The sequence below is a fragment of the Balaenoptera acutorostrata genome, chromosome X (assembly GCF_949987535.1).
Source record: "Balaenoptera acutorostrata chromosome X, mBalAcu1.1, whole genome shotgun sequence".
Lineage (NCBI taxonomy): Eukaryota > Metazoa > Chordata > Mammalia > Artiodactyla > Balaenopteridae > Balaenoptera > Balaenoptera acutorostrata.
In genome coordinates this window covers 89,470,435-89,541,728 of record NC_080085.1, presented here as the reverse complement: position 1 = coordinate 89,541,728, position 71,294 = coordinate 89,470,435, and the positions used below count along the sequence as shown (strand labels likewise).

Here is a 71,294-nt window from a genome sequence, read left to right as displayed (position 1 = left end):
GATAGGCGATCTACCTGATAAAGAGTTCAGGGTAATGATCATAAAGATGTTCAAAGAACTCAGGAGAAGATTGGATGAACAGAGTGAGAAGTTTTTAACAAAGATTTAGAAAATATGAAGAAGAACCACACAGAGAAGAATACAGTAACTGAAATGAAAAATACACTACAAGGAATCAACAGTAAATGAAATGATGCAGAGGAATGGACGAGCAAGCTGGAAGACTGAGTAATAGAAATAACTGAAGCAGAATAGAAAAAAGAAAAAAGAGAAAAAGAAATAGGAAAGTTTAGAAGACCTCTGGGGCAACAGCAAGTGTACTAACATTTGCATTATAGGGTTCTTAGAAGGAGAAGAGAAGGAGAAAGAGAAAGGGGCAGAGAACATATTTGAAGACATGATAGCTGAAAACATCCCTAACCTGGCAAAGGAAAGAGATATCCAGGTTTAGTAAGCACAGAGAGTCCCAAACAGGGTCAAGCCAAAGGAGACCACACCAAGACACACTGCAGTTAAAATGGCAAAAATTAAAGATAAAGAGAGAATATTAAAAGCAGCAAGGGAAAAGCAACAAATAACATACAAGGGAACTCCCATAAGGCTATCAGAGCAACTGGAATGAATCCAACTGGATCACGGTGTATGATCCTTTTTAATGTATCGTTGGACTCGGTTTGCTAATATGTGGTTGAGGATTTTTGCATCTATATTCTTCACAGATATTGGCCTGTAATTATCTTTTTTGGTAGTGTCTTTGTCTGGTGTTGGTATCAGGGTGATGGTGGCTTCATAGAATGAATTTGGGACTGTTCCCTCCTCTTCAATCTTTTGGAAGAGTTTGAGAAGTATAGGTATAAGTTCTACGTTATGTTTGGTAGAATTCACTGGTGAAGCTGTCTGGTACTGGACTTTTGTTTGCAGGGAGGTTTTTTTGTTTTGTTTTAATTACAGATTCTATTTCACTTCTAGTGATTGGTCTGTTCAAATTATCTGTTTCTTCTTGACTCAAATTTGGCAGGCTGTATATTTCTAGAAACTTGTCCATTTCTTCTTGGTTGTCTAATCTGTTGGCATATAACTGTTCATAGTATTCTCTTATGTTTTTTGGTTTTTGTGGGGGTTTTTTTTGTATTTTTGTGGTATTGGTTGTTGCTTCTGTTTCATTTCTTATTTTGTTTATTTGGGCCCTTTCTCTTTTTTTCTTGGTGAGCCTGGCTAGAAGTGTGTCGATTTTGTTTGTCTTTTCAAAAATCTAGCCCTTGGTTTTATTGATCTTTTCTATTTTTATCTCTATTTTATTTGTGTCCCTCTGATCTTTCCCAAAGAACTGACTTTGGGATTTTTTTGGTTCTTCTTTTTCTAATTCTTTCTCTCTTTTTGTTTTTTTGAGATTTTTCTTGTTCCTTGAGGAAGGCCTGAATCGCTGTGTACTTCCCTCTGAGAACTGCTTTGGCTGCATCACATAGATTTTGGAAGGTTGTGTTTTTTTTTTTTTTTTTTTTTTTTTTTTTTTTTTTAAAGGATTTTCTTTTTTTATTTATTTATTTATTTATTTGTTTATTATTTTTGTCTGTATTGGGTCTTCGGTTCGTGCGAGGGCTTTCTCCAGTTGCGGCAAGCGGGGGCCACTCTTCATCGCGGTGCGGGGACCGCTCTTCATCGCGGTGCGCGGGCCTTTCTCTATCGCGGCCCCTCCCGTTGCGGGGCACAGGCTCCAGACGCGCAGGCTCAGCAATTGTGGCTCACGGGCCCAGTTGCTCCGTGGCATGTGGGATCTTCCCAGACCAGGGCTCAAACCCGTGTCCCCTGCATTAGCAGGCAGATTCTCAACCACTGCGCCACCAGGGAAGCCCTGGAAGGTTGTGTTTTCATTGTCATTTGTCTTGAGGTATTTCCTGATTTCTTCTTTGATTTCATCATTGACCCACTGGTTTATTGGGAGCATGTTGTTCAGTCTCCATGTATTCGTTCTTTACCCATTTTTCTTTCTGTGGTTGATTTCTAGTTTCATAACACTGTGGTAATAAAAGATGCTTGAAGTCATTTCTATCCTCTTAAATGTGTTGAGGTTTGTTTTTTGACCTAGTACGTGGCCTCTCCTAGAGAACGTTCCTTGCACGCTTGAAAAGAATGTGTATTCTGTTTATTTGGGGGATGTAGTGTCCTGTAGATAGAAATTAAGTCCAAGTGGTCTATTGTGTCATTTAGGGCCTCTGTTGCCGTATTGATTTTCTGTCTGGAAGATGTGTCCATTGATGTCAGTGAGGTGTTAAAGTCTCCTAGTATTATAGTATTCCTGTTCATTTCTCCCTTTATGTCTGTAACTATTTGTTTTATATATTTAGGTGCTCCTATATTGGGTGTATATATGCTAACAAGTGTAATATCCTCTTCGTTATTGATCCCTTTATCATTATATAATGTCCTTGTTTGTCTTTATGGACTTTGTTTTGAGTCTGTTTTGTCTGATATGTGTATTGCTAACCCCGCTTTCTTGTTGTTTCCATTTGCATGAAATAGCTTTCCTTCTCCTCACTTTCAATCTGTCTGTGTCTTGTGCCCTGAAGTGAGTCTCTTATAGGCAGCATATTGTAGGTTCTTGTTTTTGTTTTTGTTTTTGTTTTTTTATCCATTCAGCCACTCTGTCTTTTGATGGGAGCATTTAGTCCACTGATATTTAAAGTAATTATTGATAAGTATGTACTTACTGCCATTTTAAACCTTGTTTTCCAGTTGACTTTGTAGTTCTCTATATCCTTCACTTTTGCCATTTTAATTATGCTACGTCTTGGTGTCACTCTAATTGGGTTCTTCTTGTGTGGGACCCTGTGTGCTTCCTGTACCTGGATATCGGTTTTCTTCTTTAGGTTTGGGAAGGTTTCAGCCATAATTTCTTCAAATACATTTTCTATCCCCTTTTCTCTCTCCTCTTCTTCTGGTACCCCTATTATGCATATGACTGTGCACATTATGCAAATGATTATGCATATTATGCATGCTTTATATTATCCTATAGATCTCATTTGTTTTCTTCATTTTTAAAAATTTGTCTTTCTGTCTGCTGTTCTGATTTGGTGATTTCCATTATTCTATCTTCCAGATCACTTATTTATTCTTCTGCTTTGTTTAGTCTGCTATTTATTGCTTTTAGTTTGTTTTTCATCTGGGCAATTGAGTTGTCTAGTTTTGATTGATTTCTCTTTATAGTTTCTAGTTCCTTGTTGCAGTGATCTGCATTTCTATCAATAATCTTTCTTAATTTCTTTAGCCTTTTTCTTACCTCCTTTCTGAATCTGGGGTCTAGTAGACTGGTGAGGTCTCTTTCATTATTTGTTCCTTCAGGGGATTTCTCTTGTTCTTTCCACTGGGGATAGTTCCTCTGTTTTTCATTCTACTTAACTTTCTTTGTCTCTGAATTTAGGAGAAGCATGAATCTACGTGTTCTTGAAGAGGATCCCTGTGTAGACGGTATGAGTCCAATATCTTTGGTGCAAGGGCTGGTTTTGGTGTGGGTGCTTGCCACGTATTTCCTTAAAGTGTGCTGGCCCTTGTTCCCTTGATAGGGGGTGTGTTTGAAGTTGTGTTGACCAGCGCCTGCACTGGTTGTTGGCTGGGGCCTCCTCTTTGCTCTATGGCTGTCACAGCCCTGTTGGGGCTGGGGTCTGCTTCCCAGCTGTTGGAGTAGAAGCCCTGAGGGTCAGGTTCAGTCAGGTTCCATTGCCCCTGAGCACATGCCCTGATGCAAAGGAGGTGACCACTGAAGCAAATGAGGTCCGTGTGGTCACTGCAAACCTATGTGCCTCCCGTGCAGGCATCCATGGTTGTGCTCAGAAGCAGCCCAAGGTTGCATCCCTTTCTCTGTTGTGTTCATTCCAGACTTATTGCTGGGCTGTGGTGTGGAGTAGGCTGGTGCTGGGGGCCGGGGCCCTGTGGCTGCAGGAATTGAGGTGGTTGTGCCGCTGCCTGCAACCTGGGCTGCCTCTGTGGCAGACCTCTCCCAGGACCTGTCAGCTCCAGGTCTGGCTCCAAGCTATGGTGTAGAGTGAGCGGGGCCAGTGTGCTCCCACCGTGAAATGAACGGCTGCATACTCCTGCCCAGAGCCCGTCCAACCGAGATGCAGTGCCCGGCTGCTGTGCCTTTCCGTGGCGCCATCTGGTGCACGTGCTGGCAAAGTCCACCATGGCCAGACCTGCCCCCACTGTGTGCACACTGACAATGGGCACTGTGGCAGGACCTGCCCCCACTATGTGCGGGCTGACAATGGGCTCCTTGGTTTGGCCCAGGCCATACCCCAGGCCCTCCGGGCTGTCTCCACACATCTAGATCGAGTCCTCTCCCTGGACCTGTCTACCTAAGATTCAATGCTCAGCTGCTGTGTGCATCTGTGGCCCCACCACCTTGTGTGTGCTTTGGATTGGGAAGTGCAGCAAGGCAGCGGCCGCCAGTGCCAGTCTCTCTCTGCCCTGATTGTTCGCAAGCCAGCATGCATGCACTCCTTGTGAGTAGAATTTAGGCTTTTCCAGCCCCTCCATCTATCCCGGCGGCTTTTCCAGCAGGCACGGGGGCTCCCTGGGGTAAGGGTCTGCCTTTGTGTACCTTTCCTCCTTTACAGATCTCTCCCAGGGGTGCCAGGACCGTCCTCATGCCTTTGAAAATTTTTTCTGTCCTTCCTGGATATGTAGAGATACTCCTTGTAGCTTTGGTTGTGTAGGAGATCTTCTGCCAGTTTCCAGTTGCTTTTCTGCGAGAATTGCCTCACATGTAGGGGTATTTTTAATGTGTTTGTGGGGAGAGGTGAGCTCCACATACTCCTCCTCCACCATCTTGATCCCCCTCCCTATTTGAGAGACTTTGAATTGCATCAAAGTGTCCCATATAAAAACAGATACACTAGACTAAATTAGAATTTCAGAATCCAGTGATAGTCAACTATTGCAAGTGCCTGTCCGTTTTTAGAGAGCACAGGATATGCCATGTTTTTCCAGATTTTGTGGGGAAAAAAGAGGTAGAGCACCATGTACATTTTAGATTATCATTGGACCCAAATAGGCTACATGAAGTAGATAATTCAAAAATCATCTGGTGATGTTACGGAAATGCAAAGTTCATTGATAGAACTTAGTCCTCAAAGCCTGCTTTTATTCTAAAGAAAACTGGCAAAGGTCACTCATTTACATCATATGGGAACATATCCACCAGCAGTAGATGGCAGTGTGATATCGTAACAAGAAAACAATGTGGCTGTTTACGTAAAAACCCGTCTCACACTACTCTCAAAGACTATATTTAGAATTATTTGGGGGGTGTGGCAAAAAAATAGTTACAATGAGTGGATAACAAGAGCCAAGCTAGGACCACTTCAATTCTCCCTGTCTAATAATTTTTAAAGCCTTGAACCACACTTATTTAATTTGTAAATGGTCTTCACGCGGATGGGACTTTCAAACTGTACCAGAGAATCATACCATCACAAATGACACAGTTTATGAGCAAAATCCCTGTAAGGAATCCCTGCCTTCTCGCCCCTTTCCATCCTTTGGCCTCAAAAGAAGTTTTCACCGTGGATGTAGTTTTCTGTTTCCAGGCTGTGGTAGTCCCCAAGAATGAGCTCAACCCCTAGAGCTGTTAAAATTTACACTGTGCTGGGGGAAGGGAGCACACTGAGTACTCTGACAGGGAGCACCATCTACAATTGTTTCTCTTCTTTCCCACTGCTTGACACTGACAGTAAAGTCACTTCTAGTTAATTAACGAGTTTCTTAAAGGAACAAAGAAAAACATGTTTTGATTACCATTTCTATAAAGGTACAGCAATATCTGGTAAGTTCTCTTGGATAACGTTACCAGATTAAGTCAATTTTACTTTCTGAAAGTAAATTCACATAGGCTCTCTACTTGAGTTGTACATATCTGTGTTTGAACCGAAAGCATTTGAGTATTTGTGTTTAATTTAGCAGCATCACAAATGTCTGTTATTCTCCTTTCCCATTTCTCTGTGTTAAACAATGCCTCTAGCACTGACCTCCAAAACAGAAATATAGGCAAGTGACTTAACACATCTGTGCCTCCACTTTCTCATCTGTGAAAACTGGAACAATAATCATAGTACCTAGTTTATAGAATTGCCACTATTAAAGGAGTTGACGCTTTAAAGTGCCTGACACATAGTAATCATTATATACATTTTTTTCCAAATTAAGAGCTAAAATTCACTTATTGAGTTTGCTTTAATTTCTCTTAGACTTGCATGGAATTACGGCAGCAAAGCTTACCTGTACCCACTGCTTAGGTTTTTGAAGTGGTCCTTAAAATATGGCAATGCTTATGGATTTAGGGAGGACCTAGTCCATTGCTATGTGTTAATTTATGTGTTAAATTTCACGTGTTATTAGGGAAAAAATCAGCACATGAAAGAAGCACATTAGCACATTAAAAAGAGGTTGGGGCAGGTGAAGCCAGCTTGTGTTCTGCGGAAGATCATCCGGAGGCACCACCATCAACGGGAAGCCCAGGAATGTGGGCAATCTCAGCTCTCCAGGTCTCGTGAAGAGAACGGCCTCCTGAAACACGCAGCCGGGAGACCCCTACTGTCACTATCCTACACTCAGGAGGCTGACCCAGCTTTTGAGCACCGTGGGCTCCTAAGGCTATGGTCACGTGGATGCGGCCATCAAGTGGCAGGCCCAGACAGTTATGTGGCAGGCCCAGACCTACTGGTCATGCCAGCACCACGAGCCCTTAAACCCTGAGCTCATGTAGTCTCTCTGGACCTATTGCCACTGTGATCATGTGGTGGATCCAGCTTTTCAAGTCGCTAGAGCATGGCAGACTCCTAAACCCTGCCCGTCATGTGGATTCATCCTGTCATGTGGCCCTCACTAGCTAGTGGCATGTGGAGGAAGCCTCAGCCCTCCAAGTCACAAAGGTGACCCGCTTCTGAGAGTCGTCTGGATGCTATGGTCGGTCACATATCCCCCTTGGTCACATATCAGGCTCAGCCATCTCTATCTCGTGAAGATTGCTGGCTACCAGAATCTTCAGATCCCTGAGTCCACAGGGATGTGGCCGCTTCCATCACATGGCAGGCAAAGCGCCTGCAGTCATGTGAACAGCGCACCGCACCCAGCTTCCGGCTGTTGGTCGTGTATATTCTACGGTCACGGGACATGCTGTGGTGTCTTGAGGCTCAGTTCTCTCGGTCACAGTTCAGGATTGAGGGCTCCCGAACCCCGAGGTCACCTGCATCCTTCTACTCTGTGGCCTCCCCCAGCCAAGCCCCTGGGAGTCAGGTGGGGCCCCACGGCGGCGCGCGTTACGTTACGTACGTCCCGCAGTCATGTGACGCCGTAAGGTCGCGACCGAGGGGGGCGCCCTTTCCGCGTGTGGAGAGCCTGCCCAGCGGTGGGTAGCTCGGCTTGGCCTTCTGAGGAGTCAGACCGAGAGGTGAAGACCTTTAGAATTAAGGTACTTGTCCTGGCTGAGGGGGAACTTTGATGAGGCTCTGGCTCCGATCCCAACCTTTCCCCCGACTTTCATATTCTGCCACGGTAGGCGGTAGGCGGTAGGCGGTAGGCGGTAGGCGGGTAGGAGGGGCGCCCGCCTGTCCTGGAGGTTTACTCAGAATGGGCGGGACAGCGGGCGGCAGGCGGTCATGGGCTGCTCTCGGCAGCTAGGCTCGGGAAACTGGGTGGACCCCTCCCTTCCCCCTTCCTTCCCAACCCCCACATTAAAGCCCTACTCTTGCTAATCTCTCTTCCGTATATTCCTATTCACTGCCTGCCTTGTGATGGCATCCTCTGCCCTCCTCTGACCACGTTTGTTATTAAGAACACCAGAGAACTCCTAGATGCCAGTTCGTATCGATGATTTCAAATCTGATCGGAATTTCTGTCTCTTAATTTGTTCTGTAGAGAGAGGCAAGGAGAGAGACTTTTTTTAATTTGATATTTTTTCAGTAAAAGTGTGAAAGTAGCCAGCACGTTAAGGTTCAGAATTTGTTTTGTGTATTTGCTTTGCTGATCAGCAGTTTTTCAAAGTGTGTGTGGGGTGGGATGCCATAATCTTTTTCTCCTTGGACTCTCTAAACGGCTTGAATTAGTCCAGCCAGACACCCCTGGCTTCTGCCTTTCCTCCTGATTTTCTAACCATTCCTTGTTACAGTCCTTGAAAGCTCTCCCCTTTCCTTCATGTGGGAAAAAAACAGTGAATTTATTTAAGAAAACCATGTTAAGTAAAATTATAGATGATACATTTCATAAAAATCACATAGATGGTACTTAATGAGTAAAATGCAGCAAGAAAAAGATGGTGTTTACATTTGTGAGGGATTTAAATATTGTTTGAGAGATGGTTAAAGGGGTGGTATATATATTTTTTATTATATAATGGCCATTTCTTTCCTCTCATTTCAGCACTTTCAGGTTTGTTCTACAAGACACTATGTCTGAGAGACAGCAACAACAAAAATGGTTTTATCCATTGAAGAAATACGGGACATACAAAAATGAAGGTAAAAAGGATTTCTATATTGTCATATTTTTAAGATAATATGCCACTTGAATCTCAACGAGAAGGGTAGTGTCTTAGCTTGTTCAGGCTGCTGTAGTAGAACACCATGGACCGGGTGGCTTATAAATTACAAAAATTTATTTTTCACGGTTCTGGAGTCTGTGAAGTCCAAAATCAAGGCACCAGCAGGTTCAGTGTCTGGTGAGAGCCTGCCTCCTGGTTCATAAAGGGCTGTCTTCACGCTGTGTCCTCACATGGCAGAAAGGGCAAGGGAGCTCTCTAGGTGCTCTTTTATAAAGGCACTAATCCCATTCATGACGGCACCTCCCTCATGACCTAATCACCTACCAAAGACTCTACCTGCAAATACTGTCACCTTGGAGACTAGGTTGGTACATAAACATTCAGTCTGTAGCAGGTAGTTTCGTCAAGCTATATGGGAATGGAACATGTTTCCACAGACCACTGGAAGTACTAGTGTTCCTCAGAAAACATTTTGGGAAAGCCTGTTCAAACTAAATCTCTTCTACCGCATTAATACCTTGTACCTTTGTTTACTAAGAACAATGTATGCTTACTAATAATTATAACCTGTTCTTCTCATTAAGAAACTACTTATTGCTAACTCATTTTATCTTATGTCATTAGTCATTCTCTCTTTTGCTTAATCTTTCCACTTTTTCATTCTTTACATATAACCTCAATTTATGTTTCTGATATCATGATGGCAAGAAATAAATGCATAAGTGCTAGTCATTAGGAAGCCTTCAAAATAAAATAAAATGCCCCACTCTTGAAAAGACGATACAACTTACCCGTAAGGATGAGTGGATGAAATAGCTCTCATTTTATACCAATTTTCCACACTTTTTCAAAACTAGTTTGTTATTATTATTTAATAATTATAGCTGCCATTTTCTGAGTTCCTGTTATATGTCAAGCACTGTGGCAACCTTGTCATACCAGCTTTGTCATTTAATCCTCAGAAAACTCCTGAGAGGATGTGATTTTAATTTACAGATAAGATACAAGAATCAAGATAGGCTAGATTATGCTGTGGTAATAGACAGTCCCCGTATCTCAGGGGCTTATTCCTCACTTCGACTACATGTCCATGGCAGGTGCATGCCCCTCACGGGATGGTGGACTATGGGGGTCTGAGCCATTCTTGCTGGAATGACTTGGAGACCCAAACTGACAGAGCAGCCATCATCTAGAGAGTTGTCAGTCCCTGTGCCTGAGGAGAAGAGGACCCTGCAAGGTCTCAAACCAACAACCATATGTTCTGGCCCAGAAATAGCACATGTCACTCACAACCCATTAGCCAGAACCAGTCACATACACAGCCCTGCCCAAACAAAGGAGGTCAAGAAGTACAGCTCTTCCAGGTCCCGGGAACAGGGACAAATGGAAACCCATGGCAAACAGCACTACCGCATGATGAAATTGAGGCTCAGAGAGGTAAAATACTCGCCTAAAATCACATACGCAGTAAGTGACAGAGCACATTCTGGATATATGATTTCAAAGTCCGTGCTCTTTCTGTTCCTACTCCTTTCTATATTGTATGCTCTCCTCTTCAATGAAGTTCATACGTACTTATCATAGCAGTTCCTTTGCTTCAATGCTGCAGTTCCATCTCCCTTAATCATCTGATATTCCAACAATGGATTTAATTAAACCCCCCACATTGGTAAGCCACAGGTCTTTTCCAAGCAATTAAATGTACTGGATATTTGGATATCCGTGCTATTCGAGGATAGCAATTATAAAAGAAAACATGACGGTAGATGAAAAGACTGTGGATTTGTCGCATACTTGTTACAAATCATCTCATGCATTTCCATATTGGCAAGAAAAAAATAATAAAAGTCAGAGCCAAAGTTAATGAAATCGATAACAGATATGGAAGAGTTGAGTAAAAATGCTAGATGTTAGTGCTTTCAAAATATAAAAAAATAAGGAAAGCTTTGGCAGTATGGGTCAAGAAAATTAGAAGGCACAGATAAGCCACTTTCGAAGAAGGTGTCTTGCTTATACTGACAGTAAAGATTTAAAAGATAATATTATGAAAAAGATATGCTGATAATTTGAAAATTAATACTAAATGGGTAAATTCTAGAAAAAAGAACTTTATATTGGGGAAACAGAAAATATTAATATTAAGCTTATTCTTGACAAAGCATGCATGAGAAGGCAAAATTACTGGTGAATCTTAATTAGTTATAAAAATGCCAAAAATAGAAATAAGATAATGGCAAACTTAATCCAGCAATGGCTAAAACAGATAATACAGCAGGGCAAAGTTGTGCTTATACCAAACTTGCAATGTTGGTTTAACATTAGGAGATTCATAATGTAGTTCAACACATTAATAGGTAAAGGAGCAAGAAAAGGATGATTATCACAAAGATTCCAGAAAAAAAATGCATGCAATAAAATTCAACAACCAATCAAGATTAAACAACCACAAAAATAACTCTTAGCTAACTGGGAATAGAAAGATATTTCTTTAAAATGATAATGTGTACTTTACAAAAACTACAACAAACACCGTACGTAATAGTGAGACATTAAAAGCATTCCATTCAAACTCAGAAGAGGCAAAGATGATTCATATAATCACTTCTGTTCAACATCTTACTGAGTCTCCTAGGCATTGCAGTAAGCCAAAATACATACATACATTAATTAATACATGTGTAAAAGTGAAAGGGAACAAACCTGTGAGTATAATTGTCTTCATATAAAACTCAAGAGGCTCTATGGAAAATTATAATAATAGTGATTAACCAGTTTATTGGATGCAAGACTAATATACACAAGATAATTGCACGAAATAGAAAATAATATTTTCATTGTGAGTATACCATTTACGAGAGCAAAAAAATTGGTCCTGTGGAATATACCTCAAGTTGGCTCAGCTGGCAACTATTCCAACACTCATAAACACTCTTACATGTTTTCCTGTACTGTAGAGACCTGGAAAGCTAAAAACAAGAATGGAGACCTACGTTCGTATGTGTGTGTGTGTGTGTGTGTGTGTGTGTCTGTGTGTGTGTGTTTCCTAGACCCCCTTTTGTCTAGGGTCCCAAAGAAAATCTCTATGTATCAAGCCTATGCACCATAGTGAAACTTGGAGGTGGAACTGAGTAATGTGGGAGCCACAGGCAGGATCAGCTTTGTATGATGGGAGAGGTCTCTGGCTTTTACGGGCAGCCACAGCAGAGTGCCTAGAATTCAGTCTCTGTCATACATGTTGGTTAGCTCCTAGGCAGCAGGGGTGTTTCAGCTATACCAGTCCCATGGTGTGAGGGGGCTTCCCCTGGCTGTGCGGCATCCAAGCCCACTTTTCTGGCCCTCACAGAATTTTTGTAAGCTGTGTGATATGTTTTATTAAAGATGTCTTATTTTTATAAAATAGCTAGAATGAATATCTGGCATAAGGAAGTGGGAACTTTGATTAATAGAGTACTTGACACCAAAATTGGTTGCAAGCAAAGGGCCCTGAAGGAAGTGGGGGTCGGGGATAGGTCATCCAGTCTAGGTGGATCTGAAGATAGTAAGGACCCAGTTGGTAATAGAGGATGAATCATTAGTGTTCCATGGCACACAATGGTGAAAGAGTTGCAGTTGCGTTACCGGACAGAACTTGGGTCCAGTCACCTGCTGCGCAGCAAAACCAATCTACTGACACTGGATTGTTGGTGAAGGAAAGTACAGTGTTTATTTTCTGGGTGCCAAGCAAGGAGAACTGGCTGCTTGTGTTCAGAAGACTCTAACTCCCTGCTGACTTTCAGGGAAGGGTTTTAAAGGCAACATCTGGGGTGAGGGCTGCAGGGTGCATGACTTTCCTCTGATTGGTTGGTGGTGAAGAAACAGGGTGCTGTTTCAGGGATCTTAATCATCAGCATTCTGGTTCTAACCAGTCTGGGGTCTGTGTGCTTGTGGTCAGCATGGAGTCACCGTCCTCCACCTGGGCAGGGGATCTTAGTTTCTGCATAGCAGCTCAAAGATATGTATCAAGTTGTTATCTCTTGCGGAGAAACTACGACTCTGCTTTATCACTGCACTATTGTTTCTTGACTGCCTTTCTTTCTTTTTTTTTTTTAACATCTTTATTGGAGTATAATTGCTTTACAATGGTGTGTTAGTTTCTGCTTTCTAACAAAGTGAATCTGTTATACATATACATATGTCCCCATATCTCTTCCCTCTTGCGTCTCCCTCCCTCCCACCCTCCCTATCCCACCCCTTCCCTCCCTCCCACCCTCCCTATCCCACCTCTCTCGGTGGTCACCAGGCACCGATCTGATCTCCCTGTGCTATTCGGCTGCTTCCCACTAGCTCTCTGTTTTATGTTTGGTAGTGTATATATGTCCGTGCCACTCTCTCACTTCGTCCCAGCTTACCCTTCCCCCTCCCCGTATCCTCAAGTCCATTCTCTAGTATGTCTGTGTCTTTATTCCCGTCTTGTCCCTAGGTTCTTCATGACCATTTCTTTTTAGAGTCCCTATATATGTGTTAGCATACGGTATTTGTTTTTCTCTTTCTGACTTAACTTCACTCTGTATGACAGACTCTGTGTCCATCCACCTCTCTACAAATAACTCAATTTCGTTTCTTTGACTGCTTTTCCTTTGTTTCTGCATTTCCTCACTTCCCTAATTAGTAACTGCTTGAGTCTGTTCTTTGGAACTCAGGGAAGGCCTAGGAGGCCAAAGCTTTTTTCTACAGACAAGAAACAGGGAACACAGCGGGGCTTTTGTACCCAGGACGGCCCTGAAGGGTTCTGTTCAGCGTCAGTCCCCCCTTTTCTTTGATACTCCTCAATCCTGAGGGGATCCTGAGTGGGACAAGAGAGGGAATAAAGTTTTGGATAGAGAAGTTAATCATCAACCTGGCAAGGGAACTCGGTTTTAGGGGGACTCGGTTTCAAGAGTTACCACCTGTGGTCACTTGAATTGAAATGCCTTTGAAGTCAATGTGTTGGTGGACCAGGCAGCTGCTGTTTGGGACCCAGAGGACACTCCTTTCCCCCACAGCATTGAGAAACACATTAGTGTGGAGGGCATCTTCATCTGTGAAGTGTTCTGAAGTGGCTGACTTGTGTAGGCCACAGATGAGATGGGAGATTCTGCCATTGACATGGTCACCCTCATTTGAGTGGAGATGTTGGGGTTCTGGTGTTGCAGGCCCAGTAGGAGCACTTAATCTCCTGCCTCAAGGTGAGTGCTGTTTACCTAATAAACAGCAAGGATGGAAGGGTAGTCACATTGGTTTGACCTGTAGCAACCTCTGAATGTGGCTAATTGATCAACAGATCCCTTGGATCTTGAAATATCTGACATACTCCAAAGTTGCATTTGATCAGTGTAAAAATAAATAAAATATAAATAAATATTTGTAATAACATATAAGAACATAAAAATAAAGAAATCAAGCTCTAGGTCTGGCGGTGACTTGACCTATCTTGATGGCAAAATGGTAGTCCCTTACTCAATTCCCACACTTGAGCCAGAACACCATGAATGAGTGGACTACTGAGGAAGGACCCTATGGTGAAGTCGCAAGTTACTGCAGTAAATCTTCTTCCCAGGCTTAGCCAAAGGGACCGTCAGCCATTTACCACAGTTACTGTGCATTTGCTTTAAGGACACTTGCTCTAAGCCAGAGCTCAGCAAACTCCCTGGAAAGGGCCAGGTGACAAATATTTGAGGCTTTGTGGGCCAGTTTGTCTCTTTCGTAACTACTCAGCTCTGCTGTTGTAGAGCGGAAGGCTCCAGAGACAAGTATGGCTGTGTTCCAATAAAACTTTGCATGTGGACATTGGCGTGTGGATTTCAAATAATTTTCACGTGTCAAGAAATATTATTTTTGTAACCATTTAAATATGTAACAACCATTCTTAGCTTGCAGGCCCTAGAAAAACAGGCCACAGGCCAGGTTTGGCCCATGGGCTGTAGTCTGCCAATCTCTAATTTAAGCTAATGGAATCACTAGGTCCCTAAAACAACAGAGTGGAAAGCCAGCAAAATGAGGTGGCATCCATTCCTAGGGTCTCTGGCAAGCATAAACCAAAAGCTGATACTTTAATACAGTAGCTTTCAACTGTGGTAGCACACCGCAGTCACGTGGAGAATTTAGAAAATGTGGGTGCCTGGGTCTCAACCCAATTCTGCTTTAATTATTGTGGGTATAGCTTGGAGCTGGTGGCATTCTCAAACTCCCCAAAGGGCTCTACTGTGTAAACGAGGTGGAGAACTACAACCCATACTGTGGGATATTACTCAGCAATAAAAAAGGCAGGAACATAAACGGATTTCAAAAACATGATGCTGGCTTTAAAAAGCCAGACACAAAGGTGTGCAGTATGTATGATTCCGTTTACAAGAAATTCTGCAGCAGGCAAAATGAATATATAGGGACTGTGAGCAGATCAAGGTTTATATGGAGCTGGGAGATGGAAAGATTAACTGGGAACCATTTGGAGTGTGGTATATGCTTTATATCTTGATTGAGGTGGTGGTTAGCTCTAATCCCTGATTTTTACATGTAAGTAATTTGAGATCAGGAGAAGTCGGGTGAATTGTCCAAAGTGATGTAGCTTAATAATCAGAGAGAAGACAGGTGGATCTGATTATCAGTAATTGTTTCTATTATGCTAGGTAATGAGTCAGTAGCAATAGTGCTTCCCCCCAAGCCCGTGGCAAAACCCTGACCCAGCCTTTTATACAAGTAGAGCAGGGACATGAAAGTACACCTCTTGTGCATTCCAAACACCTACTCATAAGCACAGTTGACATTCTCACGTGTTCTTTATGTTGACTTCTTTACGTTTGTATTTACATATCCAAACAAAAACTTTTCTTAATATTTCCTTTTGAGTAATCACACTCTAATGTACAGGTTTAAAAATTATGGTAAAAATGCATAACATAAAATTTACCATCATAACCATTTTTTTTTGTTTTGTTTTGTTTGTTTTTTTATACTGCAGGTTCTTATTAGGCATCAATTTTATACACATCAGTGTATACATGTCAATCCCAATCGCCCAATTCAGCACACCACCATCCCCACCTCACTGCAGTTTTCCCCCCTTGGTGTCCATATGTCCATTCTCTACATCTGTGTCTCAACTTCTGCCCTGCAAACTGGCTCATCTGTACCATTTTTCTAGGTTCCACATACATGCATTAATATACGATATTTGTTTTTCTCTTTCTGACTTACTTCACTCTGTATGACAGTCTCTAGATCCATCCACGTCTCAACAAATGACTCAATTTCGTTCCATTTTATGGCTGAGTAATATTCCATTGTATATATGTACCACAATTTCTTTATCCATTCGTCTGTTGATGGGCATTTAGGTTGCTTCCATGACCTGGCTATTGTAAATAGCCGAGCAAGTGGCATTTGTGGGTCCAATGCCCTATCTGTGTTTACTTTCACTTCCAGTGCCACACAGGGAAAGTCCCAAGGTTGTGAGTAGCAGGATTGCCCTGACAGCGGGCCACACAGGGAAAGCAATGGCTCCTCAGAGGAGTTCATCTGAGGCCTGGTCGTAATCACCCCATCGTGGAGTGATCAGCCCTGGACGGATCTTTACTCGTAAGCGTGCCCTGAGACAACATGGAATAGTTAATGTACAAAAGGCACAGCCCACAAACCTGGAGAGTCTTAAGTATTACAACCCAAAGGAAGCTGGTTTCTAACAGTGTAATTACCATAATCCTCCCTCCCCACAAGCCACTGGTATGATTATCTGCTGGTTCCCTGTTTCAGTGGAATGTGTTAAAAATAAAATACCCTTAGTGAATCCACCTATGGGGAAGAGAATTGACACGATCTTATTTCTGCAGGTGCCGAAAAACTTCCAAATCTTTTCCCATGGTGAATTAGATATGTTGGAGGGGAGAATTTGTGGGCGGAGGGGTGAACAACAACACAACTCCTAGGAGTGAATAAAAGGTGAGGTATAACCAGGACACTTTCTAAGCGTGCCTGTGGCTTCAGTATCCAATACAGTAGATGTCAGAGCAAAGAAAATGAACAAGAGCCAAAGAGAGGCCTTACAGAATGATGAAAGGATCAGGACACCAGGGAGACATAAAGATCCTAAATGTGTATGAACACAAACAACAGAGCCTCAAAGTACATGAATCAAAAACTGGTGGAGCTGAAAGGAGAAAGAGCCAGATCTATAATTACAGTGGGGGCCTTCCACACCCACCTCCCTCTTAGCAAGTGACAGAATTACCAGAGAGAAAATCAGCAAGGATATAGGAGACCTGAATAACACAGGAAACTAACGAGATCTTCATGACATAAATAGAACAGTCTGCCCACCAACAGCAGAGTACAGGTTTTTCCCCGAGGGTCTCTGTAACATTCACCAAGTTAGACCATCTCCTCGACCATCAGACAAGCCTCAGTAAATTCAAAAAGAACTGAGGGACTTCCCTGGTGGTGCAGTGGTTAAGAATCCGCCTGTCAGTGCAGGGGACACAGGTTCGAGCCCTGGTCAGGAAGATCCCACATGCCGCGGAGCAGCTGAGCCTGTGCGCCTCAACTACTGAGCCTGCGCTCTAGAGCCCTCGAGCCACAACTACTGAGCCCGCGTGCCACAACTACTGAAGCCTGCGTGCCACAACTACTGAAGCCCGCGCGCCTAGAGCCCAAACTCCGCAACAAGAGAAGCCGCCGCAACGAGAAGCCCGTGCACCACAGCGAAGAGTAGCCCCCACTAGCCGCAAGTAGAGAAAGCCCGTGTGCAGCAACGAAGACGCAACGCAGACATAAATAAAGAAATTAAATTATTAAAAAAAAAAAAGAAGAATTGAAATGTCCCAGAGTGTGTTCCCTGGCCACGATGGAATCAAATTAGAAACCAGTAATAGAAAGCAAAAAGAAGAATCCCTAAACACTTGGAAATGGTGGCTGACACATCATTCCAGGTTATCATTCACACCCTTGTTATAGAAGAGCTGAAGTGAGGAAGAGTTGCCTGCTGAGCTGAAAGGCATTTCAGGCTGGCCCAAAAGAGAGCTCACCCTGGCTCTTTCAAACAGAGTATTGTTCAGGGCAAGGCTGGAGGGAGGGAGACAGTTCAGGAGGCTGTGACATCAGTGCCACCTGACATTAAAGCTCCTAGTGCACTGGCAAAGGAAGTCCAGCTAGCTTGCTGGTTGTTAGTGGAATCGGTGTGGTGGCTGATTGGATTTGGGAAGCACGAGAGAGGTATTGGTGTGGTTGTTGGAAAGTCCTGAGAGAAGGCAAGATTCGGGTGCCTTCCTGGTACATATATGACTGGTGTCCAGTCTAACCCATGGACGCATACACCTCAGTTCCTTATCAGTCCTGCTCCACTGTGTTAAAAGTTTCAAGGCAGTTGTCCTCTCCTCCCTCCTCCTTCTCCTTCCTCTTTCTCCTCCTTGTCCTCCTCTTCCTCATCCTGCTCCTCCTCGATTCTTCCCCTGATAGTGCCATCTGTCGGATAAGGCTGTCCTCTCTGCACAGGCAGAAGAGTGTCCTTTCTGAGGTTTGTGGGATTGGTCCCTTAGGCCAAGTTGGCACTTGCCTGCCCTACCATCCTGTTACCTAAGACATGGTACATGGTAAGTGCACCACCGATGTGTCTTCAAACTTGTATTTTTGTTCCTCTTTTCAGAATACAGTGATGGTGGTAGACCACCTCAAGGAAGAAAGAAAGGTTGTAGTTCTTTCCCAGGTAATTCTGGCAAGAGGAGCCCTCATTATGAACACGGTGGGGGTGAGCCTCAGCCCTCACACCTCCAGGAGGATGATGGAAACGTGGTGAAGAGGGATGTCCAGGAGGACCCCGAAGTAAGACAGTAAGTGACCAGGCAGCAGGGTTTGTACACAGCAGCCCCTGGGACTATGCACCTCTCTTACTCTCCGTGGACTAGTTTTTCTTCTGTCACTGCAAAACTGAAGCATGCTAGAAGTGAAATAATGGTTGAGCAATCCTAATTGTAGTGCTGGTGTCAAAGAGACGAGGGTGTACAGAAGACTTTCTTAGCACGTATGGCCACTCACCCTCCTTCTCTCCACATCCCCCCTGCAGCTCTTCCTGTACCATCCGAGGCAACGAGAGGACAGTGAGATTGGACAGTGAAGGCCACATGCATATGACTGTGTGGGGAAACAGAAAACCTCTGGAGAGAGAAATGCAGGAGAACACACAAGATGGAACCCCAGGGAGCTGGTTCAGGGTCACCGTGAGTATCCTGGAAAATGTATGGAATGTGCAGGAGAGAAAAGTCAGGGGGAGTTGTGTTGGTCTCATGTAGAGATGCTGGTTTATTTCACTGGGGACAGCTTGTAATCTGTCCTTTTTATGACCAGGAGTTAACAATCTTGTTCATCTAAGGGCAGATTCAGAGAAGCAGTGTAAAGGGAACAGGCTGACTGTGAGGAGAACGGAGGAGCCTGTCTCAGAGCAAAGATGGAAACTACTGCCAAGGATATGGAGCAACTCCACATTGGAGGTCTCAGTTTGGCAAGCTGAGTGTGGGAGATGGAGGGTCGAGCCTCTGGAGACCTTGTCTGAGGGGCAAGCAGTGTCTGCACTGGGTAGGATCTCCTGGAAATTTATAAAAGGAAGATCATCTCTGACACCTTGACTATTTGGAAGAGAGTTTGACTGGAGAGAAAGAGTATTTAGGAAATCCATATTACACACACCCATAAGAAATCATGCCGATGGTCCCTTCTTTAGAAACCCTGTCAAGCTCAGTAGAAGGCCGGAAAAGAACAGGAAAAGGTTCGTCCTCCAGCCTAAATTCCTTGTTGTCTGTCCTCTCTCCCATCCCTTCTTTTCATCCTTAGATTACTTCCAGGATAAAGTATGACAGGACATGGCTAATTAACTCAATCCAGCGCCATTGCAGTGTCCCCTTCACTCCAGTGGACGTAAGAGAGGATGCCGAAGCCAGACGCGTGGGCACAGGGAAGGGGGAGAGAGAGACCTGGTTCAGCAGGGTCTGTTGGCTTCTGATACTATTGCTGTTGCATTCAATCCCTGTAGTTCCACTTTATGCACGATGGGGCTCAGTTCTTTGTCCAGGAAGCTAGCACTGCCTCTGCATTGATGGAGGTCAGCAACAAGATTTGTGACGAGGAGAGCCGAAAGGTGTGTGTTGCGGGCATTACCTGTACCTCATCCTGAGGAAGGAGTACAGGCCAGGGGCTGGTTGTCTTCTTTGGAACTAGAGTTCCTGGTGCTTACCCCACCTCTTCTTCCTGCAGATACCTGTGTTTGTCAGCCCCTCCGCTGCTCCCTACTCTGTGCGGGATAAATTGAAGCCAGAAGAAATGGAGCTGCTAAAAGTAATGCAGACTCAAGGCATTTTGTGTGCCAGCGCTCAGACCCACCTCTCCTTCCTCCAGCCCCCCGTCCCCCTCGCCCCTGATTTCCCTGCCACCACCACAGCCTCAGAGCGGCTCTCTCCATCTCTCTCTCCGCAGCTGACCTTGAGCAAACGATTTGATGTCTCCCAGCAAGCTCTTGACCTCCGGAGGCTCTGCGATGACCCAGGTACAGCTGACAGCAGTAATTCTAGGGTGGGCGAGGGCAGAGGGGTCTTCCTGGAGGGAGACTTAGGGATGGTAACGTGGGGAGGGGCTGGTGCTGACCCCAGACCCCACTCAGCCATCTGATTCCCTCCCCTCTCCTTCCTGAAGACTTGTTGGGCCATGATATTGATATAATTCTGAATCGAAGAAACTGCATGGCTGCCACCCTGCAGATCATCAAAAAGAATTTCCCTGAGGTGAGGCTGTAGGCCCAGTGCTGGTATTAGTGTAGGGGGTGGAAGAGATGGGGTGAAGGGCAGATTTGTCTCCAAGGTCGTAGATAGTAACCTTCACTCTACCTCTTCTTGCCCCAAAGCTGTTGTCCTTGAACTTGAGCAGCAACAAACTGTACCAGCTGGATGGCCTGTCTGACATTTTACAGGTGGCCCCCACGGTCAAGATCCTGAACCTCTCCAAAAATAAGGTGAGAAGAGGGAGCCAGATCAAAGTTGGGTTGAGAGTGGGGAGGGGGCGTGTTAGTGGCCATCAGAGTGATGACAGGAGGCAGGTGAAGGTACCTGTGGGGGAGGGAGGGGGCTGGGGGTGCAGAGAGCCGGATGTCCCTCTTTCCCTGGGATTCCTTTTCCCTCTTCCGCCCCATATTTCTCAGCTGAAGTATCTGTGGGAGTTGAGGAAGATTAAAGGGCTGAAGCTTGAAGAGCTGTGGCTGCAAGGGAACCCATTGTGTGGCACCTTCCCCGACCAGTCCACCTATGTAAGGTCAGTGTGAACACCCTGTCACCCTTCCTGGTGACCTTCACCCGTGGGAGCCTAGACTATCTGTGACAGTGCCCCTTTGCCAAAGGTGGCAGCCCTGGTCTTCTGGGAGGATCAGAGGCCCCACCTTCTGCTCTCTCTGTGCCTATCACCGGTGAGGAGTTTCCTTCCCCTGACCTGCTCACCTCTGCAGGGGCTCTGGGGTCTGTTTCCAGCTCTCTGCGCCCAGCTATGTTCCGCCAAGGCCTCCCAAGAGTGTGCCGCAGGAAGCAGGGCTTCTCCTCCTCACCAGGACCAGGAGCGACCAGCCTTGATCCAGATGCTGGCGCCCTGGACTGAGAAGGGTCCTCCAGTCCAGGGCCTCTTGCTGAGAGAAGCCTTCCTTCTTCCTGCTGAGATGGCGTTTGCCTCCCCCATTCTGAGAGGGGCCCTCTTCCCCTTCCTCCAAAGGGGTCCCCCCTCGTCTCCCAGGTTGACATGGGGGCTTTCCTGCGCCATGCTGAGGGCTGAGGCCGTGGGTGGCTGCTGTCATGACATCCATTCTGCTGGCCCAATGCCAGGAGCTGGACCCTCCTTGGGAAAAAGCAGGGCTCCTTGAGTCAAGGGGCCAGACGTGGGCCCCCGCCAGTGATCAGAGGGCTTCCTGAGGCAGGCGTGGAAGGCAGAGGGCAGAGGTGGTAGAGGAGACAGAAGGACAGGGCTCTCAGGGGCACTTTCCATCCCTCCCTGCACACGTCACGTCATCCCATCTGGTCCTTCACAGGAGCCCTGGGCAGCCTGAGACAGGTACGGTTCCTCAGATAAAGAACGAACTCAGACAGGTGCAGGGGTCATCAGGAGAGAAGACGGTGATCATAAGAGTGGGCCACGGATCCTCAGCCCCATACTGAGCTGGGACCTGACCCTTTCCTCATTCTGGGGGAGATGTGCCCCCACGGCGGCCCTGGTTCCCATGCCCAAGTCTGGCTGAACTCACACAGGTGACAAAGTTTCAACCAGCATCCAGTGGGGCCCCAGCCCAACATGGGCATATTTTCCATTCCTACCTGGTGTGTCTGGGCGATTCTGGGGCAGGCGAAGAGCCGCAACAGGGGCGCCGTTTCCCCTTTCTTCTCTCTTCTTCCCTGACCCCGACCACGGGAGAGCTCCTTTCCCTTCCCTTTGTTTTCTCTCTCTCCCTTGTCTCTGTGCCCCTATGTCTCTCTCATCTCTCCCCTCCTACCTTCACTCCCTTTCTGCCTTCATCCCCTCCATCTCCCTCCCTGAGCCCCACCTCACTCACCTCCCTGGCCCAGCATCCTGGGCCATCCCTGGGGGGTGTCCGGGTCTTGCCAGAGTGCTGGACCCCCAGTGAGGTAGCAGAGCCCCGGGCCCCCACCCCATTCCCTCTTCTCCCCACAGCCTTCAGTGGGGCCCTGGAGGAAGGAAGGGAGGAGAAGGAAGCCCTGCAGTATGGGTTTGAAATGCTGCTCCCTGTGGCACTGGAGAAGGGAGTGCGGGTAGCCTGGGTGGAAGCTACCCAGGCGAAGGAGAGGAAGGGAGGGAGGGAAGGAATATTAAAGTGAAGGTATTGAGAGAGATGAGGAGACAGTGCCTTTCAGACAGTAAGCTGACAGATGCTCAGTGCTCAACAGGGAAGTGGACCGAAAACCCTTAAAATCAGAAGCAGAGGTGGGCAAAGGGCGCTGCTGGATGGGCCAGAACACACTGATCTCTGTTTATGGTATGACTGTTTTCACTCAAAGGAAGCATTGCAACCTTGAACTATCAACCATCTCTTCTCTATTTTTGGTTTTGGACAGGGCCATCAGAGATCGTTTCCCGAAGTTATTACGCCTAGTAAGTGCCTACGTAAATCATTGTCTCTTATGAATGTCGGTGATCTCTGCCCCTGCCCTCAAGCCCTTTGGGTCTTGCCTAGATCACATATTAGCATCAGAACCTTAACCATTTTGGGGGGCATGGACTCCTGAAAATGACATGGATAGACTTGCTGGAAAAATACCCATAAATACACACACGCACACACACAAGTTGAATATAACACTAGAGACTTCCAGGACCTCATGATGAAGACATCCAGTATAAGCTTTCCCATGGAATTTCCAGGGCCCTTTCACACCTGACCTCTGACCCTCACCCTCCTAGGCCCATCCTTTTCCCCGATCATCCAGGGCCACTCCCCTGGTCTCCACTCCTGACTTCCTCTTCCCTTCTCCAGGATGGCCAGGAGTTACCGTCACCAGTTACCGTTGATGTTGACACTCCCTGCGTATTAAAGCCCTGCAAGGTGAGGAAGAGGATCAAACAACATTTGGGGTGTTGCAGGGAGGCTTTATCCACTGCATAGTCTCAAATGCCATTTGATTCCAGGGCAGCTACTTTGGATCTGATGAGCTGAAGAGCCTAGTCCTGCAATTCCTGCAGCAGTAAGTACCTCTGGGAAGCTGAGCAAGGGTGGGAAGGCGAGGACAGGTGAGGCCACCTAAGCACAGGTCTGCTCAGGGGAGTTTCCAAGTCTCATTTGAGGTGCAGACCACAGAGATAGACTGTCCTCATTGCTCCCGCTCAGGTTCTACTTGATCCATGACTATGGAGACCGACGGTGTCTCGTGGCTTTTTATCACGAGGAGGCCTGCTTCTCCCTGACCATTCCCTTCCACCCCGAGGACCCAGCCCCGTGAGTATCACAGCACAGGCTCTGCTCCTGGGCCGTGTGCCTCCCCAGCAGACACAGGCCAGCTCCTGCAAACACCCACCACCCACTGTTGCTCTTTGTCTCCTAGAAGCAGCTTGTGCGAGTACTTCAAGGACAACCGGAATATGAAGAAGCTCACGGACCCCCGTGAGTGTGTGATGGGAAGACTGGGTGGGAAAGGGCGGTGAAGGGGTCAATCATAGGGCCCAGGGCATGGCAGCCCCTGACCTTCGCTCGCTTCCCCTCCCCTCACAGACCTGCGGGTCCAGCTGCTGAAGCACACAAATCGTGTCATTGTGCACACCCTCTGTGTGTTGCCCAAGACTCAGCATGACTTAAGCTCCTTCGTGGTGGACACGTGGTTCCAGACGGTGAGCGCCTGCTTCCTCCCTCGGGCGGGCCCAGGAAGCCGCAGGTGGGTAGGAGGTGCAGGTGGTGACTGGGCGCCTGGGCTCTTCCCTTTCAGGAAACGATGCTCTGCTTCTCCGTCAGCGGGGTGTTCAAGGAAGGTGAGTGTGTGTAGATCCCCACCCCAGATGCCCCACTGCTGCCTCCCCCTGGCCAGGCTCACTCCCAGAACCACCCAGCTTCCCTGACCCCTTCCCTTCCCTTCCCCTCCCCTCCCCTCCCCTTCCCTTCCCCACTGTGTTCTTCAGCCCTCAGGGTTCCCACAGACAATCCAGGTCTGAGCTGTGTCCATGCCTGTCTGCCCTGCACACCCTGGGCGTTGGGGACACAGGCTGTGGAGTTTGGTGGCTCTCATCCCAGATACTCACTCTGAGAACTTGGGCCGTTAGTTAACCTCTCAGTTTCCTCATTTGCAAAATGGGGTAGTAGTATCCACCTCTTGGGCGGCTGTGAAAAACGCATCCCGTGAATTTGTGTAGTGGTGGTCAGGGGCCCTGTCACTGGGCGCAGACTGCTCCTATAGTTGCCCTCCCGATTCCCGACACCCTGGCCCCCGTGAACAACTGCCCTCTCAGCATGAGTGTCCAGTCACAGCCTGACTGGGGACCGCCGTGTGAGCGTGTACAGCACGTGTGGCTCTAAGGGGTACTGTTGTTTGTTTGCTGTTGAAGTGGAAGGAAGTTCTCAGGGCTGTGTGCGTGCCTTCACCCGGACCTTCATCGCTAACCCTGCCAGCTACTCCAGGTGAGAGCCCTGTTGTGGGCAGGAATGCCCATCCCCACCTGGGCTCAGGGGCGTGGGAATGTGGTGGCGCAGACCTTAGGTTTACTCGGTATTGTGGAAAGCCAGCAGGGAGATCTCAGGAGCAGTCTAGCCTAGTGGTTAAGAAGAGCATGGGCTCTGGAATCAGCCTATACGTTCTCTCCTTGACCCAACACTCACTCACTGTGTGACCTTGGTCAAGTCACATGACCTCTCTGTGACTCAGTGTCTTCTTCCGAGAATGGGAATCAGAGCGTCCACCCCTTGGGCTGTGGTAAAGGGTAAATGCGAAATTGCCCGTGGGTTGGGGATAAACCTATAAATCGAGTGAAGGTGGTAGACAGTCTCTCCAAAGGTGGGCTCTGTGGGGAGGGCCAGAGGTACCAGTCAAGGAACCTGGGAGACAGACACAGGAGGGGCGTGGGAGGAACCTGGTTGCTGAGTGCCAGTGGGAGCAGAGTCAATATTGGGGGTGTGGGTGTCCATCCAGGCATTGTATGAGGGCCCACTTTTCCTTCAATCTGTGCATCATGAATGACGAGCTGTTTGTGAGGGATGCCAGCCCCAGTGAGACCCAGAGTGTGTTCTCCATCCCAGTGCCTACGCCCACCTCCAGCTCCATGCACACCCTCTCCCAGGAGCAGCAGGACATCATGCAGGCGTCCTCCACCCGACCTGAGGTGAACCTCTAGTGGTCTCAGAAGTGAGTGCTGGGTTTGCGTGGGCATAGGAGGGAGCTGGGAGGAGTAGAGGAGTGATTAATGGGAACTTGAAGGTAATTATTTTACATCTATTTTTTTCTTACAAACGTTTAGTTGTGAGAAATTCCCTAATTTCATACTAATACCTTTCCATGTATTATAAAATACAGGTTTCCTATCTTATATACTGTTTTGAAACTTCTTTTATTATTAGTACCAGCATTTCCTCTCAGTATATGTGAAGCTACATTATTCTTTCTAAGATCAATATATTAAACAATTGAATTCCAGGAAGCCATAAGCTATTATTGATAGGCATTTACCTTTTCGCTTCTTTTTCAGCATTACATGCTGTGGCATCTGCTCATTCTGGTACATACATGTTGGTAAACTTGAAGGCGTGCTCTTGTAGCATAGATTTAGCTGTGACGTTGTGTGGTCAAGTGTCTCCAGTTTGGTCCTAAGGGAGGTCATCTATCCTCCCCCACTACAGGTGCTTTCAGTACGATGAGTAGACTATACCAGAACTAAAAAATTCTTTACTCATTAAAAAGTCAATTCTGAGAATTCAGAGATAAGAAGAAATAGACCTCTAGGGTTTCAGGAAGGTGAAGGCGGACAGAAGTCAGGTGCCCTGGGGTTGAAACTCAACGGCTGCTGGCTCTGCTGACATCCCAATTCTTTCTCTTTACTTTCTTCAGTCCAAGGGCAAAATTCAAGATGAGACCCTCATCCACTGACCTGGGATCTTGAGAACAAAACTCTGCAAATGAGCCTTTAGATGTCATTTTCATCCTCCTCATATTTGTTACCTCTCTTCTCTTAACTGAAGCCATATCCATGACTAAGCTTGCAGTCCAGCTAATCAGGAAACCAAAGTTTACCGTGTAGGCCTGCCAGTTGTTCTGTATTTTTCCCACGCATGATCCTTGTTTATCTTTATATTAAAGAGTAACATTGCACATTGTATGTTGTGTGTCTTGGATTGCTCTTCCCCTGACCCAACCATGAGTTAGTGGGGCCAGGACCAAAAGGTCCCATCTCCCACATCATCCCTGGCAGTCTCTAGCATTTATAGCCGACCTATACAGTGCTTGAAAATTACAGAGTAAGGACTCCATTCCTGGACTACCCTAAAATCCAAGCTTTGCCTCCTGATAACCTTCTCTCCACCACTTCAGTACTCACAAGTTGTGACCGTTCTGATGTTCACTTCTATAAACAAATAGAACGTATTTAGCAAGTAAAGTACCATATTTACTCTAATAATTATGGTATTCTTAATCATTTAACAGGTCTAAAACAGTGCTAACATTTTTATTAGGTTCTTAGGTTGTGTAACTAACACTATTTTCCCCACAACTCCTATGTTGTTTTTTTAACTTATTTACTTTGAAATAATTATTGATTTACCAAAAGTTGCAAAAAAATGTGTAGAGAGGTCATGTATACCCATCACTCACCTTCTCCTAATAATAACACCTTGTATTACTTTAGTACAGTATCGAAACTAAGAAATGGACATTGGTACAGTCCACTGAGCTTACTACAATTTCGCCATTTTACATGCACTCATTTGTGTGTTAGAACACCTGTGAATAATCCTTATATATATAATTCCATGCACTTTTACCAGCTATGTAGGTGTTCTAACTATCACCACAAACAAGATCAAAAACTGTTTCATCACCACACGTTTCCCTCATGTTAGCCTTTATAGCCACACCCACCTTCTTCCTGATCCCACATCCCTAAACTCTGTCAGACACTATTATAATTTCCTAAATGTCATAGAAATAGAATCATATAGTATATTATCTTTAGGAATGGATTTCTTTCACTCAGCATAACTCTCCCGAGATCCATCCAAGTTGTAAAGTGGGTCTATAGTCTGTTCCTTTGTATTGCTGAATAGGATTCCATGGTGTGAATGTACCACAGTTTGTTTAGCCATTCCCCCGTTGAAAGACATCTGGGCTATTTCCACTTTTTAACTATTGTGAGTAAAACTGTGATGAACTTCATGTAAAGGTTTTTGTGTAAACATAAATTTTCATTTCTCTGGGTAAACGGCCCAGAGTGCAACTGCTGTATCATATGGTAATTGCATATTTCGTTCTGAAAACCCTGCCACATTGTTTTGCAGACGACCTGTACCATTTTGCATTCCCATTGGCAATGTATGAGTGACGCAGTTTATCCAGTGTTGTCTGCATTTGGTTTTGTCACTGTTTTTTTCAGCCATTCTGATAGGGGGGTTTAATATTTCATTGTGCTTTTAATTTGCATTTCCATGATGGCTAAAGATGTTGAATAGCTTTTCCTAAGCCTATTTGCCCTCTGTTCATGTCTTTCATCCATTTCATAATTGGATTAAGAGGCAAGAAGTTATCTCTAGAGAGCTGCCCTGGCTCTGGCTAACAGGCAGAGTAAGAGAATATGAGGCCCCTCGAGACTCACTTTTCTTGACAGGGAGGGCAGAAGTGGGGCTGAAGCTATTAAATGTTCCTCAAATTAGGACGGAACTTGGATATGGAACAGGATTAAGAGGTGGGGGCATCTCTGGGTCCATCTGTGGAGATCTGGATACGGCAGAAAAAGAAGGGGGATGTGGGGCAGAGGAAAAACAGTGGAAGGAGGGAGATACAGGGGGATGCCTTCTAAATGATGCTAGATTCATCACTCTCAGCCTGCTCAATGGAGTGCAAAAAACTACTCTCCTAGACATGTGGTTTTCAACTCTGGATATCCATTAGGATCCCCTCTAATGCTCAGATTCAACCAACTGAATCAGAGCCTCTAGGGGTAAGCCCAGTCATCAGTATCTTTAAGGTTCACCTCAGTTGATTCTAATGAGCTGTCAAAATTGAAAACCTTATCTGACGGTGTATTAGTTTGCTATGGCTGCCATAACAAGATACCACAGGCTGAGTAGCTTAAACAACAGAAATTTATTTCTCACAGTTTTAAAGGTTGGAAGTCCAAGATCCAGGTGTTCACAGGTGTGGTTTCTTCTGAGGCCTCTCTCCTTGGCTTGCAAATGGCCTCCTTCTTACTCCTTCTTCACATGGCTGTCCCTCTGTGCATACACACCCTGGTATCTCTTTATGTGTCCTAAGCTCCTCTTATAAGGAAACCAATCATATTGGATTAGTGTCTACCCTAACGGCCTCATTTTAATTTAATCACCTCTTTAAAGGCCCTATCTTCAAACACAGTCACATTCTGAGGTACTGGGGGTTAAAGCTTCAACATATGAATTTGGGTAGGCCACAGTTCAGTCCACAACAGATGGTATGAGAAATACCTTGGTCTGAGAAATTCATCTCCCTTTCAGCTACCTTCCTGGAACTACTATACAACACTTCTGCCATCACCTCATTAGGTAGAAGTTGGTCATGTGACCATTGTTGGCTGCAAAGCAGGCTATAAATGTGTGGTCTTTTACTGGAAACATTACTGTACCAAATAAATTTGGGATTCTTTTATTAAGAAAGAAGGAGAATTGGTATAGAACATATGCTACACTTTCATACCCAAGGCAGCTAGAAGCACTACCTCAATTATCATGTCCTTTCTACCCAGTTTTCCAACCACAGTTTTCATGGGTTCAAACAAAACTGCTGCTTCAGGGACACCTGAGCTCACTCTCCCATCCTCCCAAATCCCATGTCCCAGACTATGCCTGAGTCCTCACAACTTAGCATGTTTAATCTACGTCATTCACTCACTCATTCATTCATTCAACAAATATTTATTGGTTACCAATGATATGTGAGGCACTGTGATAGGCACGGGAGATAAATCAGAGAACCTGACAGACAGGGTTATGGTTCTCATGGAGCTCACATTCTACAGGGGTTGATACACTCAAGGTTTAAGAGCCATTAAGAAAATAATATGGGAAAATGTGACAGAGAATGACTAGGGTGGGGAAGGCAAGGAAGGATGTTCTGAAGACGTAACTTAGATTTAATATTCAAATAACAACAAGTACACAGTCAGCAGTGGGAAGATATAGGAGCTGAGCCCTCGAGGCAGAGGGAAGAGCAAGACGAAAGGCCCTAAGATATGGGCAAGCTTGGCAGTTTTAGGGAACAGCTTGTATGCCAGTGTGTATTGGGAGGACAGTGTTAGAAAATGAGGTGAGAATGGTAGGAGGGGCCCAATAACAGAAGGTCCTGTGGGCCATGGTAAGGACTCTGGGTTTTGTTCTTATTATGATGGAGCCATTGGGTGCTTTCTGAAAGGAAGGGAAGTTATTATTATCATCTACTTTATTAAAGCTCATTCTAAATGTTCTTTGGAGGACAGACTGAAATAGAGCAACTGTAAGATCAAGAGACAAGATTAGGAGGCTACTACACACATGACAGTGAGAGGTGACAGTCTCGTAGACCACAGTCGTAGCAATGGAAGGGGTGAGATGGGGTTTGAAATGAGATGTATCTCGGAAGTACTGAACTTGTTGGTGAAGTTCACGTTTGTGGTAAGGGATAGAGAGGGATTAAGTGTGTCCCTTGGAATGTGGATTTTTGCAGCTGGGTTAGGGCGGTTTTCTTCGATGGGGAAGTGAATGGAGGACCAGTTTCCGTGCAATGCCAGGAAACTGACAGTTCTGTTTTGACCATGTCGTTTGTGGAGCCTATGAAAAATCTGGGTGGGGAGCATGTGGTTGGATGTATAAGTCAGGAGATCCTGAGAATATTCTTGGCTGTGGCAAAAAAAAAACCCCAAACAAAACAAAAAAACAAGCATGCAAGCAAAGAAATGAAAAACCCAACTGTACAGTTCAATCTGAAAATACAGGTTGATTCCACATATGAGCATGACACAGCTCTAGATTCTGGAAGGGATACAAAGACATATTAAAAACCAACTTCACTGAGGTATAATTTTTTTTTTTTTTTTTTTTTGGCTGTGCTGCGCAGCTTGCAGGATCTTAGTTCCCCAACCGGGGATCGAACCTGGGCCCCTTGCAGTGAGAGCGCCACGTCCTAACCACTGGACTTAGCTATAAGGCTAAGGCGCTGGCCTGCCAGGGGCTACTAACTGTCAGAGAAGAAAGATATATGTCTGGAATATAACTATCATTCATCCACTTATTCATTCATTCATGCACCTAGTGCATGTCAAGATTAGTGCTAAAAAGGGAAGATAGAACCATGAAAAATTTCAGGCAATGTCTCTGTCTTCCTGAAGATTAGGAGTCGAAATAGAGAACTGCAGGTGGCTCTGGTTGCTAAAGAGTAAGGGAGGTACTTGGTGAGATAATTGGGCCCCCAAAAGGTCTAACCCCAGTGCACAGAAGCAACTTTTCCCCTTCTGCATGTCTCATAGACAACGCTGTGGCATGACCTAGAATATAGAGCTGTGAGAATAGAATGAACCTGAACATTCTCTGCATAAATGGCTGAGGAAACAGCTTTCCAAACCTTCCACCCAGCAAACAGCCCTGATTATGTGCAGAAGTATATCTCAATTTCATTGAATTCTCACAGTTGGGGTTGTATGACTAATTATTTTATCTCTGTATCTAATTAAGAAGCTGAGGTTAAGAAGGGTCAAGTATCTTGGAAGAAAACAGCAGATCTATTGATGATAGGAAAGTGTTAGATTTTAAGCTGTGAGCTATTAACTAGTGTGGAATACTCGTTCCCATCATTTAGGTCCAGGCTGAGGTAGTAGCAATGCAAATTTCTCAGTCAAATGCCTGGGATTCATTGGTCATTAGAGAATTTTAGGAACTGGAGAAGCTATAGGAAAATGAAAGCCTAACATACCATCCTCCTGCCTGCTCCGCATCATTGTTCCTGCCTCTGCTCTCTTGTTTTCTATGATAACGTCATCTTAACATTAGGTTTTGTTATTGACTGAACTGTGTTCTCCCAAAATTCATATACTGAAGCCCTAATTAGCAGTGCCTCAGAATGTGACTGGATTTGGAGATAGGGCCTTTAAAAGGTGATTCAGTTAATTTAAGGCTGTTAGGGGATACATTAATCCCATCTGACTGGTGTGCTTATAAGAAGAGGAGTTTAGGACACACAGAGAGACAGCAGAAGTGTGTACACACAGAGGGACAACCACGTGGAAAAGCAGCAAGAAGATGGGCATCTTCAAGCCAAGGAGAGAGGCCTTAGAAGAAATCACCCCTGCTCACACCTTGATCTTGTACTTCCAGCCTCCAGAACTGTGAGAAACAAATTTCTGTTGTTAAGCCACTTAGTCTGTGGTATTTTTGTTGTGGCAGTCTGAACAGTCTAATACAGGCATTATGAACGTGTTTCGGTAGGTCATGAAGCAGGTAGAGTAGACTGTCAGAAAGGATGAAAATAAAGTGATGGTAAAAAATACCAATGATCAGTAAAACTGAGAGAAACGTGGTTAATTTGTATTACTATCAGGCAAAATAGGCATCAAGCAATTGCAACAAAGAAGGCCACTATCAAATCATAAAAGAAAACGTATTAAGAAGTTTAAAAATTCTGAACTTACATTCACCTGATAACATATCTTCAAAAACATATATAGCAGTAAGTAACAAAGTTACAAGTAACAGAAAGTAAAATCCACTTTTGTGTATACGATAAGGAAATACATTTGCTTATATAACTGAGAGCCCAGAGGTAGAGGAGACTTTAGGTTAGTTGATCCAGTGACTCAAAGATATAAAGACTCAGGCCCAATCTTGAACCAATGACTGTGGCTAGGGACATAGGATTCATAGGATTATGGATTGAGATCTAGAGTAACTCTGGTCTCACCCTTGGAACTAGCAGTCAAATTCCCCCCAAACGTGACTGTATGCGGGAGGAAATGCACTCATGAAAATTTGAGACCAGTCAGGAAGAAGAATGTATATTGCGTAGGTAAACAAAAATGTCACCTTCAGGCACCATTTGAAAGCACAATTATCAATATGAGCATAATACCCACAATACTCAAGCGCAAATGGTTTTCAACTACTATGTCTTTCCAGGTAACAGATACTTCTATTCAGGAAATACCTACATTGAATTAGTGAATGGGTAGTTACAAAGCACTAGAGCTCTCACCCCTGCAGTAAGTTTAGGAAGAACCACAAAGGCATCCATGGTAGCGTACTTAAATCTCATTTCCTTTCTCAAATTTTTGGCAAAGCTTTTTCTTTACTATCGTACTTTGATATTATTGTGTCAGGATAGTTTCACTAGAACGGAATGGATTCTTTATAGCTACAATTTTATCAAGTATTACCATTCTGTAAACATACAACACAGAGTTCATAAAGATATGAAAGATGAGAAGCAAGAAAATTGTCAACATTTATGATCAGCAACAATTTTCTTTAAAGAGCACCATTAAATTTCAATATGGAATAGCTTTAAAAACTTCAAGCTTTTAGAAGAAATTCAGTCTCATAAAATGTAATAAAATTAAAGAACATCTTCTGTTAATGTACATACTTGTAAATATGTAAAAAGGAATATTCCTCTTGGAACACTAGCCCAAGAACCACCGCAGCCCTGCCGCCTGGCATACCAGGACCCAGCACATACACCAACAGGCTGGCACCAGCTCTGGGACACATTGGGCCCCTCAACCAGCTGCTCCTGGATCTGGCCCCACTCACCAGTGGGATGACGCCAGCTTTGGGACACCCCAGACCGCATACCCAGCCATGTCCGGAACTGGGCCCACACACCAGCAAACCGACACTAGCTTCAGGACTCCAAGGCCCTGCAGCCAGAGACCCAGGAACCTGGCTCTGCCCACCAGCGAGCCAGCACTAGCTCCAGGACTCCCTGGGCCACAGCCCCACCCACCAGCAGGCCAACACCAGTTCCAAGACACCTTGGACCCCTCAGCCAGCTGCCCTGGGATCCAGCCCCACTCAACAGTGGGCCATCACCAGCTTTTAGACACCCCCAAACCCTGGAGCCAGCCATGTAGAACTGGCCCTGCCCACCAGCAGGCTGACACTAGATACAGGACCTCTAGCCCCCACCACCACCCACTGCAGAGCCTAGCACCACCCACCAGTGGGCCAGCACTAATCCCGGGGCTTCCTGGGGCACCGCAGCCAGCAGCCTCATGACCCAGCCTCACTCACCAGTGGCCACCAGCCTCTGCACAAAGCAGGGCCTGGCAACCCACTGGACCAGGGGACAGCCACACCTACCCCCCCCCCCACCCACAGTAGTGTGCCGGTCACAACAGAAGGACACACGCAGCCCTAACAGGGGGCACCCTTAGAGCATATAGCTCTGGTGACTAGAGGGGAGAGTTCGGCTGGGACACACAAGACATCTCCTACAAAAAGCCACTTCTCTGCGGTTGGGAAATGGAGCCAACCTACCAGATACAGAGAAATAAAATAGCAAATTGGACAACATGAGGCAACAAAGGAATCTAATCCAAACCAAGGAACACGATAAAACCCCAGAAGAAGAACAAAGTGAAGTGGAGATAGGCGATCTACCTGATAAAGAGTTCAGGGTAATGATCATAAAGATGTTCAAAGAACTCAGGAGAAGATTGGATGAACAGAGTGAGAAGTTTTTAACAAAGATTTAGAAAATATGAAGAAGAACCACACAGAGAAGAATACAGTAACTGAAATGAAAAATACACTACAAGGAATCAACAGTAAATGAAATGATGCAGAGGAATGGACGAGCAAGCTGGAAGACTGAGTAATAGAAATAACTGAAGCAGAATAGAAAAAAGAAAAAAGAGAAAAAGAAATAGGAAAGTTTAGAAGACCTCTGGGGCAACAGCAAGTGTACTAACATTTGCATTATAGGGTTCTTAGAAGGAGAAGAGAAGGAGAAAGAGAAAGGGGCAGAGAACATATTTGAAGACATGATAGCTGAAAACATCCCTAACCTGGCAAAGGAAAGAGATATCCAGGTTTAGTAAGCACAGAGAGTCCCAAACAGGGTCAAGCCAAAGGAGACCACACCAAGACACACTGCAGTTAAAATGGCAAAAATTAAAGATAAAGAGAGAATATTAAAAGCAGCAAGGGAAAAGCAACAAATAACATACAAGGGAACTCCCATAAGGCTATCAGAGCAACTGGAATGAATCCAACTGGATCACGGTGTATGATCCTTTTTAATGTATCGTTGGACTCGGTTTGCTAATATGTGGTTGAGGATTTTTGCATCTATATTCTTCACAGATATTGGCCTGTAATTATCTTTTTTGGTAGTGTCTTTGTCTGGTGTTGGTATCAGGGTGATGGTGGCTTCATAGAATGAATTTGGGACTGTTCCCTCCTCTTCAATCTTTTGGAAGAGTTTGAGAAGTATAGGTATAAGTTCTACGTTATGTTTGGTAGAATTCACTGGTGAAGCTGTCTGGTACTGGACTTTTGTTTGCAGGGAGGTTTTTTTGTTTTGTTTTAATTACAGATTCTATTTCACTTCTAGTGATTGGTCTGTTCAAATTATCTGTTTCTTCTTGACTCAAATTTGGCAGGCTGTATATTTCTAGAAACTTGTCCATTTCTTCTTGGTTGTCTAATCTGTTGGCATATAACTGTTCATAGTATTCTCTTATGTTTTTTGGTTTTTGTGGGGGTTTTTTTTGTATTTTTGTGGTATTGGTTGTTGCTTCTGTTTCATTTCTTATTTTGTTTATTTGGGCCCTTTCTCTTTTTTTCTTGGTGAGCCTGGCTAGAAGTGTGTCGATTTTGTTTGTCTTTTCAAAAATCTAGCCCTTGGTTTTATTGATCTTTTCTATTTTTATCTCTATTTTATTTGTGTCCCTCTGATCTTTCCCAAAGAACTGACTTTGGGATTTTTTTGGTTCTTCTTTTTCTAATTCTTTCTCTCTTTTTGTTTTTTTGAGATTTTTCTTGTTCCTTGAGGAAGGCCTGAATCGCTGTGTACTTCCCTCTGAGAACTGCTTTGGCTGCATCACATAGATTTTGGAAGGTTGTGTTTTTTTTTTGTTTTTTTTTTTTTTTTTTTTTTTAAAGGATTTTCTTTTTTTATTTATTTATTTATTTATTTGTTTATTATTTTTGTCTGTATTGGGTCTTCGGTTCGTGCGAGGGCTTTCTCCAGTTGCGGCAAGCGGGGGCCACTCTTCATCGCGGTGCGGGGACCGCTCTTCATCGCGGTGCGCGGGCCTTTCTCTATCGCGGCCCCTCCCGTTGCGGGGCACAGGCTCCAGACGCGCAGGCTCAGCAATTGTGGCTCACGGGCCCAGTTGCTCCGTGGCATGTGGGATCTTCCCAGACCAGGGCTCAAACCCGTGTCCCCTGCATTAGCAGGCAGATTCTCAACCACTGCGCCACCAGGGAAGCCCTGGAAGGTTGTGTTTTCATTGTCATTTGTCTTGAGGTATTTCCTGATTTCTTCTTTGATTTCATCATTGACCCACTGGTTTATTGGGAGCATGTTGTTCAGTCTCCATGTATTCGTTCTTTACCCATTTTTCTTTCTGTGGTTGATTTCTAGTTTCATAACACTGTGGTAATAAAAGATGCTTGAAGTCATTTCTATCCTCTTAAATGTGTTGAGGTTTGTTTTTTGACCTAGTACGTGGCCTCTCCTAGAGAACGTTCCTTGCACGCTTGAAAAGAATGTGTATTCTGTTTATTTGGGGGATGTAGTGTCCTGTAGATAGAAATTAAGTCCAAGTGGTCTATTGTGTCATTTAGGGCCTCTGTTGCCGTATTGATTTTCTGTCTGGAAGATGTGTCCATTGATGTCAGTGAGGTGTTAAAGTCTCCTAGTATTATAGTATTCCTGTTCATTTCTCCCTTTATGTCTGTAACTATTTGTTTTATATATTTAGGTGCTCCTATATTGGGTGTATATATGCTAACAAGTGTAATATCCTCTTCGTTATTGATCCCTTTATCATTATATAATGTCCTTGTTTGTCTTTATGGACTTTGTTTTGAGTCTGTTTTGTCTGATATGTGTATTGCTAACCCCGCTTTCTTGTTGTTTCCATTTGCATGAAATAGCTTTCCTTCTCCTCACTTTCAATCTGTCTGTGTCTTGTGCCCTGAAGTGAGTCTCTTATAGGCAGCATATTGTAGGTTCTTGTTTTTGTTTTTGTTTTTGTTTTTTTATCCATTCAGCCACTCTGTCTTTTGATGGGAGCATTTAGTCCACTGATATTTAAAGTAATTATTGATAAGTATGTACTTACTGCCATTTTAAACCTTGTTTTCCAGTTGACTTTGTAGTTCTCTATATCCTTCACTTTTGCCATTTTAATTATGCTACGTCTTGGTGTCACTCTAATTGGGTTCTTCTTGTGTGGGACCCTGTGTGCTTCCTGTACCTGGATATCGGTTTTCTTCTTTAGGTTTGGGAAGGTTTCAGCCATAATTTCTTCAAATACATTTTCTATCCCCTTTTCTCTCTCCTCTTCTTCTGGTACCCCTATTATGCATATGACTGTGCACATTATGCAAATGATTATGCATATTATGCATGCTTTATATTATCCTATAGATCTCATTTGTTTTCTTCATTTTTAAAAATTTGTCTTTCTGTCTGCTGTTCTGATTTGGTGATTTCCATTATTCTATCTTCCAGATCACTTATTTATTCTTCTGCTTTGTTTAGTCTGCTATTTATTGCTTTTAGTTTGTTTTTCATCTGGGCAATTGAGTTGTCTAGTTTTGATTGATTTCTCTTTATAGTTTCTAGTTCCTTGTTGCAGTGATCTGCATTTCTATCAATAATCTTTCTTAATTTCTTTAGCCTTTTTCTTACCTCCTTTCTGAATCTGGGGTCTAGTAGACTGGTGAGGTCTCTTTCATTATTTGTTCCTTCAGGGGATTTCTCTTGTTCTTTCCACTGGGGATAGTTCCTCTGTTTTTCATTCTACTTAACTTTCTTTGTCTCTGAATTTAGGAGAAGCATGAATCTACTGTGTTCTTGAAGAGGATCCCTGTGTAGACGGTATGAGTCCAATATCTTTGGTGCAAGGGCTGGTTTTGGTGTGGGTGCTTGCCACGTATTTCCTTAAAGTGTGCTGGCCCTTGTTCCCTTGATAGGGGGTGTGTTTGAAGTTGTGTTGACCAGCGCCTGCACTGGTTGTTGGCTGGGGCCTCCTCTTTGCTCTATGGCTGTCACAGCCCTGTTGGGGCTGGGGTCTGCTTCCCAGCTGTTGGAGTAGAAGCCCTGAGGGTCAGGTTCAGTCAGGTTCCATTGCCCCTGAGCACATGCCCTGATGCAAAGGAGGTGACCACTGAAGCAAATGAGGTCCGTGTGGTCACTGCAAACCTATGTGCCTCCCGTGCAGGCATCCATGGTTGTGCTCAGAAGCAGCCCAAGGTTGCATCCCTTTCTCTGTTGTGTTCATTCCAGACTTAGTGCTGGGCTGTGGTGTGGAGTAGGCTGGTGCTGGGGGCCGGGGCCCTGTGGCTGCAGGAATTGAGGTGGTTGTGCCGCTGCCTGCAACCTGGGCTGCCTCTGTGGCAGACCTCTCCCAGGACCTGTCAGCTCCAGGTCTGGCTCCAAGCTATGGTGTAGAGTGAGCGGGGCCAGTGTGCTCCCACCGTGAAATGAACGGCTGCATACTCCTGCCCAGAGCCCGTCCAACCGAGATGCAGTGCCCGGCTGCTGTGCCTTTCCATGGCGCCATCTGGTGCACGTGCTGGCAAAGTCCACCATGGCCAGACCTGCCCCCACTGTGTGCACACTGACAATGGGCACTGTGGCAGGACCTGCCCCCACTATGTGCGGGCTGACAATGGGCTCCTTGGTTTGGCCCAGGCCATACCCCAGGCCCTCCGGGCTGTCTCCACACATCTAGATCGAGTCCTCTCCCTGGACCTGTCTACCTAAGATTCAATGCTCAGCTGCTGTGTGCATCTGTGGCCCCACCACCTTGTGTGTGCTTTGGATTGGGAAGTGCAGCAAGGCAGCGGCCGCCAGTGCCAGTCTCTCTCTGCCCTGATTGTTCGCAAGCCAGCATGCATGCACTCCTTGTGAGTAGAATTTAGGCTTTTCCAGCCCCTCCATCTATCCCGGCGGCTTTTCCAGCAGGCACGGGGGCTCCCTGGGGTAAGGGTCTGCCTTTGTGTACCTTTCCTCCTTTACAGATCTCTCCCAGGGGTGCCAGGACCGTCCTCATGCCTTTGAAAATTTTTTCTGTCCTTCCTGGATATGTAGAGATATTCCTTGTAGCTTTGGTTGTGTAGGAGATCTTCTGCCAGTTTCCAGTTGCTTTTCTGCGAGAATTGCCTCACATGTAGGGGTATTTTTAATGTGTTTGTGGGGAGAGGTGAGCTCCACATACTCCTCCTCCACCATCTTGATCCCCCTCCCTATTTGAGAGACTTTGAATTGCATCAAAGTGTCCCATATAAAAACAGATACACTAGACTAAATTAGAATTTCAGAATCCAGTGATAGTCAACTATTGCAAGTGCCTGTCCGTTTTTAGAGAGCACAGGATATGCCATGTTTTTCCAGATTTTGTGGGGAAAAAAAAGGTAGAGCACCATGTACATTTTAGATTATCATTGGACCCAAATAGGCTACATGAAGTAGATAATTCAAAAATCATCTGGTGATGTTACGGAAATGCAAAGTTCATTGATAGAACTTAGTCCTCAAAGCCTGCTTTTATTCTAAAGAAAACTGGCAAAGGTCACTCATTTACATCATATGGGAACATATCCACCAGCAGTAGATGGCAGTGTGATATCGTAACAAGAAAACAATGTGGCTGTTTACGTAAAAACCCGTCTCACACTACTCTCAAAGACTATATTTAGAATTATTTGGGGGGTGTGGCAAAAAAATAGTTACAATGAGTGGATAACAAGAGCCAAGCTAGGACCACTTCAATTCTCCCTGTCTAATAATTTTTAAAGCCTTGAACCACACTTATTTAATTTGTAAATGGTCTTCACGCGGATGGGACTTTCAAACTGTACCAGAGAATCATACCATCACAAATGACACAGTTTATGAGCAAAATCCCTGTAAGGAATCCCTGCCTTCTCGCCCCTTTCCATCCTTTGGCCTCAAAAGAAGTTTTCACCGTGGATGTAGTTTTCTGTTTCCAGGCTGTGGTAGTCCCCAAGAATGAGCTCAACCCCTAGAGCTGTTAAAATTTACACTGTGCTGGGGGAAGGGAGCACACTGAGTACTCTGACAGGGAGCACCATCTACAATTGTTTCTCTTCTTTCCCACTGCTTGACACTGACAGTAAAGTCACTTCTAGTTAATTAACGAGTTTCTTAAAGGAACAAAGAAAAACATGTTTTGATTACCATTTCTATAAAGGTACAGCAATATCTGGTAAGTTCTCTTGGATAACGTTACCAGATTAAGTCAATTTTACTTTCTGAAAGTAAATTCACATAGGCTCTCTACTTGAGTTGTACATATCTGTGTTTGAACCGAAAGCATTTGAGTATTTGTGTTTAATTTAGCAGCATCACAAATGTCTGTTATTCTCCTTTCCCATTTCTCTGTGTTAAACAATGCCTCTAGCACTGACCTCCAAAACAGAAATATAGGCAAGTGACTTAACACATCTGTGCCTCCACTTTCTCATCTGTGAAAACTGGAACAATAATCATAGTACCTAGTTTATAGAATTGCCACTATTAAAGGAGTTGACGCTTTAAAGTGCCTGACACATAGTAATCATTATATACATTTTTTTCCAAATTAAGAGCTAAAATTCACTTATTGAGTTTGCTTTAATTTCTCTTAGACTTGCATGGAATTACGGCAGCAAAGCTTACCTGTACCCACTGCTTAGGTTTTTGAAGTGGTCCTTAAAATATGGCAATGCTTATGGATTTAGGGAGGACCTAGTCCATTGCTATGTGTTAATTTATGTGTTAAATTTCACGTGTTATTAGGGAAAAAATCAGCACATGAAAGAAGCACATTAGCACATTAAAAAGAGGTTGGGGCAGGTGAAGCCAGCTTGTGTTCTGCGGAAGATCATCCGGAGGCACCACCATCAACGGGAAGCCCAGGAATGTGGGCAATCTCAGCTCTCCAGGTCTCGTGAAGAGAACGGCCTCCTGAAACACGCAGCCGGGAGACCCCTACTGTCACTATCCTACACTCAGGAGGCTGACCCAGCTTTTGAGCACCGTGGGCTCCTAAGGCTATGGTCACGTGGATGCGGCCATCAAGTGGCAGGCCCAGACAGTTATGTGGCAGGCCCAGACCTACTGGTCATGCCAGCACCACGAGCCCTTAAACCCTGAGCTCATGTAGTCTCTCTGGACCTATTGCCACTGTGATCATGTGGTGGATCCAGCTTTTCAAGTCGCTAGAGCATGGCAGACTCCTAAACCCTGCCCGTCATGTGGATTCATCCTGTCATGTGGCCCTCACTAGCTAGTGGCATGTGGAGGAAGCCTCAGCCCTCCAAGTCACAAAGGTGACCCGCTTCTGAGAGTCGTCTGGATGCTATGGTCGGTCACATATCCCCCTTGGTCACATATCAGGCTCAGCCATCTCTATCTCGTGAAGATTGCTGGCTACCAGAATCTTCAGATCCCTGAGTCCACAGGGATGTGGCCGCTTCCATCACATGGCAGGCAAAGCGCCTGCAGTCATGTGAACAGCGCACCGCACCCAGCTTCCGGCTGTTGGTCGTGTATATTCTACGGTCACGGGACATGCTGTGGTGTCTTGAGGCTCAGTTCTCTCGGTCACAGTTCAGGATTGAGGGCTCCTGAACCCCGAGGTCACCTGCATCCTTCTACTCTGTGGCCTCCCCCAGCCAAGCCCCTGGGAGTCAGGTGGGGCCCCACGGCGGCGCGCGTTACGTTACGTACGTCCCGCAGTCATGTGACGCCGTAAGGTCGCGACCGAGGGGGGCGCCCTTTCCGCGTGTGGAGAGCCTGCCCAGCGGTGGGTAGCTCGGCTTGGCCTTCTGAGGAGTCAGACCGAGAGGTGAAGACCTTTAGAATTAAGGTACTTGTCCTGGCTGAGGGGGAACTTTGATGAGGCTCTGGCTCCGATCCCAACCTTTCCCCCGACTTTCATATTCTGCCACGGTAGGCGGTAGGCGGTAGGCGGTAGGCGGTAGGCGGGTAGGAGGGGCGCCCGCCTGTCCTGGAGGTTTACTCAGAATGGGCGGGACAGCGGGCGGCAGGCGGTCATGGGCTGCTCTCGGCAGCTAGGCTCGGGAAACTGGGTGGACCCCTCCCTTCCCCCTTCCTTCCCAACCCCCACATTAAAGCCCTACTCTTGCTAATCTCTCTTCCGTATATTCCTATTCACTGCCTGCCTTGTGATGGCATCCTCTGCCCTCCTCTGACCACGTTTGTTATTAAGAACACCAGAGAACTCCTAGATGCCAGTTCGTATCGATGATTTCAAATCTGATCGGAATTTCTGTCTCTTAATTTGTTCTGTAGAGAGAGGCAAGGAGAGAGACTTTTTTTAATTTGATATTTTTTCAGTAAAAGTGTGAAAGTAGCCAGCACGTTAAGGTTCAGAATTTGTTTTGTGTATTTGCTTTGCTGATCAGCAGTTTTTCAAAGTGTGTGTGGGGTGGGATGCCATAATCTTTTTCTCCTTGGACTCTCTAAACGGCTTGAATTAGTCCAGCCAGACACCCCTGGCTTCTGCCTTTCCTCCTGATTTTCTAACCATTCCTTGTTACAGTCCTTGAAAGCTCTCCCCTTTCCTTCATGTGGGAAAAAAACAGTGAATTTATTTAAGAAAACCATGTTAAGTAAAATTATAGATGATACATTTCATAAAAATCACATAGATGGTACTTAATGAGTAAAATGCAGCAAGAAAAAGATGGTGTTTACATTTGTGAGGGATTTAAATATTGTTTGAGAGATGGTTAAAGGGGTGGTATATATATTTTTTATTATATAATGGCCATTTCTTTCCTCTCATTTCAGCACTTTCAGGTTTGTTCTACAAGACACTATGTCTGAGAGACAGCAACAACAAAAATGGTTTTATCCATTGAAGAAATACGGGACATACAAAAATGAAGGTAAAAAGGATTTCTATATTGTCATATTTTTAAGATAATATGCCACTTGAATCTCAACGAGAAGGGTAGTGTCTTAGCTTGTTCAGGCTGCTGTAGTAGAACACCATGGACCGGGTGGCTTATAAATTACAAAAATTTATTTTTCACGGTTCTGGAGTCTGTGAAGTCCAAAATCAAGGCACCAGCAGGTTCAGTGTCTGGTGAGAGCCTGCCTCCTGGTTCATAAAGGGCTGTCTTCACGCTGTGTCCTCACATGGCAGAAAGGGCAAGGGAGCTCTCTAGGTGCTCTTTTATAAAGGCACTAATCCCATTCATGACGGCACCTCCCTCATGACCTAATCACCTACCAAAGACTCTACCTGCAAATACTGTCACCTTGGAGACTAGGTTGGTACATAAACATTCAGTCTGTAGCAGGTAGTTTCGTCAAGCTATATGGGAATGGAACATGTTTCCACAGACCACTGGAAGTACTAGTGTTCCTCAGAAAACATTTTGGGAAAGCCTGTTCAAACTAAATCTCTTCTACCGCATTAATACCTTGTACCTTTGTTTACTAAGAACAATGTATGCTTACTAATAATTATAACCTGTTCTTCTCATTAAGAAACTACTTATTGCTAACTCATTTTATCTTATGTCATTAGTCATTCTCTCTTTTGCTTAATCTTTCCACTTTTTCATTCTTTACATATAACCTCAATTTATGTTTCTGATATCATGATGGCAAGAAATAAATGCATAAGTGCTAGTCATTAGGAAGCCTTCAAAATAAAATAAAATGCCCCACTCTTGAAAAGACGATACAACTTACCCGTAAGGATGAGTGGATGAAATAGCTCTCATTTTATACCAATTTTCCACACTTTTTCAAAACTAGTTTGTTATTATTATTTAATAATTATAGCTGCCATTTTCTGAGTTCCTGTTATATGTCAAGCACTGTGGCAACCTTGTCATACCAGCTTTGTCATTTAATCCTCAGAAAACTCCTGAGAGGATGTGATTTTAATTTACAGATAAGATACAAGAATCAAGATAGGCTAGATTATGCTGTGGTAATAGACAGTCCCCGTATCTCAGGGGCTTATTCCTCACTTCGACTACATGTCCATGGCAGGTGCATGCCCCTCACGGGATGGTGGACTATGGGGGTCTGAGCCATTCTTGCTGGAATGACTTGGAGACCCAAACTGACAGAGCAGCCATCATCTAGAGAGTTGTCAGTCCCTGTGCCTGAGGAGAAGAGGACCCTGCAAGGTCTCAAACCAACAACCATATGTTCTGGCCCAGAAATAGCACATGTCACTCACAACCCATTAGCCAGAACCAGTCACATACACAGCCCTGCCCAAACAAAGGAGGTCAAGAAGTACAGCTCTTCCAGGTCCCGGGAACAGGGACAAATGGAAACCCATGGCAAACAGCACTACCGCATGATGAAATTGAGGCTCAGAGAGGTAAAATACTCGCCTAAAATCACATACGCAGTAAGTGACAGAGCACATTCTGGATATATGATTTCAAAGTCCGTGCTCTTTCTGTTCCTACTCCTTTCTATATTGTATGCTCTCCTCTTCAATGAAGTTCATACGTACTTATCATAGCAGTTCCTTTGCTTCAATGCTGCAGTTCCATCTCCCTTAATCATCTGATATTCCAACAATGGATTTAATTAAACCCCCCACATTGGTAAGCCACAGGTCTTTTCCAAGCAATTAAATGTACTGGATATTTGGATATCCGTGCTATTCGAGGATAGCAATTATAAAAGAAAACATGACGGTAGATGAAAAGACTGTGGATTTGTCGCATACTTGTTACAAATCATCTCATGCATTTCCATATTGGCAAGAAAAAAATAATAAAAGTCAGAGCCAAAGTTAATGAAATCGATAACAGATATGGAAGAGTTGAGTAAAAATGCTAGATGTTAGTGCTTTCAAAATATAAAAAAATAAGGAAAGCTTTGGCAGTATGGGTCAAGAAAATTAGAAGGCACAGATAAGCCACTTTCGAAGAAGGTGTCTTGCTTATACTGACAGTAAAGATTTAAAAGATAATATTATGAAAAAGATATGCTGATAATTTGAAAATTAATACTAAATGGGTAAATTCTAGAAAAAAGAACTTTATATTGGGGAAACAGAAAATATTAATATTAAGCTTATTCTTGACAAAGCATGCATGAGAAGGCAAAATTACTGGTGAATCTTAATTAGTTATAAAAATGCCAAAAATAGAAATAAGATAATGGCAAACTTAATCCAGCAATGGCTAAAACAGATAATACAGCAGGGCAAAGTTGTGCTTATACCAAACTTGCAATGTTGGTTTAACATTAGGAGATTCATAATGTAGTTCAACACATTAATAGGTAAAGGAGCAAGAAAAGGATGATTATCACAAAGATTCCAGAAAAAAAATGCATGCAATAAAATTCAACAACCAATCAAGATTAAACAACCACAAAAATAACTCTTAGCTAACTGGGAATAGAAAGATATTTCTTTAAAATGATAATGTGTACTTTACAAAAACTACAACAAACACCGTACGTAATAGTGAGACATTAAAAGCATTCCATTCAAACTCAGAAGAGGCAAAGATGATTCATATAATCACTTCTGTTCAACATCTTACTGAGTCTCCTAGGCATTGCAGTAAGCCAAAATACATACATACATTAATTAATACATGTGTAAAAGTGAAAGGGAACAAACCTGTGAGTATAATTGTCTTCATATAAAACTCAAGAGGCTCTATGGAAAATTATAATAATAGTGATTAACCAGTTTATTGGATGCAAGACTAATATACACAAGATAATTGCACGAAATAGAAAATAATATTTTCATTGTGAGTATACCATTTACGAGAGCAAAAAAATTGGTCCTGTGGAATATACCTCAAGTTGGCTCAGCTGGCAACTATTCCAACACTCATAAACACTCTTACATGTTTTCCTGTACTGTAGAGACCTGGAAAGCTAAAAACAAGAATGGAGACCTACGTTCGTATGTGTGTGTGTGTGTGTGTGTGTGTGTGTCTGTGTGTGTGTGTTTCCTAGACCCCCTTTTGTCTAGGGTCCCAAAGAAAATCTCTATGTATCAAGCCTATGCACCATAGTGAAACTTGGAGGTGGAACTGAGTAATGTGGGAGCCACAGGCAGGATCAGCTTTGTATGATGGGAGAGGTCTCTGGCTTTTACGGGCAGCCACAGCAGAGTGCCTAGAATTCAGTCTCTGTCATACATGTTGGTTAGCTCCTAGGCAGCAGGGGTGTTTCAGCTATACCAGTCCCATGGTGTGAGGGGGCTTCCCCTGGCTGTGCGGCATCCAAGCCCACTTTTCTGGCCCTCACAGAATTTTTGTAAGCTGTGTGATATGTTTTATTAAAGATGTCTTATTTTTATAAAATAGCTAGAATGAATATCTGGCATAAGGAAGTGGGAACTTTGATTAATAGAGTACTTGACACCAAAATTGGTTGCAAGCAAAGGGCCCTGAAGGAAGTGGGGGTCGGGGATAGGTCATCCAGTCTAGGTGGATCTGAAGATAGTAAGGACCCAGTTGGTAATAGAGGATGAATCATTAGTGTTCCATGGCACACAATGGTGAAAGAGTTGCAGTTGCGTTACCGGACAGAACTTGGGTCCAGTCACCTGCTGCGCAGCAAAACCAATCTACTGACACTGGATTGTTGGTGAAGGAAAGTACAGTGTTTATTTTCTGGGTGCCAAGCAAGGAGAACTGGCTGCTTGTGTTCAGAAGACTCTAACTCCCTGCTGACTTTCAGGGAAGGGTTTTAAAGGCAACATCTGGGGTGAGGGCTGCAGGGTGCATGACTTTCCTCTGATTGGTTGGTGGTGAAGAAACAGGGTGCTGTTTCAGGGATCTTAATCATCAGCATTCTGGTTCTAACCAGTCTGGGGTCTGTGTGCTTGTGGTCAGCATGGAGTCACCGTCCTCCACCTGGGCAGGGGATCTTAGTTTCTGCATAGCAGCTCAAAGATATGTATCAAGTTGTTATCTCTTGCGGAGAAACTACGACTCTGCTTTATCACTGCACTATTGTTTCTTGACTGCCTTTCTTTCTTTTTTTTTTTAACATCTTTATTGGAGTATAATTGCTTTACAATGGTGTGTTAGTTTCTGCTTTCTAACAAAGTGAATCTGTTATACATATACATATGTCCCCATATCTCTTCCCTCTTGCGTCTCCCTCCCTCCCACCCTCCCTATCCCACCCCTTCCCTCCCTCCCACCCTCCCTATCCCACCTCTCTCGGTGGTCACCAGGCACCGATCTGATCTCCCTGTGCTATTCGGCTGCTTCCCACTAGCTCTCTGTTTTATGTTTGGTAGTGTATATATGTCCGTGCCACTCTCTCACTTCGTCCCAGCTTACCCTTCCCCCTCCCCGTATCCTCAAGTCCATTCTCTAGTATGTCTGTGTCTTTATTCCCGTCTTGTCCCTAGGTTCTTCATGACCATTTCTTTTTAGAGTCCCTATATATGTGTTAGCATACGGTATTTGTTTTTCTCTTTCTGACTTAACTTCACTCTGTATGACAGACTCTGTGTCCATCCACCTCTCTACAAATAACTCAATTTCGTTTCTTTGACTGCTTTTCCTTTGTTTCTGCATTTCCTCACTTCCCTAATTAGTAACTGCTTGAGTCTGTTCTTTGGAACTCAGGGAAGGCCTAGGAGGCCAAAGCCTTTTTCTACAGACAAGAAACAGGGAACACAGCGGGGCTTTTGTACCCAGGACGGCCCTGAAGGGTTCTGTTCAGCGTCAGTCCCCCCTTTTCTTTGATACTCCTCAATCCTGAGGGGATCCTGAGTGGGACAAGAGAGGGAATAAAGTTTTGGATAGAGAAGTTAATCATCAACCTGGCAAGGGAACGCGGTTTTAGGGGGACTCGGTTTCAAGAGTTACCACCTGTGGTCACTTGAATTGAAATGCCTTTGAAGTCAATGTGTTGGTGGACCAGGCAGCTGCTGTTTGGGACCCAGAGGACACTCCTTTCCCCCACAGCATTGAGAAACACATTAGTGTGGAGGGCATCTTCATCTGTGAAGTGTTCTGAAGTGGCTGACTTGTGTAGGCCACAGATGAGATGGGAGATTCTGCCATTGACATGGTCACCCTCATTTGAGTGGAGATGTTGGGGTTCTGGTGTTGCAGGCCCAGTAGGAGCACTTAATCTCCTGCCTCAAGGTGAGTGCTGTTTACCTAATAAACAGCAAGGATGGAAGGGTAGTCACATTGGTTTGACCTGTAGCAACCTCTGAATGTGGCTAATTGATCAACAGATCCCTTGGATCTTGAAATATCTGACATACTCCAAAGTTGCATTTGATCAGTGTAAAAATAAATAAAATATAAATAAATATTTGTAATAACATATAAGAACATAAAAATAAAGAAATCAAGCTCTAGGTCTGGCGGTGACTTGACCTATCTTGATGGCAAAATGGTAGTCCCTTACTCAATTCCCACACTTGAGCCAGAACACCATGAATGAGTGGACTACTGAGGAAGGACCCTATGGTGAAGTCGCAAGTTACTGCAGTAAATCTTCTTCCCAGGCTTAGCCAAAGGGACCGTCAGCCATTTACCACAGTTACTGTGCATTTGCTTTAAGGACACTTGCTCTAAGCCAGAGCTCAGCAAACTCCCTGGAAAGGGCCAGGTGACAAATATTTGAGGCTTTGTGGGCCAGTTTGTCTCTTTCGTAACTACTCAGCTCTGCTGTTGTAGAGCGGAAGGCTCCAGAGACAAGTATGGCTGTGTTCCAATAAAACTTTGCATGTGGACATTGGCGTGTGGATTTCAAATAATTTTCACGTGTCAAGAAATATTATTTTTGTAACCATTTAAATATGTAACAACCATTCTTAGCTTGCAGGCCCTAGAAAAACAGGCCACAGGCCAGGTTTGGCCCATGGGCTGTAGTCTGCCAATCTCTAATTTAAGCTAATGGAATCACTAGGTCCCTAAAACAACAGAGTGGAAAGCCAGCAAAATGAGGTGGCATCCATTCCTAGGGTCTCTGGCAAGCATAAACCAAAAGCTGATACTTTAATACAGTAGCTTTCAACTGTGGTAGCACACCGCAGTCACGTGGAGAATTTAGAAAATGTGGGTGCCTGGGTCTCAACCCAATTCTGCTTTAATTATTGTGGGTATAGCTTGGAGCTGGTGGCATTCTCAAACTCCCCAAGGGGCTCTACTGTGTAAACGAGGTGGAGAACTACAACCCATACTGTGGGATATTACTCAGCAATAAAAAAGGCAGGAACATAAACGGATTTCAAAAACATGATGCTGGCTTTAAAAAGCCAGACACAAAGGTGTGCAGTATGTATGATTCCGTTTACAAGAAATTCTGCAGCAGGCAAAATGAATATATAGGGACTGTGAGCAGATCAAGGTTTATATGGAGCTGGGAGATGGAAAGATTAACTGGGAACCATTTGGAGTGTGGTATATGCTTTATATCTTGATTGAGGTGGTGGTTAGCTCTAATCCCTGATTTTTACATGTAAGTAATTTGAGATCAGGAGAAGTCGGGTGAATTGTCCAAAGTGATGTAGCTTAATAATCAGAGAGAAGACAGGTGGATCTGATTATCAGTAATTGTTTCTATTATGCTAGGTAATGAGTCAGTAGCAATAGTGCTTCCCCCCAAGCCCGTGGCAAAACCCTGACCCAGCCTTTTATACAAGTAGAGCAGGGACATGAAAGTACACCTCTTGTGCATTCCAAACACCTACTCATAAGCACAGTTGACATTCTCACGTGTTCTTTATGTTGACTTCTTTACGTTTGTATTTACATATCCAAACAAAAACTTTTCTTAATATTTCCTTTTGAGTAATCACACTCTAATGTACAGGTTTAAAAATTATGGTAAAAATGCATAACATAAAATTTACCATCATAACCATTTTTTTTTGTTTTGTTTTGTTTGTTTTTTTATACTGCAGGTTCTTATTAGGCATCAATTTTATACACATCAGTGTATACATGTCAATCCCAATCGCCCAATTCAGCACACCACCATCCCCACCTCACTGCAGTTTTCCCCCCTTGGTGTCCATATGTCCATTCTCTACATCTGTGTCTCAACTTCTGCCCTGCAAACTGGCTCATCTGTACCATTTTTCTAGGTTCCACATACATGCATTAATATACGATATTTGTTTTTCTCTTTCTGACTTACTTCACTCTGTATGACAGTCTCTAGATCCATCCACGTCTCAACAAATGACTCAATTTCGTTCCTTTTTATGGCTGAGTAATATTCCATTGTATATATGTACCACAATTTCTTTATCCATTCGTCTGTTGATGGGCATTTAGGTTGCTTCCATGACCTGGCTATTGTAAATAGCCGAGCAAGTGGCATTTGTGGGTCCAATGCCCTATCTGTGTTTACTTTCACTTCCAGTGCCACACAGGGAAAGTCCCAAGGTTGTGAGTAGCAGGATTGCCCTGACAGCGGGCCACACAGGGAAAGCAACGGCTCCTCAGAGGAGTTCATCTGAGGCCTGGTCGTAATCACCCCATCGTGGAGTGATCAGCCCTGGACGGATCTTTACTCGTAAGCGTGCCCTGAGACAACATGGAATAGTTAATGTACAAAAGGCACAGCCCACAAACCTGGAGAGTCTTAAGTATTACAACCCAAAGGAAGCTGGTTTCTAACAGTGTAATTACCATAATCCTCCCTCCCCACAAGCCACTGGTATGATTATCTGCTGGTTCCCTGTTTCAGTGGAATGTGTTAAAAATAAAATACCCTTAGTGAATCCACCTATGGGGAAGAGAATTGACACGATCTTATTTCTGCAGGTGCCGAAAAACTTCCAAATCTTTTCCCATGGTGAATTAGATATGTTGGAGGGGAGAATTTGTGGGCGGAGGGGTGAACAACAACACAACTCCTAGGAGTGAATAAAAGGTGAGGTATAACCAGGACACTTTCTAAGCGTGCCTGTGGCTTCAGTATCCAATACAGTAGATGTCAGAGCAAAGAAAATGAACAAGAGCCAAAGAGAGGCCTTACAGAATGATGAAAGGATCAGGACACCAGGGAGACATAAAGATCCTAAATGTGTATGAACACAAACAACAGAGCCTCAAAGTACATGAATCAAAAACTGGTGGAGCTGAAAGGAGAAAGAGCCAGATCTATAATTACAGTGGGGGCCTTCCACACCCACCTCCCTCTTAGCAAGTGACAGAATTACCAGAGAGAAAATCAGCAAGGATATAGGAGACCTGAATAACACAGGAAACTAACGAGATCTTCATGACATAAATAGAACAGTCTGCCCACCAACAGCAGAGTACAGGTTTTTCCCCGAGGGTCTCTGTAACATTCACCAAGTTAGACCATCTCCTCGACCATCAGACAAGCCTCAGTAAATTCAAAAAGAACTGAGGGACTTCCCTGGTGGTGCAGTGGTTAAGAATCCGCCTGTCAGTGCAGGGGACACAGGTTCGAGCCCTGGTCAGGAAGATCCCACATGCCGCGGAGCAGCTGAGCCTGTGCGCCTCAACTACTGAGCCTGCGCTCTAGAGCCCTCGAGCCACAACTACTGAGCCCGCGTGCCACAACTACTGAAGCCTGCGTGCCACAACTACTGAAGCCCGCGCGCCTAGAGCCCAAACTCCGCAACAAGAGAAGCCGCCGCAACGAGAAGCCCGTGCACCACAGCGAAGAGTAGCCCCCACTAGCCGCAAGTAGAGAAAGCCCGTGTGCAGCAACGAAGACGCAACGCAGACATAAATAAAGAAATTAAATTATTAAAAAAAAAAAAGAAGAATTGAAATGTCCCAGAGTGTGTTCCCTGGCCACGATGGAATCAAATTAGAAACCAGTAATAGAAAGCAAAAAGAAGAATCCCTAAACACTTGGAAATGGTGGCTGACACATCATTCCAGGTTATCATTCACACCCTTGTTATAGAAGAGCTGAAGTGAGGAAGAGTTGCCTGCTGAGCTGAAAGGCATTTCAGGCTGGCCCAAAAGAGAGCTCACCCTGGCTCTTTCAAACAGAGTATTGTTCAGGGCAAGGCTGGAGGGAGGGAGACAGTTCAGGAGGCTGTGACATCAGTGCCACCTGACATTAAAGCTCCTAGTGCACTGGCAAAGGAAGTCCAGCTAGCTTGCTGGTTGTTAGTGGAATCGGTGTGGTGGCTGATTGGATTTGGGAAGCACGAGAGAGGTATTGGTGTGGTTGTTGGAAAGTCCTGAGAGAAGGCAAGATTCGGGTGCCTTCCTGGTACATATATGACTGGTGTCCAGTCTAACCCATGGACGCATACACCTCAGTTCCTTATCAGTCCTGCTCCACTGTGTTAAAAGTTTCAAGGCAGTTGTCCTCTCCTCCCTCCTCCTTCTCCTTCCTCTTTCTCCTCCTTGTCCTCCTCTTCCTCATCCTGCTCCTCCTCGATTCTTCCCCTGATAGTGCCATCTGTCGGATAAGGCTGTCCTCTCTGCACAGGCAGAAGAGTGTCCTTTCTGAGGTTTGTGGGATTGGTCCCTTAGGCCAAGTTGGCACTTGCCTGCCCTACCATCCTGTTACCTAAGACATGGTACATGGTAAGTGCACCACCGATGTGTCTTCAAACTTGTATTTTTGTTCCTCTTTTCAGAATACAGTGATGGTGGTAGACCACCTCAAGGAAGAAAGAAAGGTTGTAGTTCTTTCCCAGGTAATTCTGGCAAGAGGAGCCCTCATTATGAACACGGTGGGGGTGAGCCTCAGCCCTCACACCTCCAGGAGGATGATGGAAACGTGGTGAAGAGGGATGTCCAGGAGGACCCCGAAGTAAGACAGTAAGTGACCAGGCAGCAGGGTTTGTACACAGCAGCCCCTGGGACTATGCACCTCTCTTACTCTCCGTGGACTAGTTTTTCTTCTGTCACTGCAAAACTGAAGCATGCTAGAAGTGAAATAATGGTTGAGCAATCCTAATTGTAGTGCTGGTGTCAAAGAGACGAGGGTGTACAGAAGACTTTCTTAGCACGTATGGCCACTCACCCTCCTTCTCTCCACATCCCCCCTGCAGCTCTTCCTGTACCATCCGAGGCAACGAGAGGACAGTGAGATTGGACAGTGAAGGCCACATGCATATGACTGTGTGGGGAAACAGAAAACCTCTGGAGAGAGAAATGCAGGAGAACACACAAGATGGAACCCCAGGGAGCTGGTTCAGGGTCACCGTGAGTATCCTGAAAAATGTATGGAATGTGCAAGAGAGAAAAGTCAGGGGGAGTTGTGTTGGTCTCATGTAGAGATGCTGGTTTATTTCACTGGGGACAGCTTGTAATCTGTCCTTTTTATGACCAGGAGTTAACAATCTTGTTCATCTAAGGGCAGATTCAGAGAAGCAGTGTAAAGGGAACAGGCTGACTGTGAGGAGAACGGAGGAGCCTGTCTCAGAGCAAAGATGCAAACTACTGCCAAGGATATGGAGCAACTCCACATTGGAGGTCTCAGTTTGGCAAGCTGAGTGTGGGAGATGGAGGGTCGAGCCTCTGGAGACCTTGTCTGAGGGGCAAGCAGTGTCTGCACTGGGTAGGATCTCCTGGAAATTTATAAAAGGAAGATCATCTCTGACACCTTGATTATTTGGAAGAGAGTTTGACTGGAGAGAAAGAGTATTTAGGAAATCCATATTACACACACCCATAAGAAATCATGCCAGTGGTCCCTTCTTTAGAAGCCCTTTCAAGCTCAGTAGAAGGCTGGAAAAGATCAGGAAAAGGTTCATCCTCCAGCCTAAATTCCCTGTTGTCTGTCCTCTCTCCCATCCCTTCTTTTCATCCTAGATTCCTTATGGGGTAAAGTATGACAGGACATGGCTAATGAACTCAATCCAGCGCCATTGCAGTGTCCCCTTCACTCCAGTGGACGTAAGAGAGGATGCCGAAGCCAGACGCGTGGGCACAGGGAAGGGGGAGAGAGAGACCTGGTTCAGCAGGGTCTGTTGGCTTCTGATACTATTGCTGTTGCATTCAATCCCTGTAGTTCCACTTTGTGAAAAATGGGGCTCGGTTCTTTGTCCAGGAAGCTAGCACTGCCTCTGCATTGATGGATGTCAGCTACAAGATTTGTGACGAGGAGAGCCGAAAGGTGTGTGTCGCGGGCATTACCTGTACCTCATCCTGAGGAAGGAGTACAGGCCAGGGGCTGGTTGTCTTCTTTGGAACCAGAGTTCCTGGTGCTTACCCCACCTCTTCTTCCTGCAGATACCTGTGTTTGTCAGCCCCTCCGCTGCTCCCTACTCTGTGCGGTATAAGTTGAAGCCAGAAGAAATGGAGCAGCTAAAGGTAATGCAGACTCAAGACATTTTGTGTGCCAACCCTCAGACCAACCTCTCCTTCCTCCAGCCCCCCGTCCCCCTCGCCCCCGATTTCCCTGCCACCACCACAGCCTCAGAGCGGCTCTCTCCATCTCTCACTCCGCAGCTGACCTTGATCAAACGATTTAATATCTACAAGCAAGCTCTTGACCTCCAGAGGCTCTTCGTTGACCCAGGTACGGCTGACAGCAGTAATTCTAGGGCGGGGGAGGGCAGAGGGGTCTTCCTGGAGGGAGACTTAGGGATGGTAATGTGGGGAGGGGCTGGTGCTGGCCCCAGACCCCACTCAGCCATCTGATTCCCTCCCCTCTCCTTCCTGAAGACTTGGTGGGCCATAATATTGATATAATTCTGAATCAAAGAAGCTGCATGTCCGCCACCCTGCAAACCATCGAAAAGAATTTCCCTGAGGTGAGGCTGTAGGCCCAGTGCTGGTATTAGGGTAGGGGGTGGAAGAGATGGGGTGGAGGGCAGATTTGTCTCCAAGGTCCTAGATAGTAACCTTCACTCTACCTCTTCTTGCCCCAAAGCTGTTGTCCTTGAACTTGAGCAGCAACAAACTGTACCAGCTGGATGGCCTGTCTGACATTATACAGATGGCCCCCACGGTCAAGATCCTGAACCTCTCCAAAAATAAGGTGAGAAGAGGGAGCCAGATCAAAGTTGGGTTGAGAGTGGGGAGGGGGCGTGTTAGTGGCCATCAGAGTGATGACAGGAGGCAGGTGAAGGTACCTGTGGGGGAGGGAGGGCGCTGGGGGTGCAGACAGCCGGATGTCCCTCTTTCCCTGGGATTCCTTTTCCCTCTTCCGCCCCATATTTCTCAGCTGACGTCTGTGTGGGAGTTGAGCAAGATGCAAGGGCTGAAGCTTGAAGAGCTGTGGCTGCAAGGGAACCCATTGTGTGGCACCTTCCCCGACCAGTCCACCTATGTAAGGTCAGTGTGAACACCCTGTCACCCTTCCTGGTGACCTTCACCCGTGGGAGCCTAGACTATCTGTGACAGTGCCCCTTTGCCAAAGGTGGCAGCCCTGGTCTTCTGGGAGGATCAGAGGCCCCACCTTCTGCTCTCTCTGTGCCTATCACCGGTGAGGAGTTTCCTTCCCCTGACCTGCTCACCTCTGCAGGGGCTCTGGGGTCTGTTTCCAGCTCTCTGCGCCCAGCTATGTTCCGCCAAGGCCTCCCAAGAGTGTGCCGCAGGAAGCAGGGCTTCTCCTCCTCACCAGGACCAGGAGCGACCAGCCTTGATCCAGATGCTGGCGCCCTGGACTGAGAAGGGTCCTCCAGTCCAGGGCCTCTTGCTGAGAGAAGCCTTCCTTCTTCGTGCTGAGATGGCGTTTGCCTCCCCCGTTCTGAGAGGGGCCCTCTTCCCCTTCCTCCAAAGGGGTCCCCCCTCGTCTCCCAGGTTGACATGGGGGCTTTCCTGCGCCATGCTGAGGGCTGAGGCCGTGGGTGGCTGCTGTCATGACATCCATTCTGCTGGCCCAATGCCAGGAGCTGGACCCTCCTTGGGAAAAAGCAGGGCTCCTTGAGTCAAGGGGCCAGACGTGGGCCCCCGCCAGTGATCAGAGGGCTTCCTGAGGCAGGCGTGGAAGGCAGAGGGCAGAGGTGGTAGAGGAGACAGAAGGACAGGGCTCTCAGGGGCACTTTCCATCCCTCCCTGCACACGTCACGTCATCCCATCTGGTCCTTCACAGGAGCCCTGGGCAGCCTGAGACAGGTACGGTTCCTCAGATAAAGAACGAACTCAGACAGGTGCAGGGGTCATCAGGAGAGAAGACGGTGATCATAAGAGTGGGCCACGGATCCTCAGCCCCATACTGAGCTGGGACCTGACCCTTTCCTCATTCTGGGGGAGATGTGCCCCCACGGCGGCCCTGGTTCCCATGCCCAAGTCTGGCTGAACTCACACAGGTGACAAAGTTTCAACCAGCATCCAGTGGGGCCCCAGCCCAACATGGGCATATTTTCCATTCCTACCTGGTGTGTCTGGGCGATTCTGGGGCAGGCGAAGAGCCGCAACAGGGGCGCCGTTTCCCCTTTCTTCTCTCTTCTTCCCTGACCCCGACCACGGGAGAGCTCCTTTCCCTTCCCTTTGTTTTCTCTCTCTCCCTTGTCTCTGTGCCCCTATGTCTCTCTCATCTCTCCCCTCCTACCTTCACTCCCTTTCTGCCTTCATCCCCTCCATCTCCCTCCCTGAGCCCCACCTCACTCACCTCCCTGGCCCAGCATCCTGGGCCATCCCTGGGGGGTGTCCGGGTCTTGCCAGAGTGCTGGACCCCCAGTGAGGTAGCAGAGGCCCGGGCTCCCACCCCATTCCCTCTTCTCCCCACAGCCTTCAGTGGGGCCCTGGAGGAAGGAAGGGAGGAGAAGGAAGCCCTGCAGTATGGATTTGAAATGCTGCTCCCTGTGGCACTGGAGAAGGGAGTGCGGGTAGCCTGGGTGGAAGCTACCCAGGCGAAGGAGAGGAAGGGAGGGAGGGAAGGAATATTAAAGTGAAGGTATTGAGAGAGATGAGGAGACAGTGCCTTTCAGACAGTAAGCTGACAGATGCTCAGTGCTCAACAGGGAAGTGGACCGAAAACCCTTAAAATCAGAAGCAGAGGTGGGCAAAGGGCGCTGCTGGATGGGCCAGAACACACTGATCTCTGTTTATGGTATGACTGTTTTCACTCAAAGGAAGCATTGCAACCTTGAACTATCAACCATCTCTTCTCTATTTTTGGTTTTGGACAGGGCCATCAGAGATCGTTTCCCGAAGTTATTACGCCTAGTAAGTGCCTACGTAAATCATTGTCTCTTATGAATGTCGGTGATCTCTGCACCTGCCCTCAAGCCCTTTGGGTCTTGCCTAGATCACATATTAGCATCAGAACCTTAACCATTTTGGGGGGCATGGACTCCTGAAAATGACATGGATAGACTTGCTGGAAAAATACCCATAAATACACACACGCACACACACAAGTTGAATATAACACTAGAGACTTCCAGGACCTCATGATGAAGACATCCAGTGTAAGCTTTCCCATGGAATTTCCAGGGCCCTTTCACACCTGACCTCTGACCCTCACCCTCCTGGGCCCATCCTTTTCCCGGATCATCCAGGGCCACTCCCCTGGTCTCCACTCCTGACTTCCTCTTCCCTTTTCCAGGATGGCCAGGAGTTACCGTCACCAGTTACTGTTGACGTTGACACTCCCTGCGTATTAAATCCCTGCAAGGTGAGGAAGAGGATCAAACGACATTTGGGGTGTTGCAGGGAGGCTTTATCCACTGCATAGTCTCAAATGCCTTTTGATTCCAGGGCAGCTACTTTGGATGCGATGAGCTGAAGAGCCTAGTCCTGCAATTCCTGCAGCAGTAAGTACCTCTGGGAAGCTGAGCAAGGGGGAGAGGGCGAGGACAGGTGAGGCCACCTAAGCACAGGTCTGCTCAGGGGAGTTTCCAAGTCTCATTTGAGGTCCAGACCACAGAGATAGACTGTCCTCATTGCTCCCCCTCAGGTACTACTCGATCCATGACTGTGGAGACCGACAGGGTCTCGTGGGTGCTTATCACGAGCAGGCCTGCTTCTCCCTGACCATTCCCTTCCACCCCGAGGACCCAGCCCCGTGAGTATCACAGCACAGGCTCTGCTCCTGGGCCGTGTGCCTCCCCAGCAGACACAGGCCAGCTCCTGCAAACACCCACCACCCACTGTTGCTCTTTGTCTCCTAGAAGCAGCTTGTGCGAGTACTTCAAGGACAGCCGGAATATGAAGAAGCTCAAGGACCCCCGTGAGTGTGTGATGGGAAGACTGGGTGGGAAAGGGCGGTGAAGGGGTCAATCATAGGGCCCAGGGCGTGGCAGCCCCTGACCTTCGCTCGCTTCCCCTCCCCTCATAGACCTGCGGGTCCAGCTGCTGAAGCACACAAAACGTGACATTGTGCACACCCTCTGTGTGCCGCCCAAGACTCAGCATGACTTCGGCTCCTTCGTGGTGGACATGTGGTCCCAGACGGTGAGTGCCTGCTTCCTCCCTCAGGCGGGCCCAGGAAGCCACAGGTGGGTAGGAGGTGCAGGTGGTGAGTGGGCACCTCGGCTCTTCCCTTTCAGGAAAGGATGCTCTGCTTCTCTGTCAACGGGGTGTTCAAGGAATGTGAGTGTGTGTAGACCCCCTTCCCAGATTCCCCACTGCTGCCTCCCCCTGGCCAGGCTCATTCCCAGAACCACCCAGCTTCCCTGACCCCTTCCGTCCCCTTCCCTTCCCTTCCCTTCCCCTTCTCTTCCCTTCTCTTCCCTTCCCTTCCCTTCCCCTTCTCTTCTCATCTCTTCCCTTCCCTTCCCTTCCCTTCCCTGCCTTTCCCCTCCTTTCCCCTTCCCTTCCACTCCCCTCCCTTACCCCTCTCGTCGCTTCCCTTCCCTTCCTTGCCCTTCCCTTCCCTTACCTGCCTTTCCCTTCCCTTCCCTTCCCCTCCCTTCCTTTCCCCTCCCTTCCCTTCCCCTCCCTTCCCTCCTCTGCCCTTCCCTTCCCATCCCTTCATTTCCCTCCCCTCCCCCTCCCCTCCCCTCCCCTCCCTCCCCTTCCCCACTGTGTTCTCCAGCCCTCAGGCTTCCCACAGACAACCCAGGTCTGAGTTGTGTCCATGCCTGTCTACCCTGCACACCCTGGGCGTTGGGGACACAGGCTGTGGAGTGTGGTGACTCTCATCCCAGATACTTACTCTGAGAACTTGGTCCGTTACTTAACCTCTCAGTTTCCTCATTTGCAAAATGGGATAGTAGTATCCACCTCTTGGGCGGCTGTGAAAAACGCATCCCGTGAACCTGTGTAGTGGTTCTCAGGGGCCCTGTCACTGGGTGCAGACTGCTCCTATAGTTGCCATCCCCATTGCCGACACCCTGACCTCCATGAACAACTGCCCTCTCAGCATGAGTGTCCAGTCACAGCCTGACCGGGGACCGCCGTGTGAGCGTGTACAGCACGTGCGGCTCTAAGGGGTACTGTTGTTTGTTTGCTGTTGAAGTGGAAGGAAGTTCTCAGGGCTGTGTGCGTGCCTTCACTCGGACCTTCATCGCTACCCCTGCCGGCTATTCCAGGTGAGAGCCCTGTTGTGGGCAGGAATGCCCATCCCCACCTGGGCTCAGGGGCGTGAGAGTGTGGTGGTGCAGACCTTAGGTTTACTCGGTATTGTGGAAAGCCAGCAGGGAGATCCCAGGAGCAGTCTAGCCTAGTGGTTAAGAAGAGCATGGGCTCTGGAATCGGCCTATGCGTTCTCTCCTTGACCCAACACTCACTCGCTGTGTGACCTTGGTCAAGTCACATGACCTCTCTGTGACTCAGTGTCTTCTTCCGAGAATGGGAATCAGAGCGTCCACCCCTTGGGCTGTGGTAAAGGGTAAATGCGAAATTGTTTGTGGGTTGGAGATAAACCTATGAATCGAGTGAAGGTGGTAGACAGTCTCTCCAAAGGTGGGCTCTGTGGGGAGGGGCAGAGGTACCAGTCAATGAACCTGGGGGACAGACACAGGAAGGGTAATGGAAGGAATCTGGTTGCTGAGTACCAGTGGGAGCAGGTTTGTTGTTAGGGGTGTGGTGGTGTTCATCTGTCCAATTATCTGAGTGACCGTTTTTCCTCCAGTCTTTTCATCGTGAATGACGAGCTGTTTGTATGGGATGTGAACCCTAAAAAGACCCAGAGTGCAGTCTCCATCCCAGTACCCACACCCTCCACCAGCTCCATGCCCAGTTTCTACTGGGAGCAGCAGCAAATGGTACAAGCTTTCTCCACTCAGTCTGGGATGAACCTCCAGTGGTCTCAAAAGTGAGTATTGTGTTTGCATGAGGATAAGCAGGAGCTGGGAGAATAAGGGAATTAAAAAGGGAACACACAGACAATTTGGAAAAATAAGTATTTGGATATTTTGCTTCCAGAAAAAAAGGAAGCTCATGAAAAACGTATCCTAATTTTATGATGATATATGTGAAGCATTTTCAAAATAGTATTATGCTCAGATGACATGATCTTTTATATGGAAAATCCTAAGAAATTTGCTAAGAAAATGTAAGAATACATAAACAAGTTCAGCAGAATCTCAGGATATAAGATCAATACACAAAAATCAATTGTATTTCTATGCACTTAACAATGAAAAATCCTAAATTGAAATTAAGAAAACAATTTGATTTATCATAGAATCAAAAGAATAAATACTTAGAAAGAAATGTAACTAAAGAAGTGAGAAACTTATACTTTAAAATCTTCAAAACATTGTTGGAAAAACTTAAAACCTAAAAAAATGGAAGGACATTCTGTGTTTGTAGACTGGAAGACTTAATATTGTTAAGATGGTAATACTATTCAAAGTGGTCTACAGAGTCTACACCATATCTATCAAAATCCCAGTTGGCTCCTTTCCAGAAATTGATAAGGTGATTCTACAATTCACATGGAAATGCAATAGACTCAGAATAGTCAAAGCAATATTGAAAGAGAATAAAGCTGAGGACTCACAAGTCCTGATCTTCACAATTTCAAAACTTACTACAAAGGTACTATAATCAAGACTGCATGGCACTGACATTTGATAGGTCAATGCAATAGAACTGAGAGTCCAGAATGAAACACTGACATTTGTAGCCAATTAATTTTCAATAGGTGCCAAAATAATTAATGGAGAAAAAAATAGTCTTTTAAACAGGTGGTGCTGGGACACATGGGTATTAACATGCAAAAAAAAAGAATTTTGACCCCTATCACACACCATATACAAATATTCACTCAAAATGGATCAAAGACCTAATGTAGAATCTACAACTGTAAAAACTCTTACTGACTTATTTCACTTAGTATGATAACCTCTAGGTCCATCCATGTTGCTGCAGATGGCATTATTTCATTCTTTTTAATGGCTGAGTAATATTCCACTGTGTATATGTACCACATCTTCTTTATCCATTCCTCTGTCGATGGACATTTAGGTTGCTTCCATGTCTTGGCTATTGTAAATAGAGCTACAATGAACATTGGGGTGCATGTATCTTTTCGAATTATGGTTTTCTCTGGATATATGCTCAGGAGTGGGATTGCTGGATCATATGGTAGCTCTATTTTTAGTTTTTTAAGGAACCTCCATACTGTTCTCCATAGTGGCTGTATCAATTTACATTCCCACCAACAGTGTAGGAGGGTTCCCTTTTCTCCACACCCTCTCCAGCATTTATTATTTGTAGATTTTTTGATAATGGCCATTCTGACCTATGTGAGGTGATACCTCATTGTAGTTTTGATTTGCATTTCTCTAATAATTAGTTATGTTGAGCATCTTTTCATGTGCTTTTTGGCCATCTGTATGTCTTCTTTGGAGAAATGTCTATTTAGATCTTCTGCCCATTTTTTGATTGGGTAAGTGAAGTAAGACAGAGAAAGACAAATATCATATGATATCACTTATATGTGGAATATAATAAAAACGATACCAATGAACTTATTTACAAAACAGAAACAGACTCACAGTTTTCAAAATGAAACTTTATGGTTACCAAAGGGGAAATCTGGGGGGGAAGTGATAAATTAGGAGATTGGGATTAACATATACACACTACTATATATAAAATAGATAACTAATAAGGACCTACTGTATAGCACAAGGAACTCTACTCAATATTCTGTAATAACCTATATGGGAAAAGAATTTGAAAAAGGATGGAGTCATATATAACTGATTCACTTTGTTGTTTACCTGAAACTAACACAACATTGTAAGTAAACTAAACTCCAATAAAATTTTAAAAAAACACTTAGACGAAAACAGAGGTGTATATCTTCATGACCTTGAATTAGGCAACGGTTTCTTGTATATGACACCAAAAGCACAAGCAACCAAAGAAACAAATAAATTGCACTTCATCAAAAGTAAAAACTTCTGTACATCAAAGGACACTATCAAGAAGGTGAAAATAAAACCCACGAAATGGGAGAAAATATTTGCAAATCTCGTATCTGATAAGATCTACTATCTAGAATATTGAAGGATTTTACAACTCAACAACCAAAAGATAAATATCCAATTTAAAAATGGGGAAAGGATTTGAATAGATATTTCTCTAAAGATTGTATACAAGTGACCAACAAGCACATGAAAACGTGCTCAACATCATTAATCATTAGGAAAATACAAATCAAAACAACCATTTCACATACGCTAAGATGGCTTTAATCAATTAAACAAAAGATAAGCATAAGTGAGGATGTGGAGAAATTAGAACTCTCATATATTACAGGTATCAAGGTTCAGTGGAGCACTCGCTTCGGGAAAAAATTTGGCAGTTCCTCAAAATGTTAAACACGGAGTTACCAAATGACCCAGTAATCCCACTCCCAAGTATCTACCAGGAGAAATGAAAACATATGTTCACTCTAAAACTTGTTCAGGAATGTTCATAGCAGCATTATTGATAATAGCCGAAAAGTGGAAACAACCCAAATATCCTTTAGCTGATGCATGGATGAATAAATCCGGTATGTCCATATAGTAGAATATTATTCACTCATAAAAAAGTACAGTTCTGGGGCTTCCCTGGTGGCACAGTGGTTGAGAATCTGCCTGCCAATGCAGGGGACACGGGTTCGAGCCCTGGTCTGGGAAGATCCCACATGCCACGGAACAGCTGGGCCCGTGAGCCACAATTACTGAGCCTGTGCGTCTGGAGCCTGTGCTCCGCAACAAGAGAGGCCCACGCACCGCGATGAAGAGTGGCCCCCGCTTGCCACAACTAGAGAAAGCCCTTGCACAGAAACGAAGACCCAACATAGCCATAAATAAATTAATTAATTAAAAAAAATAAACTAGCTGTTTATCCTCAAAAAAAAAAAGTACAGTTCTGATATATGTCATGACATGATCAACCTTGAAAACATTATGCTAAGTGAAAAGCCAGTCACAAAAGTTGAATATAGTATGAAATGTCCAGAATCGGCAAATCCACAGGGGCCAAAAGCAGATTAGTGGTTGCCAGGTTCTGGGGGAAGGGGAGAAATAGAGAGTGATCACTAATGGTTAAGGAGTTTCTTTTCGAGGTGATAAAATTATTTTGGAATTAGATAGTTGTACAATCTTGTGGATATCCTAAAAAGCACTGACTTGTATTCTTTAAAATAGTGTGTGCATTATATCTCAAAAAAAGATGGCTGGAAACTTGTACTTAAAAATTTTTCACTTAATGGCCATCATCAAAAAATCTACAGACAATAAATGCTGGAGAGGGTGTGGAGAAAAGGGAACCCTCCTGCACTGTTGGTGGGAATGTAAATTGATACAGCCACTATGGAGAACAGTATGGAGGTTCCTTAAAAAACTAAAAATAGAACTACCATACGACCCAGCAATCCCACTACTGGGCATATACCCTGAGAAAACCATAATTCAAAAAGAGTCATGTACCAAAATGTTCATTGCAGCTCTATTTACAATAGCCAGGACATGGAAGCAACCTAAGTGTCCATTGACAGATGAATGGATAAAGAAGATGTGGCACATATATACAATGGAATATTACTCAGCCATAAAAATGAATGAAACTGAGTTATTTGTAGTGAGGTGGATGGACCTAGAGTCTGTCATACAGATGTGAAGTAAGTCAGAAAGAGAAAAACAAATACCGTATGCTAACACATATATATGGAATCTAAAAAAAAAAAGGTCATGAAGAACCTAGGGGCAAGACGGGAATAAAGATGAAGACCTACTAGAGAATGGACTTGAGGACACGGGGAGGGGAAAGGGTAAGCTGGGACAAAGTGAGAGAGTGGCATGGACATATATACACTACTAAATGTAAAATCGATAGCTATTGGGAAGCAGCCGCATAGCACAGGGAGATCAGCTTGGTGCTTTGTGACCACCTAGAGGGGTGAGATAGGGAGGGTGGGAGGGAGGGAGACACAAGAGGGAAGAGATATGGGGATATATGTATATGTATAACTGATTCACTTTGTTAGAAAGCAGAAACTAACACACCATTGTAAAGCAATTATACTCCAATAAAGATGTTAAAAAAAAAAAAAGACCAGTATGGAATCTAAAAGAAAAAAAATGGTTCTGATGAACCTACGGGTAGGACAGGAATAAAGACGCAGACATAGAATGGACTTGAGGACACAGGGAGGGGGAAGGGAAAACTAAACAAAAACAAAAACAAAAGCAAAAAAATTTTTCACTTGTTATTTTCTTGAACATCTTCCTTGATCAGTGTATATTAAGTTCCCTTGTTCTTTTGCACAGCTCTACTTTTCTGTTTTGAATTCTAGTGGGCATGAATGCTAGTGATAGATGGTTTGGTTTTCACTGGGTCTTTCTTCGTCATTACACATAGTGTTCATACTGGTACATGTGTCCCAGCAAGAAAGTGGCATAGATTTAGCGGTGGCATTGCATGGTCAGCGTGACTGTACTGTGGTACTAATGGAGATCACCTGTTGTTCTCCCACTGCAGGTGCCTTCAGGACAACAAATAAAACTACACCAGAGCTGGTCAGGTCTTCAGTATGCTCAAGGTGAGGTCTGGGAATCAAGTGGGGGTAAAGATGAATGTTTCTGGGCCTTCAGGGAGGCCAAGAAGGTGGAGGCTGGTGGCCTAAGAATGGAACGTGGGGAGCTGGCTCTTCTGACATCCCGACTCCTTCTCTCCAGACCGAAGGCAAGATCCCAGAGGAGGCCTTCAAAGAAATCCCCTAAAAGGAGCGCTTGGATGCCGTCTTTGTCTTCATCATATCATCATTGTTTCTCTTTTCTCCAGCCTCAGGCCATGCCCATGAACAGGGTTGGAGACCTGGCCGACAAAGAAGCCAAAGTTACCTTGTAGGCCAGGTAACATAGCCACCTGAAGGGTCAGTTGTTTCTGTATTTTCCCCACTCACGACTGCTGTTTGTTTTCATAATAAAGAGTGATGTTGCATGTTGTATGTTGTGTGTTCTGCATTGCTGTTCCCTGCCCCAATCATGAGCCAGTGGGTCCAGGCCCGAAAGGCCTTGGTTGCCTTCCTGCCTGACCCCCATTGACCCTGGCAATCCCTAGCAGATATATCAGGCTTGACTCCATAGGTAGTTTGTCAGTAAATTCTGATGAGAGGGGACATGATATGCTTCCAGGAATTGGTTTTTGGAGGCGGTGTGACTCAGTCAGATGCTCTACCTGGAGACTCTCAGAAACAGGCATATGACCCGGAACAACAGAGGCTTTGCAAGGGATGCCGACTGGCTGGTGGAGGGCTTTGGAAGGAAGGGAGGAAGATGAGGATGTACATGTTTTACTTCTTGTCCATAATCATTTCCAAAGACCATACCGTGAACAATTTCAAGATTTGCATACAGGTGAATGAGAAACAGGCCTTTTCACACCTCTCACCATGCTTCCATAGGGATTCTCATCCATCCACTGTACTGCCCCCTCTCCCTTTCTGAAGGTGCACTGTGGGAGGGATCTCACCTCAGTACCTTAGAGTAGGGGAGAGTCAGCCTGTCTGCCCATGCATTTCTCATGTGCTTGAGAGGGTTGAGGCATTTCATTTCACTTCCAAACAAACAACAATAACATGGAATCTCACATTATGGTCAGGTCTGTGTGACCTTTCTCATCGATGCAATTAGCAGTACAGAATTGCAGGCAAGAGTTGAAAGGGACACTTGCACAACTTGTTTTCTGTACTTCTGTAATTTTTGCACTTTAGACAACAAGCAGGCATAATTTTTGAAATTAAAATAATAGCAGTACTAAATTTCAGGTTACAATCGTATAATTGAAGACATAGGTGAGGTACCACCAGTTTACAAATTATGCCTCCATTTTTGGGTCTTGCATAAGTTATTTCCTCCCACTTGCCACTTTTCAGTTCTTTATGTCATTTACATGAAGGATCCATATATTGGCTTGTGAATGTCTTTAAAAATATGAACTAAGGAGATGATTGCCATTACATAAGGAATAATTCCATGTTATTCCATGTAGTGCCTCAATGATCAGAGACAATCTTGGCATTCTCACCTAAAGAACTGAACAGAGATCACAGTGTATACTTCTCAGCTGCACTGTGAAGAATAGAGGTAGACTCAGATGTAAACCAACAATTGCATTGTCTGGCTCAACTCAGGCTCTCTGAGCTGTTTGAGTTCCCTCATGGACAGGGAAAATGGAACTCATCACATGGCCCCTCTACTTCCTCTCTCTACATCATCAGGCTTCCACATCCTTCACCTCCTTCCCTAGCCAGCTCAGATGCTGCCTTGGTCTTCCATTCACTTGTTCTCCTGCCAATTCCTTGCTTTCAATTCCCTTGCTCTCATGATCCTAGGCAAATGCTAACCCTGCAGCCTGCCTCTCTCTCTGTCTCTGTCTCTCTTTTTAATCTCCAACTAACTTGTGTGCCTTCCCTCAGAATTGCTCTGGCTCCTGTGTGGTACTCTCCACTCCCAACACTTTTTCCCAGAACTTTTGTCTGAACTGATGCCCTTACCCCTGGGATCCCTGCTTGTACCCTCCCACCCCCAGCCATACTACTGCTTATCTTCCAAAATATGTATTCCATTTATCCTATTTACCTGCTCATAAGGTTTTAATGGTATCATTCCCTGAATGATCACAGGATTTCCCTCCAGGCACTACTCCTTATGATCCTACCACCCTGTAACCCCTGTGCTGGAGAAAGCCAGTGTTTGGATGTGAACACTTCATTCCCTCAGTGGCCATATCGAAGGGAAGAAACCTCAGACCCATATCATGCAAGATTAGACATTGTACCTCGCCCACACCAAAATAATATAAAGAAGGAAGAATTGGTGTTCAGCTGTTCTTAGCACCCTAACATGCATCAAAGAAAGGTGGTGAAGTACTGGTAGGAGGGCGCAATTCCTAGGGGTTGAGGATGGCGAGTGTCTGTGGCAGGGCCTGAAATTCTGCAGCTGTAACAGGATCCCAGGTGTGATAGTTAATTTTATGTGTCAAATTGTCTAGACTGTGGTACCCAGATATTTGGTCAAACACTATTATGGATATTTCTGTGAAGGCATTTTGGGGATGAGATTAAGATTTGAATCAGTAGACTCTGAGTAAAGTAAATGACTCTCTATAATATAGGTGGGTCTCATCCAATTGGTTGAAGGCTTGAATAGAAAAATGACTGACCTCCCCAGAGAGAGAGGGAATTCTGCCAGCAGACTGCCTTCAGACTCTAACTGCAGCTCTTCCCTAGGTCTCCAGCCTGCCAGCCTACCCTGCAGATTTTGGACTGGCCAGGTTCCACGGTTGCATGAGCCAATTCCTTTTTAAAAAAATGAACAACTAGATGCCAACAAATTGGACAACCTACAAGAAATGGGAAAATTCTTAGAAACAACCTACCAAGATTGAATCAAGAAGAAATAGAAAATCTGAACAGACTAATTACTAGTAAAGAGATTGAATTAGTAATAAAAAATCTCCCAATGAAGAAAAGCCCAGGACTAGATGTCTTCACTGGTAAATTTCACCAAACATTTAAAGAATTAATGCCAATCCTTCTCAAACTCTTCCAAACAATTGAAGAGGAGGGAACATTCCGAAACCATTTTATGAAGCCAGCATTATTACCCTGATACCCAAACCAGAAAAGGACACTACAAGAAAAGAAAACTACAGGCCAGTATCCCTGATGAATATAGATGCAAAAACTCTCAACAAAACACTAACAAACTGAATTCAGCAACATATTTAAAGGATCATTCTTGTCTTTTTGACAATAGTCATTCTGACTATTCTGTGACGTATCTCATTGTGGTTTGGATTTGCATTTCCCTGATGACTAGTGATGTTGAGCATCTTTTCACGTGCCTGTTGGTGAAGCTGTGGAGAAAAGAGAGCCCTCATTCACTGTTAGTGGGGATGCAAATTAGTGCAGCCACTATGGGAAAAGTATGGAGGTACCTAAAAATATTAAAAATAGAACTTCCGTATGATTCAGCAATTCCACTACTGGGCATTTATCCAAAGAAAATGAAAACACTAAATCAAAAAGATATATGCACCTCAATGTTCATAGCAGCATTATTTTACAATAGCCAAGATATGGGAGCAACGTAAGTGCCCATCGACAGACAAATGAATAAAAACAACGTGGTGTGTGTGTGTGTGTGTACACTATAGACTATTACTCAGCAATAAAAAAGAATGAAATCTTGCCATCTGTGACAACATGGATGAATGTGGAGGGTATTATGCCTAGTGAAATAAGTCAGAAGGAGAAAGACAAATACTGTATGTTTTCACTTATATGTGGAATCTAAAAAATAGAACAAATGAATACATATAAAACAGAAGCAGACTCACAGATATGAAGAACAAACAGGTGGTTGCCAGAGGGGAGAGGGGTGGGGGGAGGGGCAAAGTAGGTGAAGGGGTTTAAAAGGTACAAACTACCAATTATAAAATAAGTTACAGGGATGTAATGTACAGCACAGAGAATATAGTCAATATTTTATAATAATTTTGTATGGTGTGTAATCTATAAAAATATTGAATATGTTTTACACCTGAAAGTAATATAATATTGTAAGTCAACTATACTTCAATGAAACATTCAAATAAAAATAAAGGATCGGGGCTTTTCTGGTGGCGCAGTGGTTGAGAATCCGCCTGCCAATGCAGGGGACACGGTTCGAGCCCTGGTCCGGGAAGATCCCACATGCCGTGGAGCAACTAAGCCCATGAGCCACAACTACTGAGCCTGTGCTCTAGAGCCCGCGAGCCACAACTACTGAAGCCCGTGTGCCTAGAGCTCGTGCTCCGCAACAAGAGAAGCCACAACAATGAGAAGTCCACACACCACAATGAAGACCCAATGCAGCCAAAAATAAATAAATTTACTTAAAAAATAAATAAATAAAATAAAAAAATAAAGGATCAGTCACCATGATCAAGTGTGATTTATCCCTGAGATACAAGCATGATTCAATATATACAAATCAATAAATGTGATTCACACATTAACAGAATGAAAGAAAAAATCATACGATAATCTCAATGGACACAGAAAAAACATTTGACAAAATTCAACATCCATTCATTATTAAAAACTCTTAACAAATTAGGTATAGAAGGAATGTACCTCAACATAATAAAGGCCATATATGACAAGCCCACAGGTAACATCATACTCAATGATGAAAGGCTGAGAGCTTTTTCTCAAAAATCAGGAATAATACAAGGGTGCCCACTCTCACCACTTCTATTCAACAGAGTACTGGAAGTCCTAGCCAGAGCAATTAGGTGTTAAAAAGAAATAAAATGCATCAGAATTAGAATGGAAAAAGTAAAATTGTCTCTATTTGCAGATGACAGTATACAGAGAAAATCCTAAAGACTGCCAAAAAACCTGTTAGATCTAATCAATGAATTTAGTAAAGTGGCAGGGTACAAAATTAACATACAAAAATCATTAGCATTTCTAATGCAAATCAAAACAACAATGAGGTATCACCTCACACCAGTCAGAATGGCCATCATCAAAAAATCTAGAAACAATAAATGCTGGAGAAGTTGTGGAGAAAAGGGAACCTTCCTGCACTGTAGGTGGGAAGGTAAAATGATACAGCCACTATGGAGAACAGTATGGAGGTTCCTTAAAAAATGAAATATAGAACTACCATATGACCCAGGAATCCCACTACTGGTCATACACCCTGAGAAAACCATAATTCAAAAAGGGTCATGTACCACAGTGTTCATTGCAGCAGTAATTACAATAGCCAGGGCATGGAAGCAACCTAAATGTCCATCAACAAATGAATGGATAAAGAAGATGTGGCACATATGTACAATGGAATATTACTCAGCCATAAAAAGGAACGAAACTGAGTTATTTGTAGTGAGGTAGATGGACCTAGAGTCTGTCATACAGAGTGAAGTAAGTCAGAAAGAGAAAAACAAATACCGTATGCTAATGCATATATATGGAATCTAAAAAAATGGTACTGATGAACTTAGTGGCAGGGTAGGAATAAAGACGCAGATGTAGAGAACGGACTTGAGGACACAAGGAGGGAAGGGGAAGCTGGGACAAAGTGAGAGAGTAGCATTGACATATATACACTACCAAATATAAAATGGATGGCTAGTGGGAAGCTGATGCATAGCACAGGGAGATCAACTTGGTGCTTTGTGACTACCTAGAGGGCTGGAATAGGGAAGGTGGGGAGGGAGGCTCAAGAGGGAGGGGATATGGGGATATATGTATACATATAGTTGATTCACTTTGTTTTACAGCAGGAACTAACACAACATTGTAAAGCAATTCTACTCCAATAAAGATGTGAAAAAAATCTTTAGCATTTCTGTACACAACAGCAAATTATCTGAAAAAGAAAATAATCCATTTACATTAGCACCAAAAACAATAAAGTACTTAGGAATAAATTTAATAAAGGAGGTGAAATATATCCCTACACTGAAAACTACAAAACATTGACAAAAGAAATCGAAGAAGGCACAAATAATTGGAAAAGTCTCTTATGTTCATGGATTGGAAGAATTAATATTGTTAAAATGTCCACACTACATGAAGCTTTCTATAGATTCAATGCACCTATCAAACTTCTAATGGCGTTTTTTACAGAAGTACAAAAAATAATCCTAAAATTTATATGGAAACACAAAAGACCCTGAATAACCAAAATAATCCCGAGAGAGAAGAATAAAGCAGGGGTATCACACTTCCTGATTTTAAGCTATATTATAAAGCTATAATAATCAAAACTGTATGGTACTGGCATAAAAACAAACACAAAACCGATGGAACAAAATAGAGAGGCCAGAAATAAACCCAAGCATATATGGTTAACTAATATTTGACAGGGGAACCAGGAATACTCAATGAAAAATAATCTCTTCAATAAATGGTGCTGGATTGGATATACACATGTAAAAGAATAAAACTAGATCCTTATCTTACACCACTAATAAAAATTAGCTAGAAATGGATTAAAGGCTTAAATGTAAGACCTAAACCATAAAATTCCTAGAAGAAAACTTAGGGAAAAACCTCCTTGACATGAATCTTGGGAATGATATTTTGGATATGACAACTAAAGAACAAGCAACAATATAAAAAATAAACAAGTCAGACTACACCAAACTAAAAAGCTTCTGCACAGCAAAAGAAATTATCAACAAAATGAAAAGGCAACCTATGGAATGGGAGAAATTTTTGCAAATCATATATGTAATAAGGGGTTAATATCCAAAATATATAAAGAACTCATACAACTCAACAACAGAAACAATCCAATTAAAAATGGGCAAAGGACCTGATTAGATATTTTTCCAAAGAGGTCATACAGATGGCCAAGAGGTACGTGAAAATGTATTCGACATCACTAATCATTGGGGAAATGCAATCAAAACCTCAATGAGATATCACATCATGCCTGTTAGAACGGCTATCATCAAAAAGACGAGATAATAAATGCTGGTGAGGATGTGGAGAAAAGGGAACACTTGTGCACTGTTAGTGGGGTTGTAAATTGACACAGCCACTGTGGA

At 44.7% G+C, this 71,294-nt stretch overlaps 2 protein-coding genes across 2 annotated transcripts; both read left to right on the top strand.

Moving 5' to 3' along the window:
* The first annotated feature begins 18,660 nt into the window (after positions 1-18,660).
* LOC130706386 (nuclear RNA export factor 2-like) lies at positions 18,661-25,390 on the top strand. Its single transcript, XM_057538131.1, has 17 exons — positions 18,661-18,756; positions 19,367-19,450; positions 19,566-19,676; positions 19,787-19,867; positions 20,006-20,075; positions 20,222-20,310; positions 20,430-20,537; positions 20,724-20,833; positions 22,633-22,669; positions 23,052-23,120; positions 23,204-23,259; positions 23,403-23,510; positions 23,617-23,675; positions 23,784-23,899; positions 23,995-24,037; positions 24,608-24,680; positions 25,201-25,390. The coding sequence occupies exons 1-17, from the start codon at positions 18,661-18,663 to the stop codon at positions 25,388-25,390; spliced, it is 1,500 nt and encodes a 499-aa protein (XP_057394114.1).
* Positions 25,391-52,508: 27,118 nt separating this feature from the next.
* Positions 52,509-64,242, top strand: LOC103013453 (nuclear RNA export factor 2-like). The gene is made up of 18 exons (XM_057538132.1): positions 52,509-52,604; positions 53,214-53,297; positions 53,413-53,523; positions 53,634-53,714; positions 53,853-53,922; positions 54,069-54,157; positions 54,277-54,384; positions 54,571-54,680; positions 56,480-56,516; positions 56,899-56,967; positions 57,051-57,106; positions 57,250-57,357; positions 57,464-57,522; positions 57,631-57,746; positions 57,842-57,884; positions 58,753-58,825; positions 59,368-59,550; positions 64,221-64,242. The coding sequence occupies exons 1-18, from the start codon at positions 52,509-52,511 to the stop codon at positions 64,240-64,242; spliced, it is 1,515 nt and encodes a 504-aa protein (XP_057394115.1).
* The last annotated feature ends 7,052 nt before the right edge of the window (positions 64,243-71,294 follow it).

Bases quoted from the DNA above. Each gene is read 5' to 3' on its own strand.
- LOC103013453 (XM_057538132.1), top strand. From the start codon at position 52,509: ATGCATATGACTGTGTGGGGAAACAGAAAACCTCTGGAGAGAGAAATG. The intron at 53,715-53,852 runs GTAATGCAGACT...CTCACTCCGCAG, and splicing joins AAGAAATGGAGCAGCTAAAG to CTGACCTTGATCAAACGATT. The intron at 57,747-57,841 runs GTGAGTGCCTGC...CTTCCCTTTCAG, and splicing joins TGGACATGTGGTCCCAGACG to GAAAGGATGCTCTGCTTCTC.
- LOC130706386 (XM_057538131.1), top strand. From the start codon at position 18,661: ATGCATATGACTGTGTGGGGAAACAGAAAACCTCTGGAGAGAGAAATG. The intron at 23,511-23,616 runs GTGAGTATCACA...TTTGTCTCCTAG, and splicing joins CACCCCGAGGACCCAGCCCC to AAGCAGCTTGTGCGAGTACT. The intron at 23,676-23,783 runs GTGAGTGTGTGA...CTCCCCTCACAG, and splicing joins GAAGAAGCTCACGGACCCCC to ACCTGCGGGTCCAGCTGCTG.